The sequence below is a fragment of the Chiroxiphia lanceolata genome, chromosome 18 (assembly GCF_009829145.1).
Source record: "Chiroxiphia lanceolata isolate bChiLan1 chromosome 18, bChiLan1.pri, whole genome shotgun sequence".
Lineage (NCBI taxonomy): Eukaryota > Metazoa > Chordata > Aves > Passeriformes > Pipridae > Chiroxiphia > Chiroxiphia lanceolata.
The window spans coordinates 1,172,678-1,243,828 of NC_045654.1; the positions used below are offsets into that span (position 1 = coordinate 1,172,678).

General features: G+C 50.0%; 2 long non-coding RNA genes across 2 annotated transcripts; both read right to left on the reverse strand.

The window, feature by feature from the left end:
* Positions 1 to 31,064: 31,064 nt before the first annotated feature.
* LOC116795830 lies at positions 31,065 to 34,787 on the reverse strand. Its single transcript, XR_004360170.1, has 3 exons — positions 34,694 to 34,787; positions 33,782 to 33,941; positions 31,065 to 31,249 (listed from the first exon to the last, which is right to left on the reverse strand). It is a non-coding gene; the product is annotated as an uncharacterized LOC116795830 (long non-coding RNA).
* A 1,194-nt stretch (positions 34,788 to 35,981) lies between these two features.
* Positions 35,982 to 44,736, reverse strand: LOC116795803. Its single transcript, XR_004360163.1, has 3 exons — positions 44,466 to 44,736; positions 40,041 to 40,108; positions 35,982 to 36,780 (listed from the first exon to the last, which is right to left on the reverse strand). It is a non-coding gene; the product is annotated as an uncharacterized LOC116795803 (long non-coding RNA).
* Positions 44,737 to 71,151: the final 26,415 nt, after the last annotated feature.

A 71,151-nucleotide genomic window follows, 5' to 3' on the forward strand; every position in this document is an offset into this window, starting at 1 on the left:
ATCACGTGTGCTGGAAACAAGGTTGTGGAGTTGTGATTGCAGCCAGAGCCTCTGGGTGCAGCCTGGACCAGCCAATATTGGTTTTCCATCTTCATTTAGTACTGGTCCTCTCCAGCTCAGTGCTGTGGGGAGGACAACACCATCCTCTCCCAAATGTGATTATGGGCCCTGCTGGGAGTGAGGGTTGATGTGGCTGCAGCAGTGACTGGTGTGAACCCAGTGAGCACGGGGCTGCTGAGCAGCCCTGCAAAGCCCCTGTCCCATGTCCCTCAGTGCCTGCCAGCAGCTGATGCTTCACTGTGCCCACTTTGCCCCCTCTCCCCACTTCAGGCTGAAGGGGACCCCCGAAGTCCTCCCCTGTGCATGGAGCAGGGAATGGAGATGCAGAGCCAGGCCAGGAGCAGGAGACTCTCAGCAGATCTGCCTGGTGTGATTTTCAAACCCATCTGCTGTTTCAATATTTCAGAGATGTTCCAGGAACTCAGGAGGGGTGAGGGATCCTGTCCTGTTTCAGACAGAGCCAAAATGATGTGGAAAAAGTGGAGGGCTGATTCCACTTCTGTGAGTCCTTTGATTTAAACAAAGAGGAGCAGAGATGAGGCTGATGGGAGAAAGGGAGCAGTGCCCTGAGGTGGGTGCAAACTCACATTTCAGGGTCAACCCTCAGCTCTGTGCCCTGGTGAGAGCATCATATCTGAGGGAGGCAGTGGGTGCTCAAAGCCCAGTGAGACTCCCCAGGAACACCAGGAGCCAGGGTCAGCAGCTCTGTGGGGAAGTGGGATTTCCCAGGAGAGAGACTGAGGGGAGACCTCAGTGCAGTTCCAAGTGCCTGGGCAGGGGCAGAGGAGGGGCAGGGACTGAGCTCTGCTCTGGGGGGACCAGGGACAGCAGCCAGGGAATGGCTGGAGCTGTGTCAGGGCAGGCTCAGGTTGGATCTCAGGCAAAGCTTCTTCCCCCACAGGCTGGTTGGGCACTGCCCAGGCTCCCCAGGGCAGTGGGCACAGCCCCAAGGCTGCCAGAGCTCCAGGAGGGTTTGGATGATGTTCTGGGGCACAGGGGGTGACTCTTGGGGCTGGGCCTGTGCAGGGCCAGGGGTTGGATTGATGATCCTTGTGGGTCCCTTCCAACCCAGTATATTCTGGGATTGCAAATGCAATTCCTTCATAGCCACTGCCCTTTCTCTAAATCCACCATAGCCAAGTCAGACTCGAAGATTTGCTCCTCTTCCTGCACTTCACTTGCCAGTCCTCTCCCAGTTTTCCAGCCTGAGCTGTTCCCCACCCAGCAGAGCTGGCAGAGGAGGGGGGGGTCACAGGTGGCTCCAAGTCCTGCTGCACCCTCAGCTCCTCAGGGCAGACTGCAAATCTGTCTCCCCTTGCTCTGCACACAATGGCAGCGATTTTATGATTTTAGACTCTCTGTAAAGCCACCTGCAGCCCCTTCCTTACACAGGCATGGTAAAGAGCAGCAACAGTAAAATTCCTGCAGTATTCCTGACAGGCTCCTGGCACCACTGGGAAAGGCTTGAAACCCTTTCTCAGGCTGAGTCTGGGGAGAAGGAACAGGGCCAGGCAGCTGAGTGACCCCCGGACAGCAAGATCCTTGCCAAGGGTAAGGTTGAGCTCATTTACTCTCTGGTTTCCTCAGAGCCCGCGTCTGGGAGCACCCACGCTCCCCTCTTTGCATCTGAAAAGACTCTGGCATCTTCTTAAGCTCCGCTTAGCACCTAGAGGAACCACAGGGATACACAAAAGACACTTGATAAAAGCCTTCCTCTTTAACACAGAGCAGAACTGCGTAGGAAAAATGTGCTCTGAATTGGTTAGAGACGCAGAGAGGAGTCCTTTAACAGCCAGCACTTTCTGCGGAAAGCCCGGGAGAAAAATCCCCACTTCGTGCCTTCCCGAGAAAGGTATTTTTTATTTAAGATACAAAGCATGATTGTGTTTGTGTGCTGCCCTTCATCTGCATTACTCCACTTAAAATGCCATTTCAGAAATATGAAATAACTCTGTTTTCTTTAAAGATATATAAGCTCCATTCCCAGGGGGATAAAAGAGCACCATAAAAAAAGGGACAGTTTTAGTAAAACAGCACTGCCAGGGGACATAATAAATACATAAATTACTCACAACCAGCAAGGCATGCTCTCAAACTGCACAACAAGATCCTGGAGTGCAAAGGAATACATTCCCATGCTAAAGGAACCCTGCAGAGCAGGGCAGTGCCTGGTGCCTGGAGCTGCAGCCCCTCCACCTGTCCCTGGCAATGTTCTCCAGAAGGAGGAGTCCCAGCAGTGCCTGTGCTGCCAGGCTGGTGCTGATCGGGGGGTCTCTAATCCCCAAACATTCAAAACTGTGGCCTGAAAGAAGCTGTTGCTGTTCTGGGACACAACCTTTGGAGCCCAGCGAGCTCCCATCCCAACAGGATGGCTCCCAGTGCTCCCCACCCCTGGCATGTGAGCAGAGACAGAGAGACCTCAGCAGCCCAGGTCCATGCAGAGATGGTTCTGTGGAGTGCTGGGTGCTCAGGGAAGGCTCAGGAACCCAAACGCCTCATATAATTCCCCCAGCTATGTGAGTCCCCACCCATGGCCCCTTCTGTTGTGTCTCCTCCTGTTCCTGCCATTCTTTCATACTTTGATCCTTCTCCCCCCACTGTTCATTACTGTGTTATGGTCCTCCTCCGAGTTAGACACCCCAGTCCTGACCCTTGAGCTGCCTGTTGGGGACAACGATAACCACCAGCGAGAGGAATGGGAAAGATTCCAAGCATGGAGGAGAGTTTATAGCTCATAAAAGGACCTTATTATACTGGAATGGACATCTACAGCCTGAAGAGGCTGTGACCGGACTGGACTGTTACCCTCTGTTATCCCCAGTTACTTCCAGTTTGCCCCAGTTTATTGTTATGAAGTTATCAATATGTTTGTACCCCTGGTTGTTGTTTTAAAATCATATCCACCATATTGTCTTCTTCCTCCCCTCACAGTTTTCCCGCCAGAACCTGTTGTTCTCCCCTGCTTTCCCGCTCCTCTGCCTGTGATTGGTTGCAGGTTACCGCAGTGCAGAGGTAGCTCCCATTGGTCCTTTCCCCCGGATACCCAAAATCTCCACCTCTCCTTATTATAATACCCAATCCCAATCCCTTCAGACCTGTCAATCCTTCCCTCCTCCCCTTGCTTGAGCCCATCCCCTAAACTACCCTATATAAGTCTGTGTTCTCCCTAATAAAATTGGCATAGCTTCCCTCATCCTCAACTGTGTCCTAGTCCTTATTGCAGTGCCCTATCCCTTTCCTTCAACCCACGAGCTGTGGCAAGTGGCGCCCAACGTGGGGCACAGTTGAGGGCTCTCATATTGAGAGAACTCCTGTGCCATCACTTGGGCTCAAGCGAATCTTCAGGAGGGAAGATCGCTCCGCCAGCTCTCCCCTGCGAAGCAGACGGCTGTGGACTCCGAGAAGTCGCACGGGTCGCGCACCGGTCGAAGGTGAGCCACAGGGGACATTCCTAATCCCGCACCCACCACCCACCCCCTGCAACAAAAACAGAAGGGAGGAATTACCATCAGGAGGCGTTGAGGAACCAATTTAACAACATGGGACTCACGCTCTCCACCTCCCAAAAATTTGTATATAGGCGCCTCAAGGACTTCATAATCGAGCACGGTCACCCATTGGACAGGAAATCAGCCAAAGCCCTTGCCAAATGGCTAGATTGCCACCATCATCAAGTAAATGACAACACCACATTCGATGAGTGGCAAGCCATAGGTTTTCAGCTGTGGCGAGAGGGTGAAAAGGGTGACCGGCTCGCGAAAAAGGCGCAAATAGCCTGGAGGCTTGTTCTGATGGTGCTACAGCACCAAATGATGAACAAGAACAGCGGCAGTAACACCCAAGACGCCGACTCCTCCAAGATAACACAGAAAGACAGAGAAAATACCGATACGGACACTATGAGCACGGACAGAGACATTGAGAAACCCAGAAAAAAGGGAGAGAGGAGAAAGGAACACCGCAGCTCACAAAATGGCGGGCAGGAGTCGAGCGAGGAACACCAAGATGGCGGGAGGGCGCGAAGAAGGGGATCGCGGCGACTTCGGAACAGCGACGAGGAGGCGGGGTCCCCAGTAGCGCGGGAAAGATCGAGGCGGGAAAAACGGAGGCGGGATTCTGTAGTCACTCCCACCGCTCCACCTCCGCCCCCATACACCCACGCGCGGAGCCCCTCCTCGGACCGGTCCTCTTCTGCGTCCACTTCCGCCAATTCCGACTCCTCCCCCGAGCCATCTCCCTCCCGGAAACCACGGGGTGCAGTGGGCGGGGCCAGGGCAAAGGCCATAGACAACATCCGCCAAGATGGCCGCGCCCGTAAGGCCCAGGCCACCGAGGCCTACCCCGCCTGCCGGCACCCTCGCTCGGACTGCCACTGGGCACCGTTCTCCCCGGAGGAGCCGTCCACCGCTCCAGACATCTGGAAGGCCTTCCGGGAGGACGCGGCGAGTGCCCAAGATGTAGAGTTTTTACGAGCCTTTCCCGTGTATTACGAGGAAGGGAAGCCCCCTGAGTGGCGTCCAATCTCGTACCCCATGTTAAAAGACATTAAGAAGGCTATTGTGGAGTACGGGTTGGGCGCCCCATTCACCATCGGGCTTCTCGAATCGTTTTTCCTGGCATACACACTTATTCCGTTTGACATTCGGGCGGTGATGGGAGGCCTGCTGACCACCGTGCAGGCCTCGGTGTTCGAGGCGGAGTGGAGGAAAAAGATCGTAGCTTACGTGAACGATAAAATGGAAAGGAGAGGTATTCCCCCACGGCAGGCAGTGGACATGCTGTATGGGGAGGGAGATTACACGCGCAGAGGGGATCAAGCTAAATTAGACCCTAAATTTCTAGACATAACAAAAGAATTGGCATTAGAGGCCTTAAAGAAGGTGGCCGACGCTTATGTGCCGACCCCCTCCTTTACAATGATCAACCAAGGCCTAAAAGAGTCATTTACAGATTTTATAACTCGGCTTAAAGAGGCTATTGCCAGGCAGGTACCTCAAAAAGAGTGCCAAGAAATTTTGTTTAACAAATTGGTGATCGAAAAGGCCAATGAGGACTGCCAAAAAGCTCTAAAGCTTTTAAAGAATCCCACTCTGTTGGAAATGATTGAGGCGTGTAAAAATGTTGGCTCCCATTCCCATAAAGCACGCCTACTGGCTGCTGCCTTCACAGGCCCAAATCATTGTTTCGAATGTGGGGAGAAAGGGCACTTTAAGAAGCATTGCCCTCACCTCTCCGTGTCCACACCTAACCTCCCTAAGACACTCTGTAAGAGGTGTGGAAAGGGACGGCACTGGACAGCCAGCTGCCGCTCCCTCACAGATGTTAACGGCGAACCTCTCCCTCCTTCTCGTTCACGTAACCTACGAAAGAGAGTCACCTTTTCCTCCCTCCCAGATATTAGACACTGTGGTGAGGAGCAGTCGGGAAACGGGGAGCGGAGCGCCTGGGGGGGCGCGACGACACAAGTGACCCCCCAACTGCGCTCTGCTCTGCGCACGGCCTCTCAGCCGAGCCTTCAACAGTAAGAACATCGTTTCCCGAACTGATTCCTACTTCCAGCCAAAGTGTTCCATTTCGATGGATAGTCTTGTATACTGGTAGTTCCACCGTAAAATTGACTTCCCCCGAACACCTCCTAAAAGTAATCCCTTCCGCCCCTGTAAACCCGGATATGACTTATTTAATTGTATCTCACCTTTCGGCAATGGACAGAGGGATTAGTATAGTGCCTACCCTCCTGACTGGGCTGAATGATATTAACATCGCCATCAGTTTAACTGTTCACCTTCCTCCCATCCAGCTAGAAGCACGCTCCCCGGTGGCCAAGATGGTCTCCACGGAAGATCTGCTGTGTGTCCAGACCCCGGACGAAGAGCAGAGGGAAAGAGAACAAAAAGAGGTCCTCTGGACCACAACGGTCCGATCCTCTCGCCCTCTGCTCACCTGTCTCATTTATTACCCACAGCCCAAGCAGCCACAGCAGATTAGAGTGGAGGGCCTCTTGGACACTGGAGCAGACATCACCATCTTAGCCTCTAGAGACTGGTCGCACGAGTGGCCTGCTCAAGCGGCGTTCGTGCGGGTCAGTGGCGTGGGGGGAAGCCAGCGACCAGTCAGGAGCAAAGAGGCGCTTACTGTCTACGGGCCAGAAGGTAGGCCAGCTTCTCTTCAACCATACATACTAAACATACCAATTACCTTGTGGGGACGGGACGCCATGGAACAGTGGGAGCTCACCTTAAGCTCCCCATTCCATGAACAAAATTTTTAGGTGGGGTCACTGAAGTGTTGCAGCTCCCCAGACTGAGCTGGAAAACTGAAACGCCAGTCTGGGTTGATCAGTGGCCCCTACCTAACAAAAAGCTGCAAATTCTAAACAATTTGGTGAATCAAGAATTGGCTAGAGGACACCTGGAGTCTTCCACCAGTCCCTGGAACACTCCAGTGTTCGTCATTCAAAAATCCTCAGGTTCCTGGAGATTTCTCCAGGACCTGCGCAAAGTTAACGAAGTCCTTGAACCAATGGGAGCCCTCCAGCAGGGAATGCCATCACCATCTATGCTCCCTGCTGAATGGCCCCTAGTGGTCATTGATATAAAGGACTGCTTTTTTCACATATTCCTAGATCCGGCTGATTCGGTTAAATTTGCTTTCTCTGTCCCAGCCATCAATGCTTGCGAACCCCACCGCAGGTATCAGTGGCGAGTGCTTCCACAGGGGATGAAAAATTCCCCAACACTCTGCCAAATGTTTGTGACAGAAGTGTTGAGGCCAATTCGGCGGAAATTTCCACAGTCAATCATCTTCCATTATATGGATGATGTATTGATCTGTGCGAGAACACAATTGGCCGTAGAAAGAACTCTCAATTCTACGATCCTGGCGCTAAAAAACAAAGGATTGGAGATATCCCCTGAAAAGATCCAAAAGGAAGCACCCTGGAGGTATCTCAGACTCAAAATTACAGAGAAGACTATAAGACCCCAGTCAATTGAAATTGACAGCCGAGTCCGAACTTTAAATGACCTCCAGAAGCTACTGGGAGCCATTAATTGGGTGAGACCTGTGCTGGGGATCACAACTAGTGATCTGCACCCCTTGTTCGAGCTGCTCAGAGGAGACGCTGACCTATCTTCTCCCCGCTTCTTAACACCTGAAGCCCAAAGAGCTCTGTCCATTGTCGAAGGGAAAATCGCAGAAAGACAATCATGTAGGAGGATGGAGGGGCTGCCATCCTCCTTGGTAATCATTCGAGAGCACAACCAACCCCTGGCCTTACTAGGCCAGTTCACAGCAAGTAATAAGGACTTCTGTTTGTGGGAGTGGATATTCCTCCCACACCAATTCGGCAAAACTATCACCACTCTACCAGAAATGATTGGCAAAGTCATCTTTAAAGGCCGCACTAGATGTCTAGAACTCAGTGGAGAAGAACCAGATTTCATCTACCTTCCACTGACTTCTGAACATCTAGATCAACTGCTGCAAACCTCCACAGACTTTCAGATAGCCATTGGGGGCTACCCGGGAGAAATTCGGCTACATCTCCCGGCGTGCCCATTCATCCAGAGACTGATCCAAATTCCACTAAAGTTAAAAATTGTGCAATCAATTTTACCAATAAAAGATGCAAAGACGATTTTTACCGATGGCTCAGGGAGAACCGGCAATGCTGTGATCGTTTGGCAAGAAAATGGTAATTGGCAACAAGATATTCACAGAGTGCAAGGTTCCCCTCAGATTGTGGAACTTTTGGCAGTTGTGCGAGCCTTCCAAATTTTCAGTGGTGAACCAATTAATATCGTTTCTGATTCGGCATACGTCGTTGGTGTGGTCAAGAGAATCGAAAACTCATATCTAAAAGTATCAAATGAGAACTTGTTCAGATTATTAACTCAATTGGCATATTTGATTCAGGTCCGAAAATTCGGCTTTTTCATTGTCCACACCAGGTCACACACTGCTCTGCCAGGTCCTGTGGCAGAGGGAAACCAACGTGCCGACCATCTGGCAGGTATGGTAGTCACCCCAAATTTATACCAGCAAGCCAAGTTGTCCCACGAGTTCTTTCATCAGAATGCGCGATCGTTACACAAACAATTCGGCCTAAAAATTTCACAAGCCAAAGAAATTCTAAAAACGTGTCCTGATTGCCAAAATTTCACGCCACTTACCCCTGAGGGAACTAACCCAAGAGGTCTGACAGCATTAGAAATTTGGCAATCAGATGTTACACACATTGCAGAATTCGGAAAATTAAAATTCGTCCATGTCTCAATTGATACTTTCTCAAAAATGATTGTGGCCACCGCGCATCCTGGTGAAAAGAGCCGTGATGTTAAAAGACATTTCCTGTCTGCATTCGCAAGGATGGGTGTGCCGAAGCAGATAAAAACTGACAACGGACCATCCTATGTGTCTGCAGACACGAAAAAGTTCTTTGAACAATGGGGAGTGCACCATACCACCGGGATCCCTCACAATCCCACAGGGCAGGGCGTAGTAGAACGTGCCCACCAAAACATCAAAAATTTGCTCAGAAAACAAAAAAGGGGGAGTATGGGCCTGACTCCCCAAGAACGATTAGATAAAGTAATGTACGTTTTAAATTTTTTGAATTTGCTGGAGGAATATAATACTCACGCAAACAGAAGTCCAGCACAAAAACACTTCATGTCGGAATCAAGTTTAACTGAAATAACATCCCCAAAAGCTAAAATCATGTATCGGGACCCACTGACCGAAAAATGGACGGGCCCTTTCCCCTTGATCACCTGGGGGAAGGGCTACGCGTGTGTTGCAGGTCCTGACGGACCAAAGTGGGTCCCGGCCAGACGCGTAAAGATCGCGCACGGACAAGAAGGAACATCAGAATCATGAAGTCAGAGACTGTCCTCCTCCATGCCATCATTAACATCATCTTCATCAGGACCATTCCTCTCGACGCGCCGATCCCACTGAGGCCCTGGATGGACCAACCCAAAGAAAACCTGTGGGTAACGTTGGCCAAGGCAACGGGCACAGATACCCTGTGTCTGTCCTTGGCTAGCGCAGCTAGTCCATTCAGGACATGCCTGGTGGGAGTCCCCATAACATCAGGGGACTGGAGCGCGTTCGTCGCCCAAACAAGGTTCCGCGGGGCGATGCCCCTTAACTCCCCCAATTTAGCCCAGGCGATCGCGGCACTTTCCTTTATCGATATCCCGTTCCAAGAGATCGATCTTTTAGGTTCCCTTCCTACCCTCGCGTGAGTCATGTTCCACCGTTACACCCAACCCGTTCTGTTCACCCCCTTTAACGTTACCCCTACGAAACCCCTATACCAAGGGACCGCTTCGCCGTGGTGTAACGGGTCCGTTGTCACCACCATACCCACAGAGCATGTTCCTCGGAACATGCGTCTGCCAAAGGGGTACTTCCTGCTGTGCGGGGACAGGGCATGGCCTGGTATTCGGGCTTACCCGGAAGGGGGTCCTTGCACAGTGGGAAAATTGGCCCTTTACAACCCGGCGAAGTTTCAAATGACGGATCAGGCCATCCTCCCAAGACTCCAAATTAAAAGGTCCCTCCGTGAGAATAACGAATTGGCAGTTCCAAAACTGAAGAATCGAATTCGGCGCCAGGGGTGGTTCCCTAACATCCAAAAACAGGTGGATGGGTGGAGGCTCCCTCCAGAGCCCAAACCTCAACCGCCTAAACCTCAAACCACCCCTCCCAAAATTAAGCAAATTCCAAATCAGTCTCCCGTCGTTTACGCCATACCACATGCGGGCGCTGGAATCGTAACCATGCCGCCTCCTCTTCCCTTCCCGGCGGATTGCGATTCGAGCATCCACATCTGGTCGCGAATGAAAAATTTCTGGGCGTCCTTCCCTGTCCCTGGGATTGGTACGGCACACGCTTTGTCACTTTTGACTCACCTTGGTTGCTGGCTGACCAAGGAGGCCAATGCCACCACCCAGGCGATAGAAGGTTTGTTAGAAGACACCCAGAAATTAAAAGAAGTTAGTCTGCAGAACAGAGCTGCCATTGACTTCTTGCTCTTGGCACACGGACACGGGTGCCAAGAGTTTGAAGGGATGTGTTGCATGAATTTCTCTGATCATTCTCAGTCTATTCATGAGAGTATCAGCCAGCTCAAGAGTTTAATCAGAGACATTCATAAAGATAAAGAGGAAGATATGGGAGACTTGTTTGATTGGCTAAAATTACCTTCGTTACCCAATTGGTCTAGAAAAGTTATTATCATGTGTATCCTCGCCCTTTCTGTCCTCGTCCTTTTGTGCATTTGTTTACCCTGTCTTCTTGCCTACGTTAGAAAAGTCATAAGTGCCAACGTCGCCGCAGCTTCAGAAAACAAAAAAGGGGGAGATGTTGGGGACGACGATAACCACCAGCGAGAGGAATGGGAAAGATTCCAAGCATGGAGGAGAGTTTATAGCTCATAAAAGGACCTTATTATACTGGAATGGACATCTACAGCCTGAAGAGGCTGTGACCGGACTGGACTGTTACCCTCTGTTATCCCCAGTTACTTCCAGTTTGCCCCAGTTTATTGTTATGAAGTTATCAATATGTTTGTACCCCTGGTTGTTGTTTTAAAATCATATCCACCATATTGTCTTCTTCCTCCCCTCACAGTTTTCCCGCCAGAACCTGTTGTTCTCCCCTGCTTTCCCGCTCCTCTGCCTGTGATTGGTTGCAGGTTGCCGCAGTGCAGAGGTAGCTCCCATTGGTCCTTTCCCCCGGATACCCAAAATCTCCACCTCTCCTTATTATAATACCCAATCCCAATCCCTTCAGACCTGTCAATCCTTCCCTCCTCCCCTTGCTTGAGCCCATCCCCTAAACTACCCTATATAAGTCTGTGTTCTCCCTAATAAAATTGGCATAGCTTCCCTCATCCTCAACTGTGTCCTAGTCCTTATTGCAGTGCCCTATCCCTTTCCTTCAACCCACGAGCTGTGGCAGCTGCCCACACAGAGCCACAGGAGATGCTGCTCTTGCTGGTCAGATGTGCCAGCATTGGGCAAGGTGAGAGCTTTGCTGCTCACAGGATTCCATAAAAACATGGAATGGTTAGGGTTGGAAGAGACCTTAAAACCCAACTCATTCCACCCCCTGCCATGGGCAGGGACACCTTCCACTAGCCCAGGTTGCTCCAAGCCCCATGCAGGAACACTTGGACACTTCCAGGGATGGGGCAGCCACAGTTTTTCTGGACATTAATTTAATTTCCTACAACCAGCAGCAGGCCGTGACAGGAGCTGGGAGGCTGAGGAATGGAAGTGTCTCCTGCAGAGGCACAGAGCAGAGCCAGAGGGTCCCAACCAGCAGCTCCTCAAACACCTCCACACAGTGAGGGCCTGCCCTGGGTCACCACAGCCCATGGGCCACCTGGACTTGGGGTTAGACTTTGTGGGATGACAGTGATCCTGGCAAAAGCTCCCAGCCTTGGGGCCAGACCACCATTCACCCTTCCCCAGCCACAGCTCTGGGGCAGCTGGCTTGGTTCTGAACCCCTGCCTCTGCTGAGGGTCTGCTCTGTTCATTGTAATTCCAAATCAGGAGGAGGTGGGAAGGAGAAGGAGCTGTGGAGGAGTCTCTGGAGTCCCTAATCCCCCAGATTCCTTGTGTTCCATTGCACATATCGATAATAACAGAATTGCCTTGTCTGTGTAAGGCTTGGTCTCCCCAGGGCAGCGTCACAGCCCTAAGGCTGGCAGAATTCAAGGAGCATTTGGACAACACTCTCAGGCACATGGTGGGACTGTTGGTCCTGTGCAGGGCCAGGAGTTGGATTCAATGACCCTTGTGGGTCCCTTCCCACTCAGGAGATTCCACGAGCTGTGATGTATTTCTGAGTGATCATTCTTACATATTCTAACCTTCTAACTTTGCACAAATGGCTGTAACAAAAATTATCCTGCATGTGGGACACTGGGGCCCACCAGCTGAGAGAGTTCTAGAAACCTGTATTGTGGTGAGAAGAGGTTGGTTCCATCATCTGTCTAACTCTCCTACAAGTAGTTGTACACAGCTATTAATGATAGACCTGCACCTCCTGGACATCAGAAGGAACTTCTTTTTCACAGAAAGGGTGACCAGGCCTTGGAAGGGGCTGCCCAGGGAGGGGGTGGAGTCCCCACCCCTGGAGATGTCCAAGGAAGGCCTGGATGTGGCACTCAGTGCTCTGGGCTGGGAGACAGGGTAGGGATGAGGCACAGGGTGGACTCCATGGTCTTGGAGATCTTTTCCAACCTCAGTGATTCTGCATCTCCTCCTCATTAGATGAACCCCCCCATTTCCTCAGTGTCCATGGTGGGATATCTGCTCCAAGCCCTGGGCCACCTTGTCAGGTCTCCAGTGGATCCCACAGAATTCCTCAGAATCTCTCCTGAGCTGCTGGAGCTCCAGACTGGACAGAGCACTGCAGCCTCCCCCCACCCTGAGCACAGGGCCTCAGTTCTTACCCTCAGCACCCCGGTCACCCTCATACCCAGGAGGCAATAACCCCCCCACTGTTGGCTCTTCCTCACCCGGGGCTTCACTAAAGCCCAGGCCCTTCCAGCAGGAGCAGTGTGTCAGACAGCGAGCCATGTGTGGTGTGATGCAGCTTCCCAGCAGACCAAATCCAACGGCACTGAGCTGAAGTGTCACTGAATGGGTCCCTCACACCCTGAATTACGAATTCCCAAGGGTCGTTATGGTCCATCATGGGTCGTTATTGTCCAGAAAGGGTCCTTACGCCCTTTTTAATTGGTTCACTTTCCCCATACCCCCACACCCCCACACCTGAATACACCAACATTGCAGTTAATTTTACGAGATATATTTGAGTGTTTTCTGTCCTGCTTATCTCTCCCCAGGCAATACCTCAGGTGCCTTTTGTACCTCTCGGTTGCTCTTTGAGAGATTACCATCATCGCTCCTGCTGATTGTTGCCTGTGTGCTAATCACCTGAACTCCTGAGTTCCCCTTAATTCCACTGCAGTTAAAATCATCAGGATTCTTTTTCAGGCACATACAACCCTTCCTCAGCCTGTTAGATTTGTGTATTTGCAAAAAAAAAAGACAGGAGATAGGCTCTACCCCTGTATTGCACTAATGATAAGAAATAAAACACAGACAGGGGCGATCAGGAATCCTCCGGGTCAGCAGTGTCAGGGGGACAACGAGCTGTCCCTGACCAGCAGTGGGCCCTGGGGGCCAGGAGGGCAATGGGATCCTGGGGGCATCAGGAAGAGCATTGGAGCAGGGCAGGGAGGGGATCGTGCCCCTCTGCCCAGCCCTGGGCAGGCACATCTGCAGGGCTGGCCCAGCTCGGGCTCCTCAGCACAGCAGGGCCAGGGAGCTCCTGCAGCGGGGCCAGCGCAGGCTGCGGAGATGCCCAAGGGCTGGAGCAGCTCTGGGAGCAGCAAAGGCTGAGGGAGCTGGGGCTGTTCAGCCTCCAGAGCAGAACCTGAGTGGGGCCCTCCCCAGGCTGTGTCAGGGGCTGCAGGGAGGGGGCAGAGGATGGAGCAGGCTCTGCTGGGGGGGCCCAGCAATGGCACAGCAGGAACGGGCAGGAACTGATGCCCAGGAAGCTCCACCTGGACAGGGGGAAGAACTTCTTTGCTGGGCAGTGACCCAGCCCTGAACAGGCTGCCCAGGGAGGGGCTGGAGTCTCCTCCCTGGGGATATTCCAGACCCCTCTGGACACAATCCTGTGCCATGTGCTCTGGGCTGGCCCTGTTGGGCAGGGAGGTGGGACCAGATGGGACACTGTGGTGCCTTCCAACCTGAGCCATCCTGGGATTCTGTGATATGGAGGTGGCAGAGCAGCCACAGGACACTGATGTCTCCCAAATGCCTGCTGAGAATCAAGAGGAAGGGTAAAGATGCACTTGGGAAGAAGATCCCCCCTGTTTGCCTTGGCTCCAGCAGTCACCCAATGCAGCCCTGCCCACGTCAGGCAGGTGTGTCTGGCTCAGGCTCAGGTAGAATCCCAGAATATGCTGAGCTGGAAGGGACCCACAAGGATCTGGCAGCCTTGGGGCTGTGCCCACTGCCCTGGGGAGCCTGGGCAGTGCCCAACCACCCTCTGGGGGAAGAACCTTTTTCTAAGCAGGTCCCACAGCTCACTCCACCCCCTGTCTGGCAGGGAATGCTGTTCTGGCAACAGCAAAGAGGGTGGCCAAGCTGGAAAGCTGACTCCCCACCCTGTGAGGCCTTAGGACTCTCTCTCTCTTTGGTTCCTTGTCACCTTATACCTGTCCTTTCTCTTGTGTCCCTATTTAAGGTTAAGCACCAAGTCTCCTAGTGTGTGGGGGTGGAGCAGCCTTTGCAATGGGACCTCTGCACCTCTTGCAGCACTTCCAGCATCACAGCACCCCCGGGGGTGGGGAGGGAGCTGAGCTTTCCCCTGCCTTCATGAAACTCCACACCAGGACAAAGGGAACAGCAGGGAGAGACCTCCTGTCACTCCAACAGCCAGGACTTGGCAGGACAGCATGAGGCTGAGGGAGTCACAAGGATGGAAAAGTCTTGGGAAACAGAAGAGTTTGGGGGGTTTTCTCCCTTTTCTTCTTTCCTTTTCCTCTTTCTTTCTTTCCTTCTTTCCTTTCTCTCTTTCTTTCTTTCTCTTTCTTTCTTTCTTTCTCTTTCTTTCTTTCTTCTCTTTCTTCTCTTTCTTCTCTTTCTTCTCTTTCTTCTCTTTCTTCTCTTTCTTCTCTTTCTTCTCTTTCTCTCCTTCCTTCCTTCTTTCCTTCATTCTTTCCTTTCTTCCTTATTTTCTTCCTTCTTCTCTTCCTTCCTTCTTTTGTGCAAGAGCACAAACCTCCCACTACTCCTTAGCTGCTTCTTGCTCTCCCTCTGCTCCCCTGAGTGGTTCAGGATTCCTCTCATCATGTTTGTTGGTGCTTGTTCTGACATTTCCAAAGCAGTATTTTGGTTGGATGAGGATGTTATATCCTTGATGGCAAATTGCAGAGTCAGCAATTTAAAATGTTACTTTTCAGAGACTGCTCTTTATTGTTATAAATTCCTAATGGTCTCCATTTGTTTTTCTTTGCTGGCATCTCAGTTGTTCCCTTCTCTTTCCATACCTGTATTTAGTTGGGGTTTTTCTCAACAGATCCACCTTTCAGGACTTTTGCACTGCAGGGTAGCTGTGGCTCTGCACCATCACACAACTGCTCTGTGGGTACCCAGGACAGACAAGATCCTGCAGACAACAACAGCAGCAGAGAGAAAGTTCTTCATAAAAGCCCCACAAAAAGGAAACAATTGGAGATTCTGAGGCCTGATGGATCAGTCTCAGGCCTTTTGTTGAACTTGGTCAACTCTCTCAGAACTCAGAAGCACAGAATCATTAAGGTTGGAAAAGACCTCGGAGATCATCAAGTCCAACTTGTCCTTGGTGATAGTCTCCAAGAACTGCTTTATACACTGTGCAAAGTCTTCCTTTGAAGGTATTTGGGGGTTATTTATTCAAATAGAAGACTCCAGACAAAGTCTTTAAAACCTGGAGTGCAAGTGACTGTCAGATACCTGAGCTGAGTAAAATCCATGTTCATATGTACAGTCCCTGCATGGTCCACTTTGATCATCCTCTGCAGGATCATCTTGTCCAGAAAGCTCCAGGGTGTGTTTTATGGCATGTCACACACATGAATGTCTTGGCTGTTGTCTGAGGGAGCGACTCTGACCTTGAGCCTGAGAGGGTAACCCCAAACCTGGCAGGACTGAAACCCAAAGGATCGGTATACAGAAAGGGGCAAAATTCTCCTGGATTAATGGAATTATTCTGAGGTCTCCTCAGGTGTTTAGATCCAGAAGACAAAGTGAGAGATGTGGGAGCAAAACCAGTTTCTCAAGGGACCAGTTGTCACATGCACAAAGTCTTCTGGCTCCAATAGCACCTTGACCAAGCCACCCCAGAAACATCCCCAGGGAGGAGCCCCTTCAGCTCACAGAGGCAAAGGCTGAGGAAATCTTTCCCTCTCAGCAGAAGGATCTCCATCTAGGAGGGAGATATTTGGAATATTTGGGTAGGCTGGGTCATATCTGCTGGCACAAGGTGTCTGTACTGACCCCAGGGGCTGCTGAGTGTGGGACAGGACACCAGGGCACCACCTTCCTGTGAGACCAGGGGGCAACCGAATCCACACATGGAATGGGAATAAAAGGGATGAGACAAATGAGTCAGAGCATTGTTTAGTGCTTCCAAGGGCAGTTCAATGTCTCCTTTAGCAAGGCACAGCTCTGCTTGGCTCCACCATGTCACCAAAAGGCTTCCACACTTGCTGTGGCTGCAGCCCACGGAGAGCCAGGCCTGGGAACTGGCAGAGGGGCTGCTGGAACTCAGCTGTGTCTGCCAAGGAAACTTCTGCTCTGATCCAGAGGTTTAGAAGATTTGGGGGAGTTTTACCATTAATAAGCAGTTCCTGGAAAGCAAATGAAACAGTCCAATTACACTTGGCTTCTCCCAGGATGTCTCTGAGTTGGCAAAGGTAATTAATAAAAGCAGAGAGCGAACTCCTAACACAGGGGGAGCGTTACCTTCCTTAACTGTGACATCAGAGCTGGGTTTGCACCTCCTGACTCGCCTGACATTGAGCCTGAGCAGCAGAGACTGAAACAGGGAAATGCAACACAGAGGATAAGGAAACTTGAGGTGAGGAGGGGGCTGAGAGTGAGACAAGAGGGGTTTAGTCATCCAAAATACTGCACTCTGCTGTCCTGGGCTGGCACATTGTGCTGGTTTAAAGGTAAACCAGCAGGGGAAATTAACTCAACTCAAAAGAGAGATTATAAATCAGAATAACAATTTAATAAAATAATACAATAAATACGATTATACAGACAAACAGTTGGTTTTAACCCACAAAACCCAAATGTATAACCCAGTACCCTGGGGCATGAACAGAGTGGTGTTCTTTGGGCCCCCTGAGTCCAAAGTAAAGGGAGAGGGGAAAACCCTGTTGGTGAGAGTGCTGGTGCAGTCTGGTCAAGAGTGGTGGTCTCAGTTTGGTTGAGAGCGGTGATCTGCAGTCTTCCTCTGGAACCCACGAGTGGTTAAAAAAGTCCCAAGACTCCAAGATTATATATCCTCCAGTTCAGGCAGGAATGCCCAGTACCTCCCTCAGGGTGGGGAGTTCCACAATGGGTGTGAGAACAGGAGCACCCTCCTATCTCACAGGCCTCTTAACACCCAGTTTACAGCCTGAGGAGTCAGGGCTGCTCTGGGCAGAGGGTGTAAATGGTCTATTGATAACAGTTTCCGGGAAATGGCATGGAAGGCTCTAGAATACACAGTTTTGGGTTACACCCATCCAATGATGAACTGGTCCCAGCTGTTCTAACTAGGACACATGTGCAGCTCATGGCATGGTGCAGATGGTGCATGAGGAAGGCAGACATGGGAATGCTCTTCCCTGTTCTCAGCCCTTTTCCACAACTCCACAGGCTGAAACTCATCCTACTGCCTCCTGGGGGCTGTACCTGGGGAGTTCACCTTGTCCTCACACCTCCACCTCCCACTGCTGCTGCACTTCTGTAGTGGTTTGAACCAGGTTTTCCCCCTGAAGCTAAGAAAGTGGTAACCCCCAGGGGGTGGTGACACTTGAGATTTGAACCAATCCGCACTCCTGTGAAGTATAAACATACCACAAGCAGACCGGAAAAGAGAGTTGTAGTTTGGTTGTAGAAGAAGGTAGCCATGTTCTGAGGCCACGAAGAAGAAAGGGCAAGAGCCCCTGGGGGGCTCTGGCCCCCCCAACCCCAGTTGGGGGCTACAGAGACTTGGAACACTGTTAAGCTGGACTAAGTGTCTGTAGCTGAACCTGGAGATGTTTCTTCACTGTGAGCAACAGCAGCAGCAGCAGAACTGCACTGACCGAAGAACCGTGGCAGAGAGCCAGCAGAAGAGATAAGAAACAGCAGAAACAGCATGCAACTGAGCAAGACAAGAGTTGTCTGGGAGAGCAGAGAAAGAAAGCCAGCAGCTGAGAGACAGAGTTTTGGGGGTAAGAACTGAACCAGACTCTCCCCCAAACTCCTTGGAAACCCCTCACGTCCTAGAAGGGAGGGGTGAGGTGCGACATGCACTGCAGGGAAGAGCTAAGAAGCTCAGTCGTCCTGAGAGCTCAGCCAGGACGGAATGTGTGGGAGGTGGACCTTGGTCCCTCCCTCGCTGCAGCTATAGAGAACCTAGCAGCTTGGACTGCAAGGAGCTTGAATCTCCTGAAGATACCAGACCGTCACAGAGACTCCTGTGCTTCGTTGTTATGACCGTGGTGGAGCGACCTTTGTCTGGGGTGACCGCAGCCCACAGAAGACCCCTCGCTCGGAGACAACGGGGCCGCGGGGCTTGGATTTCCCCTCGTGTGTGCTGGCAGAGATCCAGCAACAGCTGCATGCATGAGAGATAGAGAGACTGCTACTCTGAAGAAGCTGCTGCCCTGAGAGCTGGAAGGGATCTTTCCTTCTTCCCTCCTGGACTTTTATTTGGAGGGGAGAAGAGATTTGATCCATTGTAAATACTTATATGTCATGGTAGAGATAGCTAAGATTGTATATAATGTATTGCAGTATTTATTTGTACAGTCACTGTAATATATTCCCTTCCCCCCATTTTGAGTCCGTGTGATTGTCTGGAAAACACATCTTACACTAGGTTGAGATGTGGGAGGGGGCTTGGACTAGGGAATTAGATTTTGGAGATCTCAAACCATGACAACTTCCCTGTTTCCTCTGGTGGGTCCAGCCTTTCCTCTTGCTCAGTCTCTGCCCAGCAGACACCTCACCCATCATCTCATAACCCACTGAGAGATCTGCCCAGGGAATTCTGTCACCAGGTGGCCATTGGAAGTCCCCAATTCCACAAGCTCAGCCCCACCAGCTCTGTGAGCTCCTTGTCTTTAGTCACAACAGCACCAGGGCATCTTTGAACATCTCCATCACTCCTTTTCTCATCCCATTCTTTAATTCCCTGCAGCTTGGCCTGTTCAGAGCTGTTCTTTACAATCACATAGTCATTTAGGATGGAAAAGCCCTCTGAGACCATCGAGTCCAACTCTTCCCCAGCACTGCCAAGGCCACCACTGACCATGTCCCCAGGTGCCACATCCAAATGGCTTTGAAATCCCTCCAGGATTTAACTACTCCATGAATTAACCCTTCTGTCACTGAATATTATTAAACCACATCACACCCTCTCAGAAGATATTATGAACCCTCTTCCAAAGCCACCAGTGCTGTGACAGTCACAAACCCACTGATCATGGCCATCCTGCTGCATCAGTGCTCATTTACATTCTCAATGCATCTGATTTAACAGCAAGTTTTTTGGAGCAGAAACTCTCCATTCATCAGAGAGATACATGGACTCCATAGTGGGAGTCAGGTGTTTATGAATCTCCACATAATATTAAATTAAGACAATGGTCATTTATCAGCCTGGCAACTCTTAATCTACCAGGACTTGGAGGCAAAGGGGAGAAAATTGAAGCTGAGCTTTTTCCCGGGTTCAAGTATCTGTGTCTGGTGCTGGTGAATTATGAGATAAAGCACTATCAATGTTTCATGGGCTCTCTCAGAGCCTGGCTGTGCCATTCTGTCAGATCCCTTGTGCAGGGGCTTGTAAGCCCCGAACCCCAAGTCAGTGTAATTTTCAGGCCCTGAACCTCTGGTTTTACTGCACCAAAATTTAGAGAACAGAGGGTGTTTGTGCTGGAGGTCTGGCCCTGCATTTTGATACCTGCAGGAGGATGTGCTCTGCTAATCAACTGCAAAGGGCAAGGAGGATTTGAAGAGACCCTGGTGTTGTCTTAGAATAAATCAGCCCCTCAACTGGATCTATTTATCAGAGGATGTGGCTTAAACTGAAACTCCAGCAGGAAGGTTGGAGGACAAAGTGATAAAATGGCAGGAACCCTCCCCAGAATGAGAGCATTCACACCCCAGCCCTGGGGGAACTCAAGGACAAAATAGCTGCTACAGGAAACCCCTGGTTTAAAACCATCACAGGACCAGAGAATGTTTTACAGATTTCTGGTTTCCCCAACAACAAGCCTAAAATACTTCAGACATTTGTAGGGAAGTGGCAAAAGGGAATGTACTGGGAAAGGGTCAGTGCAGCTTTCCCAGGGAAGCCAATCCTGCTGAGCACCACAAGAGCTACAGCCACATCCCAGAGGAGAACTGGGGGTTCCATCTGCTCCACACAGGAAGGTCCCTCACCAGGGGCTTTTAGAGAAATTGTGCTGCCTTAGGAAGAAGGGTGAAGGTTCTCACCTGGGTGAAAGGAAGGGAAGGGGTTAGGGGTGAACAGAGGGAGGGCCAGGGCTGTGCTGCTCAGCTCTCCCAAAAAAGCTCAGAGCAGCTGTGGCTGCCCCATCTCTGGAAGTGTCCAAGACCAAGTTGGACCAGACTTGGAACAACATGGGCTAGTGGAAGGTGTCCCTGCCCGTGAGAGGGTGTGGTACTGGATGGATTTTAAGGTCCCTTCCAACCCAAACCATCCTGTGATCCTGTGATAAACAGCCTGGAGAAGAGCACGAGTGCTCAGGGATCACTTTACTGCTCGGGGGATCAAGGAGAAAGAATGATAGAAGCACAATGTGATGAAATGGAAGGTGAAGTTTAATGTAAATAAATGTAAAGTCAAGTGCAAGGGGGAAAATACTAATTAGGCATCTCCAGTAAGGGACTCTGAGTTGATCACTGTCAATCAGGAGGGAGGGAGGGAGATTATAACAGTTCCATGAATACATCAGCTCAGCACACACACAAAAAGCAAATCAAATATAGAATATTTAGGACAAAAGAGGACAAACACGTAAAAATATGTACGTGATAGGGGTAAATCCATGGTAAACCTCCACCTGGATACTGTGGGTGGTTCTGATCCCTCCCTTCTGCAACAGGAATAAGGTGAGATGGGAAAGGCAGAGAGAAGCACAACAGGGTGAAGAAGGTCATGGAAGGATTCCTGTATAAGAAGCAATTCAGGAGATTTCAGAGAGTAGAGGTGACTTTAAGAAATAGGAAAACCAGAAGGGTGTGAAGGTGCCAGGCTCAGAAACACAAAAGGGGAGCACCAGAGACAGACAGTAGGGTCTGGAATGTCTCTTGGAAAGCATCAAGGGAGCTCAGAGCCCCTGCTCAGAGACAGGCACTGAGAAGAGAGGAAGCAGATCCCACAGTGGCTGCAACAACTCTCATCCAACCTGGTCCTGTAGGGCTAAAACCAGGGTCACCATTTAGTGAGACCTCACGTGGGGAAAGGACAAAGCCAGAAGGGGTAGGTGAAGGAGGGTGGGGTAGGACAGGAAAAAGGCATTGGAGATTGGAGGAACTAGAGGAGAGAGCTGCCTTAAAAAAGAGGTTAATGGAGTCAGGTGTTTCTGCCAACATTCTTTGTAAGAGAGGCAAGAACAGGACAAAACCCAAAAAGACACAATAATAATTTGCTGGGTTTTTTCCAACCAGCCCATGGGAGAGTGCAGAGGACAGGACAAGGATCTCCTCTCAGCCTGGGTGGTTGCTGTTGGGAGGTAGAATGTCAAGGCAGATGGAGAGTGTCCAAAGGAGGGACACAGAGATGGGGAAGGGCCTTGATTTGAAGGCATGTGAGGACACTGAGGGCACTTGGTGTGTTGAACTGGAGCAGAGGAGACTGAGGGGAGACCTCAGTGCAGTTCCAAGTGCCTGGGCAGGGGCAGAGGAGGGGCAGGGACTGAGCTCTGCTCTGGGGGGACCAGGGACAGCAGCCAGGGAATGGCTGGAGCTGTGTCAGGGCAGGCTCAGGTTGGATCTCAGGCAAAGCTTCTTCCCCCACAGGCTGGTTGGGCACTGCCCAGGCTCCCCAGGGCAGTGGGCACAGCCCCAAGGCTGCCAGAGCTCCAGGAGGGTTTGGATGATGCTCTGGGACACAGGGGGTGACTCTTGGGGCTGGGCCTGTGCAGGGCCAGGGGTTGGACTGGATGATCCTTGTGGGTCCCTTCCAACTCAGCATGTTCTGGGATTCTATGTGACTTCATAAAGGCCTCCTCTCTCTTGCTCTTCTCCCTTGTCCTGCAAATGCAGCAAAGAGGCTCTTGATGATCCCTGGGGAAGTGAGAGAAGTGAGAGTGTGAGTGTCCAGCAAACACAGCTCTGCCAACACCCACAGCACCTCATCAGAGAGCTCAGTCAGCAATAAGTGTGTGCCCTCATTCAGTGGGGAAATGAAGCTTTTGCCTGTGTTGAACAGGGCTGGAGCTCTGCCCCCAGGCTCTCCTGGGCACAGCCTGGCAGTGAGGCCTCTCTCTGACAGCAGATGGTTGTGTGCTGAGGGGCAGCTGTAGCTCCACACACATGGAGGGGGTGGCATTCCTGGACAAACCACCTTTAGAGCAAAGAAATGCACTGAGCCCTGGGGTTGTTTTTTGGTGCTCTCTACAACTCCCTGACAGGGGAGTGGAGCTAGGTGGGAATCGGCCTCTTCTCCCAGGTAATAATGATGGGACAAGAGCAAACAGCCTCAAGTTGCACCAGAGGAGGCTTAGATTGGATATCAGGGAAGATTTCTTCACTGAAACACTAATTAAGCCCTGGCACAGGCTGCCCTGGGCAGTGGTGGAGTCACATCCCTGGAGGGGTTCAAAACTGACCAGATGATATGATTTAGTGGGAATGGTGGGATTCAGTCAAAAGTTGGACTGGGTGACCTTGGAGGTCTTTTCCAACCTTAACAATTCTGGGATTCCATGCAAAGTATTGTGGAACTGTGCAGGAAGGTCTCTCAGCTGCAATTCAGTCCACAGAGCTGGGTCAGCTGGGCAATAGGACAGCAGAAAACTGGGTCTCCGTGGAATCTTGGAGCCTGTGAGGCACAGGGTGACCCTGAGCTGGTGTTGGGCCGTTGGGAGCTCCTGCCACAACTGCAGTGTGGACTCGATCAAAACAAGATGTGTTGTCTTTTCTGACACTGATGGTTTTCAGCAATGACAGACATAATTCCCTGGATTCTGACCCTTGGCAAAAGAGGCCTGAGAGACATTAATAAAGATGGGCATTGTCTGTTATTTAGTCTTTAGTTCCAAGCCTGCTGGAAGATGACAGGCTCTAAACAGGGGATCACAGGCTTAGATCACACACAGTCCAGGCAGGCTGGCAGCCTTCCAAGGACAAACAAGGATTAAATAGCAAACCAAAGGAGTTTTGCACATTTGTTCCTCTTGCAGGGTGGTCAGGGGGCTGTACTGGCAGAGGATCTCTCAGGAAAAGGCAAAGAGCAGCTGAGCTGCCCAGCCCAACAGAGAGTGAAATCATTGAAGCCAGACAAGACCTAGAAAGCAGGTAGAGAGAGAGTTAAAATCAGAATATAAGTCAGAATATAGGAATATAAGTACAATATAGGAATATAAGTATAAACAAGAGCACGAAGAACTTTGCCAATACTTAGCTAGGATATACTGCCAGAACCTAGAGATAGAGATTAGGTGGTACTGTACACTGGAAGAATGCATACACACCTAACTTAATAAGATAAGGGGGCAAAGTGGGGCTTGAGTCCAAGAATCTTGCAAAATTCACCATGAAGTCTGCCAAAATCAAGAAAGTTGAAAAGTTCATGAAGATGATGGAGGCTGGGCCAAGGGCCAGAAGATGAAGAAACAGGAACGACCCTCCTAAATTCTCCCCAAATTGAAGACCACGCCCCTGACTCCACCTAGACTCCGCCTATTATGAATATTATAATTAGATGTTGCAATTATATGAATATGTATGTGAAAATGTCGAAATCACCTGTAAAAATGGTATATAATCGTGTCTTTTCACTGGAGAGACAGAGCAGTTTGTCCAGCGCTGCTCTCCAATGTTGCTTAATAAATAAACCTCGCTGCTTAAAGACTAAAACTTGTCTCTGAGCAGTTCTCTGTGCCTTCTTGGGGGCACTTATTGGCAACATCATGATCTTTGAGCAGTCTAATATTCCTGGCTGCTCACAGCCAGTGACCTTTTCATCATGTTCCTCTCTGCCCTGCTGGTGATGGAGTGGGTGCCTGTCACCACACACTTGGCTCTCAGGGTTGACAACCTCTGCATCCCTGGGGGATGCATCCCCTGCCCTCGTGGCTGCAGGGTTCTCTTTGCCCCACTGCTCTGATCCTCCAGCTGGGGAGAGCTCATGGCCCTTCCCAGATCCCACCTCAGAGCAGGAGGCAGGGGCTGAGGTCAGGAGAGACTTCTGAGAGTCTCAAACCGAGTTGCTCAGGGCTTTGTGCTGTTGTTGTGTGGATCCCTCCAGGGATGGGTGAGCTGCTTCAGGGGTTACTGTGGGGGTGGCTGAATGGTTGGACTGGATGAGCTTGAAAGTATCTCCCAACCCTGATGATTCTATGGAGATCTACAGAATCACTGAACCATTAAGGCTGGAAAAGCCCTTTAAGATCATTAAGTCCAACCATCAACCAGCTCTCTCAGGTCCACCACTAACTCATGTCCCCAGCACCACACCTACACATTTTTTAACACTTCCAGGGGCAGTGGTTCCATCCTTCCCTGGGCAGCCTGTGCCAGTGCTTGACAATCATTTCAGTGAGGACATTTGTTCTAAGGTCCAATCCTACAGGCTCTCTGGGTGCCTGTCCCACTGTTTGAGGACCCTCAGCACCATTTATATCCAGTATAGCCCTGCCCCACCTGCTCCTGCTGTGCCCCCTGGGGAGTCCCACAGCCCCTCCCTGTGCACCAGCCCACACAGAGGGTGTGTTACAACCCACCCCTGAAGGAAAGAGGAACTCTTGTTATCAAATCCCTCAAGGGGAATTGGAGTGAGAAGCACTGAATGACTGATGCTTGTAAATATGTCTGTGTAGGGCTTGGTTTAGAACCATTTGGTTGCAATGGAAAGCAAGGATGGAGCCATTTTGGGGTGTTATTATCTATAGATATATGGCCATAGGAAAGTATAACAATATCACTGAAGAAAATTGTAAGGGAAAAAGAAAGGAAGAAAAAGAAAGACAAGGTAAGAGTAGGAAGATCCATGATCACCACCCAGGATCTACGGCCAGACTTGATCGTTGCAGCTTTGGTCAGAGTGATGATCAAAGTTCTTGGTCCATCAGGGTTGGGGGAAAAGCCCCCCAAACACAAAGTCTGATGGGTTAAAACCCAGCAGGAACACCCTGGTACCTCCCCTGTGTGAGGGGGGTAGTTTTACACTGTCTCCTGCAACAGACTTGGGGTCTCATGCAACACTTTTGGATCATGTGCAGTCCTCTAGGGAGAGGCCTCAAGAATGGGGAGGGGGTCACTTTGGGGGTCTTTGATGGTTTATGACCCCTCCTAAGACATGACACTGCCTCTCATACCAGTAGGCCTACGTGGGAATGTGACCTTCTCCAGGGGAGGAGGGATGTGTGTTTTTAAGGCAGGACAATTTGTCAGGATAAAAAGCACCACCCCATCTCCACAGGTTCTGACTCTTACCTGGCTCAAAGCCCAGCTTTTAGGCTCGCCCTCTGTCTTATGCAGATCAGTCTCACTATTCCACACCCTGCCCCCTGGGGGGATGCAAACTTCGCCCCAGCAAAGCATCTTGTTGCACCTCAATTATTATAAGTCATTAACCATCAATGTCCAGTCTCACCCAGTACCTTGGGCTCTCAGCCCCCCAGATGTGATCTGAGCTGGGTATTTGTGTCCCCAGCTCTGTAGACCTGCCTTCTTGGTGCTCAGAGTCTGGTCATTCTGGGAGCAAACCCCCTGGCAGCAGCAGAGATGGGATCTCAGCTCTTTCATTTGTAATGAAACACAAACCTCATGTCTTGCTTTCTGTACAAATGAGCTTTCCTGCCCTAAAAGGAAGGGCTGGTCAGATTCCACTGAAGGTAATTACACTGAGCTTACCTAAGAGCCTCCAGAGCCTCAACTGAAGACATTATTAAGCAATAATTGTTTCTTAATTTGCTTTCTACAACACAGCTTTGTACAGTGTCAAACAGTCAGGCTCCAGGGGTGGCTGAATTTCAGCCGTGGCCACAGTGCAGCTGATGGCTCTGTAATATTTCCTGGCTGCTGCCATGATGTAGCTCTTACACAACAGATTTGGAGCTAAAATTTAATCCATTATGGCTGTAAACAAGCCACTCCAATGTGAAGCAGGTGTAACCTGCGCTGTCTGCTGAAAATATGAAGTAATAACTCTGAGAAAATGGGGGAAATCTAACGGGCTGCCCAGCTATTTGTCAGGGTGTAACGTCCCCTGTATCCCAGGATTACTGGGGGTGGGATTCATCTGGCTCCACGTGTCCCTCTGCAGTCTCTGCAGCTCTCATCAGGATAAGCAACAGAGCCCAAGCCACCATTAATCTTGTTCTAAAGCCTAAAATAGGTCAGTGAACAGCACCTGAAAGTGCCACTTTCCCTCCAGATACCGGAAAGGGAGCCCACAGAGATGTGATCAAACAGAGGCATTAAAAATTAGGAGGAATAAATCCCCCAGTGAATTCCTTACCATGTATCTGGGCATCAGCATTGATCCCTGGGTAAGTTCACTCCAAAAAAAGTCATGGAAGAAGACACAGACACTGCCAAGTCTGTCCCTACAGCTGTTCCTCCCTTGTCTGTCATGTTCTGGCATGTTCATGCATGACTTGCATGTTCATCCAAGTGAACTGTGAACTGGCACCGTGACACCAGCACTGGCAGGGCCAGAGGAAGTTACTCATCCACCTTTTTGCAGTGTGAACACTGGTCTGTGCCAATCCTGTGCCCTGGGACACAGCTCAGACTGTGTTTCTGTCTCAGGGCAAGATAGAAATTTCTATCTGGGGACCCTCTTGGGGGTGGTGTCACCAATCTGGCTAATAGCATGAGACCAAATTTTAGTGACAGCTTTTGGGGGTTTTCAGTCCATTTCTAAGGCATTATTGTATTCCTTGAGATGCATTCATTAATCTATTCATTAATGCATTAATTGAGTCCTGGTGGGTGGTAAAATGTGGGCCAGGGAACCCTGAGTGGGCAAAGTTTACAGTGTCTGAATTCAGAGCATAGGAGCAAGTTCTTTTTACCTGAGGGAAACCTGGTGAGCAAAGAAGTGCCATCCCACAGATATTCCCGGATCTGAAGCCCCCTGTTCCATAGGTAGGTGCCTAAAAATCTGAGGCAGTCATGTGCCATCCTGAGTGACTCCAGTGCCCGTTTGGGATCCATCTGGCACCACATGGTATCAGGAAAGGCTGCAGAGCTCATTTTTCTGCCTTTACCTCCTTCTGCAGGAACATGTGGAAGGAGTCACGCTCTGCAGGACCCTTTCTGTCCTGGAACATATTGCATTCAGCTTCAAAGCAATTTTACACGGGGCAAAAATGGTAGGGCATATTTCTTCTCACAGCCTGCTCTACAGGAGAACAGAGCTGAGCAGCAGCTCAGGTGGCCAGAGAGGACAGGGAGGAGCTCGATTTATTGCCTGGAACATAACCCAGCACAAACAGAGTGATGGAAATGTGGAATCTCTTCCAGCAAGGCAGGAGAAAGGCTGTTAGGAAAATGAGTTAGATCTTTCTGAGAAGCTGCTCCAGTTATTTCATGTAGAGCATAATTCACTGCCCCTCTGTGAACCTGAACACATTTGCTTTCCCTTCCAGTTCTTTCTGTGCTGCCCAGGGTTTCTGGGCCATCTGTGAACCATCATCACTGTCCCCAAACTGGCCAGCACAGGCATCCAGAGGCTACTTGATTCCAGACAAGACATCAGGAGGAAAGTCCAGAGAGAGCAGCCAAATTCATCAGGAAGCTGGTGAGCAGGGGAGGAGTGGGGCTGCTCAGACATGGACCAGGGAGCAGAGCAACAAGTGCCCTGGAGCTGAGATGGGAAATCAGAGTCATCCCCTCTCACAGCCCAGAGGGGTCAGAGCAAGGAGTGACTGAAACAACTGTTTGGTTCAGTCACAGCACAGCATGAGCAGGAGCTGGGGCAAAACAGCTCTTGTAATCTTATTTTTCAGTGGGAATCAGGCAAAATCCACCTGGAAACATCTCAAATGAGATCACTGTAATTCATGTTTCAGCTTCTGTCCTGTCAGTAGAAAGAGGTCTCTCCTCGGCTGCTGTTCCCTCGCTGTGTGTGACAGAGGGGTCTCTCAGTTTGGGGTCCTGAGCTGGATGCTGGACTGGGTGGGAGATTCCCAATGGATCCTGATGTTTAAGGATATGGCTCCAATATGGGTGGGCCCCCTGCACCAGCTTTGGCTCAGGATCATCTTGCTGGGGCATCCATAGAATCACAGGATCATTAAGGTTGGAAAAAGCCTCCGAGGTCATCAGGTCCCACCTTTGGCCAAACACCACCATGCCCAACAAACCCAGACACTCTTCATGACCAGGTGGCTGCCCAGACAAGGGCCCTCCATACCCAGAAACCCACCTGCAGGGTATTTATCCGTGTTCCTCCACTCCAGTGAGGTGAGTGCCCGCTCTGACCAAGCTGACCTGCTGCAGCTCTCTTCACTGCTTTGCTTTGCTTGAATAAACCTGTCAAAGCTGCTTCTTTCAACTTTTCTGGGGCTGAAGGTGAGTCCAGGTGACACCAGATGTTTTGGTGCTCCTGAGGGCAGGAACCAGAGGGATTTGGGGTGCCAGGAAGGCTGCAGAGATGTGGCTCTGCTGGCCTGTCCCTGGGGAAAGCCCTGTTGCCTCCACACTGCGGGTGGTCAGGTCACCCAAGGACCACCCCAGCCATACCCACATGATGGCTGGGAAGAAGTGAGACCTGAAACTGTGCCTCTGCCAGACACTGCAGTGTGGGAAAGGGGAGCCAGTGGGGAGAGAAGGGAGCAGAAACCACGTCCACACAGGCCAGTCCTCCCAGGAAGCACCAATGCACATGCTCCAGTGACAGCCAGAGTTATGCTGGCTTCTGTCCCTTATTTTAAAGGCAGATCCTGATAGGTTTGATTTGTTCCTCGAGGTGATTTTTATTGCTTCTTACGGAGATGACCTTATTTCATTGCTACATGAGTTATAGAAGGCCATATCATCCGTCCAAAGCCTGGAGAGAAGGCAGTCCCACCACTGATTAAACCTGGCTCTTGGTGTGGAATTCAGCCTGGAGGAACCTTCTCTTTTAACAGAAACTAATCATAAAGTTAGGGGGGAAAGGAGTTTCTGCTTTTGTGTGGCCAAAGATGGTGTTCCTCGTGCACTAAGAAATTGGCCAGTGAGCACTGAACAACTGCCTCGTGCCTCACTTGTTCTGTGTATTCTAATTCTTCCATTATCAGCATCATTATGTTCTTCCTTTTCTGTCCCATTAAACTGTCTTTGTCTCAGCCCATGAGTTTTCTCACTGCCCCATCCCAGTGCAGGGCAGGGAGTGAGTGGGTGTGTTGTGCTCAGTTGCCAAGTGAGGTTAAACCACAATACCACCTGCACACTGACGGTTTATTGCAAGGATTTAGTGAGTCTAAAGGTTAGGACAGGGCTTTGAGACATCACAGGAGGTAATCTCTCACTGGTAGGACCTGAATGTTGGAGCCTGGTACTCCAAAAATCTCCATCTCTGTCTGGGAGGGTGTCATGGTTTGATTCCCCCTGGGGCTGAAGGTGGCCTCACGTTGGGCACCATTTTTAGGGGGCCCAGGGTGGTAAAAGTGTGTTTGATACTGTGTATTCTATTACTCTTTAGTTTCTATTCTGTTAGCAATAAATTTTAATATTATTCCCCCACATCTAGTCTGTTTTGCCTGTGCAAAACCTCTCTCAACTTGTAGCAATTGTGGGGGGCGGTTGAAAAAAATTGGACCCGAGAAAAACCACGACAGGAGGAGACTGTGGTTGTCATCCTTGAAAGCAGTCTTGTATCCCAAAACTTTAGGATCAAGCTTCATACAGTCATACAAAGATGGTGAAGGGTTTGGAGAAGCCATATGAGGAGGGGCCGAGGGTATTTGGTCTGTTCAGCTGGAGAAGAGACTGAGGGCAGAGCCCATTGGGGGCTGCAGCTCCTCCCGAGGGGCAGCTCCATCTCTGCCCTCTGTGAGCAGGGACAGCAGCCAGGGAATGGCTGGAGCTGTGTCAGAGCAGGCTCAGGCTGGATCTCAGGCAAAGCTTCTTCCCCCACAGGCTGGTTGGGCACTGCCCAGGCTCCCCAGGGCAGTGGGCACAGCCCCAAGACTGCCAGAGCTCCAGGAGTGTTTGGACAACACCCTGAGGGACAGGGTGGGATTGCTGGGGTATCTGTGCAGGTCCAGGAGTTGGATTGATGGTCCTTGTGGGTCCCTTCCCACTCAGGAGAATCCATGATTCTGTGATTCCATGACCTCAGATGCAGCATCTAGAGAGCCCAGGGGCTGCTACGTTACTTAGAGGGTAGTTACCAGAAATAATTCCCATTTCCTCTGACCTGCTGGCAACGCGTGTTTAGATATTCTACAGCTGAGATAACACTACATGGTCAAATTTTTTTCTCATTAGAAGTGTTTTTTAACTCCATAACTATATGACTGTTGAGCACTGGCAGGCCAAGGCAGGTCTCTGAGGCCCCCTGGCCCTGGGCTGGAAGGTGAGCAGGTGCCAAGAGCAATCTCTGTGTCCCTCGTGGATTGTGACCATGCCTGGGACTGCAGCAAAGCAAAATATGCCCCTAAAAAGCCAGAAACTTTCTGTTTTCCCAACTGAGAATCACTCCCATAGATCACTAAATATAACAGTAATTTCCATACATTTTGCTGGAGTTTATATGGAAGTAGGTCCTCAGTTGCTCGGGGTGGTTAATCATATATAAGTCAGTATGCAAATGGGACAAGTGCAAATGCTAAAATTGTGGCATTAGAATTTTAGAGAATATAATTACAAAATATTTTTGTATATCATTATTTTGATATAATTATTTTGATATAATTATTAGGCAACTTGTAAGAGAAGAACTCTTGAAAGGTTTGCGTGAGGGAAATGAAAATATAGAAAATGAGAAAGTATCTGCTGCAGAAAAATCAAGTGTGTCACAGCATATCAGTAATCATTAATATAGATTTTGGTGAGTGCAATAGCAAATGAAACACTTTTTCAGGCTTCACTCAGTGGTAAAATGGCAAATCTTTGTAGGACAAAAGCAGTGTGGATATTACCAGCAGTATATTAGTTCTCCTTCGTCTAAGGAAAATTATTAATAAAGGCTGGACATGGTTTTCTTTGCTGTTGATGCTTCGTGCTGTGAAAATAACAAAACCTGCTGATTTGAAATACAACATTGTTATCATCTGCTTGATTATTTCCAAGATAAGAAGGGTGACAGAGTGATTAGTTCAGAATAAAAAGAAATCAAACATTTTGAGCTTTTTGCCTGTTTATCATCATTTGGAGTTTCTATGCTGTTATTAATTTTGGTAGATACCATTCACTTCAAATGAACAGGAAGAGAGAGGGAATGAATCTGTGTCCCACATTAACTACCAGCTGATCCCCAGCACAAAACAGGGGTGAGGGGAACTGTACCTGTGGCACTCAGTGCTCTGGGCGGGGGGACAAGCTGGGGATGGGGCACAGGGTGGATCCAGGGGCTGGGAGAGCTTTTCCAACCTAATGATCCTGGGATTCTATAAATAATCAATTTTAATCATTCTTCTTAACCAATGGAAGTTGTCCCAGCAGGACAGAGATATTTATTTTGGCAGCCTTAACCACGGAGAGATCTTGAGGTGTATCCCCAGAAGCCTCTTCTTTCTCTGCACTGTGTAGTTAAAAGGATCATTAAATGATTTCCAGTTATTATAGGTCACTTCTGCACACTGAGGGAGGACTTTCCACACGGAATTTTTTATGTTAATGAACAGAAATAAAGCTGGTGGTACAGAGATCCTCTTTTTTATACAGCAATGTGTACATATTTATTTCTTTATTTCCCAGGACATAAAAAATGAGGGAGTTTTATGCCACAGCTAATTAAAACAGACTCAGCTCATGTTCTGTTTATGAGGTATTGGAGACATTAAAGTGTGAGCTACAAAAAGAAAGAAACAGGTGACATTATTTGGCCACAAAAATGGCTCCTATTTAAAAGACAGACATGGGCAAAGTAGGAAAGAAGCCAGGAAGTTTCATTCCATGGCATCTTGGGATCACAAAGAGGTGTTTGGGAGGTTTTAAGTTGATTTTGCTGCTTGTCTGAGGGCTGTTGTTTGGAGAAAGAGTCATACCAGTTTGTGTGTCAGTGGTCCAGGAGCCCTGAAACTCCATCTTCAAATATTTCCTTCCAATTCTTACACCAGGAATACGTGTTGTCCACATATCACTGAGAAAAAAAAGTTTCCTTGAATAACTAAATATGAATAAGCTGCAGAAATCTATGAAATATTGATTCTGTTCAGGCTGAAAAGTTAATCCTGTTCATACATGTAAAGAGTGTTTTACAAATTCATTAAAAATAATGTGGGAGCTCTGGAATGCACTAAAGGTGATTAATTTGTACCATTTTAAATAATATACTCTGGTTTACAAAATGTGAATTATTTATGAGAGCAGCAGTAACATCTAGTGGAAAGAAAAATAAACCTATGACAAAGGTAAACAGTGGTTTTCCAAATGTCACAGCTTAGGACATGATTTCCACGTTTCCAGCTGGCTGTTCCTCATTTTCCGAGAACCACAGAACTGCTGAGGTTGGAGGCACCTCTGGAGATCGAGTCCAAGTCCTCTGCTCAAGGAGGGTCACCTGGGGCAGGTTGTCCAGGACCATGTCCAGCAGAGTTTTGAATATCTCCAAGTATGGAGACTTCACAGAAATTCTGGAAAACCTCTTTCAGTGCTTGACCATCCTTAGAACAAAAATCTTTCTTCTTAGGTGTGAGTGGAATCTCCTGTATTTCAGTTTTTGGCCGTTGCTTCTGTTCCTGCCACCGGGCACCACTAAGAAGGGCCTGGATCCAACTTGTCCACATCATATCAGGTATTAATAGACATGGACAAGGCCTCCTCTGAGCCATCTCTTCTCCAGGCTCAACAGTCCCAGCTCTCACAGCCTCTCTTTGTACAGAAGGTGCTGCCATCCCGTACCCGTCCTCGTGCCCCTCCTGCTCCCACGGCCATGGGCACACGGGCAGGAGGAGCTGCAGCCGCAGGAGAGGAGGCAAAGACTGTGGCACTGAACACCTCCAGAGCCAGGGCAGATTTACTACCCCTGGTAAGTGTTTTTGATCTGTCTGGGGGCTTGAGACATCAACTAAAAGCTCCACAAGATGCAATAGGAAGAGAGAGCTCCCCTCTGCTGTCCCCAGCCTGTCCCCATCCCAGATAAAGTCATCTGACCACACTCAGCCCCCTGGGCCACAGGGGAATTCCTTGCCCTACCAGTGCTGGATTTATCATTTGTGCAGCCCCCTTAGGTAGCTGTGAGGAGAAAATGGAAAAAGGAGCCCTCAGTCATTCCCTGGAGAACCACAGAGACAGGAACTCCAGGCGTCCGTCGCGAAGATGGACAGGTTTAATACCACACGAGAGCCACAGACACTCGCCCTGCCCGTGGGGTGTTCCACAGCCCCTGCTTTGCTGGCACAGCCCTGCTCTCACCTCTTGATGTGTTTATTATTTTGCTGTCAGCTTTTTTTCCAGCTGCTTTATGAGCCAGACTTTTCATTTTGGTTAAAGCCCAGGAAGCATCAAGCAGGGACAGGGTTAGAAGAGGTCAAAGGAGGAGGCAGGAATTGCAGGCTGCAGTTAGGATGCTTTATGTTCTCCTTAGACCTACCTGTCAGCTCCTGCTGCCACTGCCAGGTGATGGATTGGCTCTCAGCTCCTCACCAGACACCTCCCACAGCGGAAGCAGAGGGACAGAGATGACATCCCAACGTGGAGCAGCTGCAGCACAAACTGGCCCCTCTCGTAGCTCAACAGCAGCGATGGAGGAGCTGGAGGTAGAGGAGGAGAGAAGGTGGGAGCACTCCTGAAGCTGTGCAACTGGCTGGGGTTGGGCAGCTCTGGCAGGTTCTTTGCTTTGGAGGGTGAAGGTGGTGAGATGGCAGAAGGATAGAGCCCTTCAGCAGCCAGCCCAGCCAGGACTAACTCCCCTTCTTACTGGGAGTGGAGTATCAGGAGGAAAGTCATGTCCAGATCAGCAGGACCTGCTGACCCCTGTTGGTGCAGGTTGGCCTCATGGTCAGAGAGGAACGACACCAACCCTTCCCTCGGGTGCGGGGACTCTGCAGGATCCATCCCAGAGTCACAGAACCACAGGATATGCTGAGCTGGAAGGGACCCACAAGGATCACCCAGTCCAACCATCAGCCCTGCACAGGCCCAGCCCCAAGAGTCACCCCCTGTGCCCCAGAGCATCAGCCAAACCCTCCTGCAGCTCTGGCAGCCTTGGGGCTGTGCCCAGTGCCCTGGGGAGCCTGGGCAGTGCCCAACCAGCCTGTGGGGGAAGAAGCTTTGCCTGAGATCCAACCTGAGCCTGCCCTGACACAGCTCCAGCCATTCCCTGGCTGCTGTCCCTGGTCCCCCCAGAGCAGAGCTCAGTCCCTGCCCCTCCTCTGCCCCTGCCCAGGCACTTGGAACTGCACTGAGGTCTCCCCTCAGTCTCCTCTGCTCCCAGCATTAAGCACCAGAGATAGATTTTAGCCAAGATTCAGAGATCTGGTCTGGCCTGGTCTTTATCTCTCACCTCTTCCAGTTCTTCCCCCTCCAGATCAGCATCTGATGAGAAGGATGAGACACAGTTTCTGTCTTTCACCTGCCATGACCAACAGGGAAGAACAGGTTTAGCACCTAGACAGCTGTGAAACAAATGCCTGGATACTTCCACCATTGATGGTACATGAGAAAGAGCAGAATTAGGAATGCCTGAAACAGGCAGAGAGGAGAGTTCTTTCCAGCAGAGCTGTTTATTAGGAAATGCGCCCTTGATGTTGTTTTTCTGTTTGGTTTCTTATTATGACACAGCATTACAGTCATTAGAACTTCCCATTTAGTGGCAACCTCCTTCCTTTGGAGACTGCTGTGATATGAGATGATGAGGCAGGAATGAGCTGAGTGCTTCTCATGGGGACCTCGTTATCTCACAGAATCTCAGAACATGCTAAACTGGGAGGGACCCACAAGGATCATCCAGTCCAACCCTCAGCCCTGCACAGGCCCAGCCCCAAGAGTCACCCCCTGTGCCCCAGAGCATCATCCAAACCCTCCTGGAGCTCTGGCAGCCTTGGGGCTGTGCCCACTGCCCTGGGGAGCCTGGGCAGTGCCCAACCGGCCTGTGGGGGAAGAAGCTTTGCCTGAGATCCAACCTGAGCCTGCCCTGACACAGCTCCAGCCATTCCCTGGCTGCTGTCCCTGGTCCCCCCAGAGCAGAGCTCAGTCCCTGCCCCTCCTCTGCCCCTGCCCAGGCACTTGGAACTGCACTGAGGTCTCCCCTCAGTCTCCTCTGCTCCAGCTCAACACACCAAGTGCCCTCAGTTGCTCCTCATCTTGTCCAAAGAAACTTCTGTTAATGTTAAAACAGGCTGGAAAACCAACAACTGCAGCCATTGGGATCAAATCAAGGCCCTGTGTTGTATTTCTGGCCAAACTGGCTCAGTTGGCACAGCCTTGACACGACATCAAGGAAATTAAACTCTTCTGGGTCTCTCCCTGCAACCCTGGTTGGGTTTGGTAGGCAAGACAGGAAGAGTCAGGGAAGGAAACAGGGCAGCCTGTTACCCCAGAATTCATTTGCTCAAATTGCTGAGCACCTGCTATTGAATAAAATCAAGAGTTTCTGCTCCTAGACATGTGCTGGGAGTAAGGCTGGGTGAATAATTGATTTTTCAGTTCAACCACCAAGTTAAAAAGTGAAAAAAAAAAATCCATTTGATCCAAACTAAAGCAGATGTTTTCAAGTTTTCTTGCCAAAAAGAAAAATGAAACAATTCCACTTCAGTGATTAAAAACAAAGAAGTTTTATTCTGGCATGGGCCTTTCTGAGGAAAGTGCACCTGCAGCTTGGAAACCAAAGTTACAGCATCTTTTTCCACTCAACATTCAGCACTAGCATAGCCTGGAGCTGTGTCTCCACCTCCACACAGGGGACAATGTCCCCACATTTCATGGAGAATCTGTTCCACCTGTGCTTTACTCACTGCAACAAAAAAGGAAAGCAGGTGTGTCCTCCACTCCCACACCTCTCTGAGAGGCAGGATCATCTTAGTCCCCAAATCAACTATTTTATCTTAGGTGGAATAATGAGGATATCACACCAAAATCCAGCTGCAGGTAGAGGAATTCAGTAGAGAGTTGGATCACGCAGCAACTCAGAGGTTTACTTTGAATTAAGCAAGAAATGGATTTCAATTGGAGTGAACAATTTAAGCGGCTAATTGAAGGAAATAAAGTGGTTTATCTTCTTGAAACTATTTGTTCACTCTTAACATGCTGGACATTTTACAGAATAGTTACTTTGAAATGCAGATCAGAGCAAAATGTTTTAAATCAGTTCATTCCAACACTGAAGTTCCCTTACCTGAGTTGCCAATGAACCTCAAGAAGACAGTCTGTCAGGTCTCTTTGCCTTTTCCATTTGGAAACTGGCCCAGAGCCCAGAATTGTTATTGTTAAGTTTTAATTCACCTCCAGCAGTAGCAGATACCACTAATGGTGCTGTCAAGAAAGGCAGAGCAGCTTCACTGATCCACCTTGTTCCAGAAGACAGGACTCAAGTGTCTCCCTTGTTTCAGGCAGGGGAATTGTATTATCCGAAAGAAAGTCCTTCTTGACCACCTTTGAAAGAAAGGGATGTAGGGAGAAAGCAGAGAAAGCGTAAACATAAACATTACACCACCCAACTTTTTATCTTAAACCAAAAATACTCACCCAGGCTGCAAGAACTGAAGCATTTATTTTCTCTTCTGCTCAGGATGTCCCAAGGCACAGCTCCTCCTTCCCAGAGAAGGCTCTCCCTGCTTCTCAAGCGGATGCTTGGAACAATATAGCTGCAAGGGAAGGAATAGGGACTTTCCTCCTATTTTGTGGCAGCTGGACCCCTAAAATAGCTCAGAATTTAGGCTGTGGGATGAGACTGAGTTTGCCTCAGGAGAGCTGAATGTTTGGGGAGGCACTTTTGCACTAGCAATGGGTACTTCATATCACAGGACATGGGGCCAGGACACTCCCATCCCACTGGGACTGACCTAACTGGAGTTATATTCCAGCTCTGGAGTCACCAAATCTTGATAGTTCTACAAAAGGACCAGTCTGACAGTTGGGGAGATGCCCCACACTGAGGAACTGCCCCCAGTTAGTGGTTGGGTCTCCCTTAAAGAGAAATGAAAGAAAACAGTGTTCAAGGAGAACCTCAAGGTAGAAAACCAAGAGGATGGATGGGATTAGGAGCAACCTGGGCTAGTGGAAGGTGTCCCTGCCCACGGCAGGGTGTGGAAGGAGAGGAGATTTAATGTCCCTTCCAAACCAAAGCATTCAGTGATTCTCTGATTTCAAGGCAGCTGAAAAGGATCAGAACATTGTGAAGAGTTTTGCCACAATAGGGTGGCAGATCTGGGGTTTGCACCTGTGCTTCATGTTTCTACCAAAGTCTTCAGGTAAAAGATTCTCAAAATGTCAGAGGCAGCAAATACAGAAGTTTCAAGGTGGGTCCTCTGGAGAGCTTTCCTATCAGGGAGGATAAATCAAGCCCCATGGTAGAGGGGAAAAACATCTGGTTGGATAAAACATCAGGACCATGTTCCTGAAATGAGGATTGAGGTTTCCCCAGCCCAGCCCAGGGAAGGGCAGGATAAGGCAGAAGAATCAGAGAGAGCTGATCCTTGGGGGAACAGCTGAGGTGCAGCACTGAGGCCACCTCTCAGCAGCCTGACGTTCCCTGTCCCTGGATGCTGGGGAACAACACGGAGCTGCATCTCCTGCTCCCTCCTCTGCAGCTGCTGCTCAGGGAGAAGATGCTGCTCTCTGTGTCACCTTCCATCAGCACAGAGAATGTCTCGATAAAGAGATGAAATAGGCAGGCTGGGGATAATTGCAGGTTGTAGATGTGGATAATAGCTGTAATTTGGGTTGTGGAAGCAATAAACCCAGGCTCAATCACTGCCTGCTTTGTTTGGGAATGAGCCGAAGCTGCAAACAGAGAAAATGAAATTTATGAAAAATATATATGTCAAGAAAAGTAATTAGCATGTGTCTGTTGTGATGATTGCAGGGGGCTGAGTGCTCTCAGCTTGCTGCAGGCTGAGCCAAGATGTTTGATTTGAGATAGACAGGATGGGTGGGACACCCTGCACACCCTCAGCACAGGGAGCCACTGCAGGGGAAGCTGTGTCAGGGCAGGCTCAGGTTGGATCTCAGGCAAAGCTTCTTCCCCCACAGGCTGGTTGGGCACTGCCCAGGCTCCCCAGGGCAGTGGGCACAGCCCCAAGGCTGCCAGAGCTCCAGGAGGGTTTGGCTGATGCTCTGGGGCACAGGGGGTGACTCTTGGGGCTGGGCCTGTGCAGGGCCAGGAGTGGGACTGGATGATCCTTGTGGGTCCCTTCCAGCTCAGTATGTTCTGTGTGACCTGTCAGAGGTGTGTGGATCTTTCATTAACAGTGATTAGTTGTGTATATTGGACATGGAATTTTTAGACAGCTAAAAGTAGGTGGGATAAGTTTTGCTGTCATTTGATTGACATTTGCTCATCAAAGAGGCTCCTCATTCCCAGCAATGTTACCATGGCCGGGACAGTGGCCTGGAAAACATTCCGTGTTCCTGCTGCTGGCACCTGACTCCTCTCATGCTGCTCCAGGTTACACCGTGTGCTCAGAGGTGAGAGGAAGAAAATCCCATCTCGGTTTTTTGATTCTGTTTTCCTTTTTCCCTTTTTTATTTTGGCAGTCTGGAGCTTTCTCTTTGCTTCATAGAATGATGGAATGGTTTGGGTGCAAAAGGACCTTAAAGCTCACCTTGTTCCACCCCTCTGCCTTGGGCAGGGACACCTTCCACCAGCCCAGGTTGCTCCAAGGCCTCCCCAACCTGGCCTTGGACACTTCCAGGGATCCAGGGGCAGCCACAGCTTCTCTGGGCAACCTGGGCCAGGGCCACCCCACCCTCACAGGGAACAATTCCTTCCCAATATCTCATCTCTCCCTGCCCTCTGGCAGTGGGAAGCCATTCCCCCTTGTCCTGTCCCTCCATCCCTTGTCCCAAATCCCTCTCCAGCTCTCTTGGAGCCCATTTAGGCTCTGAGGTCACCATTGTCCCACTCTGCTGCATCTCAGCTTGATTTAAGCACCTCAAGTAGAACAAGACTTTAAAAAGGGATGCAATTAATAAACAAACTATTCCAAAACTTAGATTTAGAGGGAATGGGACTACATTTTCTGTTGACTAAATTCAATGTGGTGGGCATAAAGAAACAGAGAAACTTCAGAATGTACAATTGTCCCATTTAGACACTTTAAAAACAAAAGTTCTGTGCTGTGGAAATGCAAGAAGAGGTTTCTTGTTTGGGGTTTTTCTAACCAAATTGCATCTTTTCAGTGTCAAAATAACAGCATCAAAAGAGCAAGACTTACATAAATCAGGCAAGAAGCCCCAAAATAAAGCCCAGTGTTTATCTGCCTCTCAATGGAAAAATCCCAGATAGACCCAAAATGAATTGAGGATGTTTCTTTTTTCTTCAAATTCTGTGCTTTCCACAAAAATGCTGAAAATTCCTTCCAAAACAAACTTCACTGGATCTTTAGGCTTGGACACTGACATGAGAACTCTATTATTCTCCCAGATCATATCTGAACAACTGAAGTTTCAATCATCTCCCTCACAGGACTTCTTCCCCTGTAAAATTGATCTCCAGGGAGAGTTTCCCTGACAGTCAACTTAACCATCTTCCCTCTCATTTTCATCCTATTACTCCTGGCAAATTATTTTGTTAGGGTTATTGTGATGAGTGATGAGTATTCATGAGACCCTTCTCGCTCTGATCTGTGTATTATGGGATGGGAATGTGCTTGGGAAACTTCTTGCTGCTGCTGGAGCAGTAATTGTCTTACCTTTAAATGTCTCTTCAGCAAAATATCTCAGATCTGGCTGGTTTTCGTGGATATGGGACTTCACCCTCCTGAAATGGGAACTGCACAATTAATGGCTCACATAACTCACTGTGGAGATGAAAGGCTGTCATGGAACAAAAAAAAGCTGTGGAGGAGTTGTAACTGCCACGAGTTCCTACAGAATCCCAGCAAAACACCCCCAAAAGAATTGGGTTTCATCTTATTTGCTGATGGCAGCAGGGGATTGTTTCATGGGTGTTAAGCAGAACTTTCCAGCACCAAGGCTGCCAGAGCTCCAGGAGTGTTTGGATGATCCTCTGTGACTCTGTGATTCCCTGTGGCTTCCAGTCCAGACAGGGTTTACTTGAACATAAACTTGTTCTGATCCGAATATGTCCTTTCCTGAAGGAAGAGCTCACACACAGAGTCATCTTCAGACTCACCTTAAACATGTCAGAGCTGATCCTGCTGCAGTTCCACCCTCTGGACAAAAACCATGTTGGAAAACTCGCTGCCAGCACCCAACACGATGTACTGTGAGCACACAGGTCACAGAACCAGAGAATCCCCTGAGCTGGAAGGGACCCACAAGGATCATCGAGTCCAACTGCTGGCCCTGCACAGACACCCCAGGAATCACAACCCCAAGCTGATGAGCCCTTGCAGACACCTTCTGCTCTCCCAGAGGATGGCTGGTCCTGTGTGCAGAGCAGCAGGCGAGTGCTGAGAGGAGGAGATGTGCAGACCATGGGCTGGAAGGGAGTCTCCTGAGACCTGACACAGGTTTTCTCCCTGCTGTGGCATTTGGGGAGCTCCTCCCTCACGAGTGCTCTGGGCAGGGTCACCAGCTGAGGTTTCTGCTTTCAGGTATTTGTCCATTTGTTCGTGGCAGCAGGGAATGGTCCATTCCTGTCCCTTTCTGACACAGCCACACAGAGGGGGCCATCCCTGTCCTGGGGCATCAGGGAGGGGATTGTCCCACTCTGCTCTGCCCTGGGGCGGCCTCACCTCAACATTGGGGCAGTTTGGGGGGACACAATGGAAGGAAGGGATTGAGCCATTGGAGAGTGTCCAAAGGAGACAACAAAGATGGGGAAGGGCCTTGATTTGAAGGTGTGTGAGGACACTGAGGGCACTTGGTGTGTTGAGCTGGAGCAGAGGAGACTGAGGGGAGACCTCAGTGCAGTTCCAAGTGCCTGGGCAGGGGCAGAGGAGGGGCAGGGACTGAGCTCTGCTCTGGGGGGACCGGGGACAGCAGCCAGGGAATGGCTGGAGCTGTGTCAGGGCAGGCTCAGGTTGGATCTCAGGCAAAGCTTCTTCCCCCACAGGCTGGTTGGGCACTGCCCAGGCTCCCCAGGGCAGTGGGCACAGCCCCAAGGCTGCCAGAGCTCCAGGAGAGTTTGGATGATGCTCTGGGGCACAGGGGGTGACTCTTGGGGCTGGGCCTGTGCAGGGCCAGGGGTTGGACTGGATGATCCTTGTGGGTCCCTTCCAACTCAGCATATTCTGGGATTCTGTGATCTTCTCCACCACATGTGCCCATTTGCTTAGCTGTCTGATCTCAAGCACAGGCACCAACATGACTTCATTATCTTTTTCTAAATTACCTTTTCTTATTTCTTAACTAAACAAATCAGTGCTCCCTTTTCAAACAGCTGTTTAAGTGTTCCCATCACCAGTTTCTCTCTTCTGTCTCAACCAGCACTGGAATCACATCATTCCGGGCTGATCCCCCAGCAGGGGCAGCAGGGCAGGGGGGATTCTGCCCCTCTGCCCCCTCAGCTGAGACCCCCCTGCAGAGCTGCTCCAGCCCTGGGGAACAGCACAGGGAGGACGTGGAGCTACTGGAGAGAGTCCAGAGGAGGCACCAGGATGATCAGAGGGATGGAGCAGCTCTGCTGGGAGGAAAGGCTGAGAGAATTGGGATTGTTCAGCCTGGAGAAGAGAAGGCTTTGAGGTGACCTAATTGCACCTGAAGGGATGCTGCAAGATGGAAAGAGACTTTTTACAAGGGCCTGGAGTGACAGGACAAGGGGTAATGGCTTTAAACTGACAAAGGGCAAGGTTAGGTTGGATACTGGGGAGAAACCCACCCCTGTGAGGGTGGGGAGGCCCTGGCACCGGTTGCCCAGAGAAGCTGTGGCTGCCCCTGGATCCCTGGAAGTGTCCAAGGCCAGGTTGGACGGGGCTTGGAGCAACCTGGGCTGGTGGAAGGTGTCCCTGCCCATGGCAGGGGGTGGCACTGGATGAGCTTTAAGGTCCCTTCCAACACAAACTATTCCGTGCTTCTCTAATATTTCCACGTTCCCTGGAATACAGGGAATGGGAAGAGCCTCAAGGGGCCTGGCTGAGGATCTGGCCCTGGCCCTGCAGGAATGCTGGGCACTGGGTGATATAATGATGCCAAAGCCTGCCAGGTGAAGACACTCAGCACCAGGACACAATTGATCCAAGGAAGGTAACCAGGTGACATCCTGAACAGGAAATCCCAGGGATCAGCAAGAAAGGAGTAAAGAGAAGGCTGAGGGCTCTGAGGCAGTTGTGATGCACCTAATAAATACCAGCATGGTTTATAATCCTTGACTTTACTATAAAGTCTGCTCAAAGTCACACCTGCCTGCAAATCTTTGTCACTTGGAAGTGATATAATGAGCCAATAAATCCTTGTCTTTGCATGTCCCTTGGACACGATGTCCAGTGGCCTCTGGGCGCTGCAGTTCCCAGGCTGGAAGTGCTGGGACATGTTGCTCTCCTCTCAAACACTTGGACCATTTCTCAGCATTTTGGTCAAGAGACTTCTGACAGCCCCTGGCAGCAGGTCCTGTGTGCTCCTGCCTGGGGTGGGACAGGGACATGGATGACCTGGTGTGGTCCCCTGACCTTTACCACTGCTCCTTCCTCAGGTCTCAGAGCAGGTTTAGTCAGAGGGCCCTGCAGGGAGCAGCACAAACACAATTTGGGGCTGACTCAACACCAGCCATGAGTGGTTTGACCGCTCTCGCGAAGTTGCCGCTGTCAAAATATCATAGGCTGGTTTTGTCCCTCTCACCTTCAAAATTCCACAAAACCATCCACGCCTGGAGCTCCTCATTTGACCCTGAGCCACCCCGTTCTCAGGACAGGCTGAGCACCCTTCACACAGAATCACACACAGCCAGGAGTGGTTGGGGTTGGAAGGCACCTCTGAAGCTCATTAGTCCAATGTCCCTGAGTCAAGCTGGGTCCCAAGTCCAGATGACTTTTGAAATACTCCAAGAAGGAGGGATCTGTGATCCAACAGGACATGTGGACCTGTGACTCTGTGAAAACCAAACCCCAACTTTTGTGAGAAAATGAGGGAGGAGAGTTTGCATCTGAAACAATGTTTTTCAATTTTCATAGTTTTTTACAAAATAGACAACATTTTCCCACCAGAAAAACATAATAAAGGAATTTGTGGGTTATCAGCCTTATTTTTGACAAGTGTCAGAATCTGCATTGGGAAGGTCTTCTGTTATTATACACAGTTTAAGAGCAGATCCATCACTGACAGGGGACAGAGGAAGCTTTGCTGGTAACTCTGGAGGAAAGCTGGGCTGAGTTCACCTACAGCCTGGAATTTAAAATCCTGCAGCCACAAGAGCCACCCTCAGCCCCTCCCAGCAGCAAAACCATGCTTTTCCTGCCCACTCTCAGGGTTGAGCTCTCAGGCAAAGATTCTTCTCACAGTTGTTGACAAAGCAATTCTCCCCTGCAGAGGGACCCGGGTGGGATCTGCTGTGTCAGCAGATCATCCCCTTCAGCTGCATCTGAGCTCCCAGGAGGTGACAGGGAGCCACTGCTCCCTCCAGCCTGCAAAGCCCTGCAAGGAATAAATATCCTGTGGCCAACAGGTCGAGGGAGGTGATTCTAACCCTCTGCCCCCTCAGCTGAGACCCCCCTGCAGAGCTGCCTCCAGCCAGGGAGAGAGTCCAGAGGAGGCCCCGGAGATGCTGCCAGGGCTGGAGCCCCTCTGCTCTGGAGCCAGGCTGGGAGAGCTGGGGGGTTCACCTGGAGAAGAAAAGGCTCCAGGGAGAGCTGAGAGCCCCTTGCAGGGCCTAAAGGGGCTCCAGGAGAGCTGGAGAGAGACTGGGGACAAGGGACGGAGGGACAGGACACAGGGAATGGCTCCCGCTGCCAGAGGGCAGGAATAGATGGGATACTGGGAAGAAATCCTTCCCTGTGAGGGTGGTGAGGCCCTGGCACAGGTTGCCCGAGAAGCTGTGGCTGCCCCTGGATCCCTGGAAGTGTCCAAGGCCAGGCTGGACAGGGCTTGGAGCAACCTGGGCTAGTGGGAGGTTCCCTGCCCATGGCAGGGGGTTGGAGTAGATGTCCCTAAAGACCCCTCCCATCCCAACCATCCTGGTGTTGTATGATGTTCCCTCTCAAGACTGGGCTTTATCTCACCTGATGTATTTCCAAGGCCACAGTCCCACAGCAGAGCAGGAGGGAGCACGTGAGGCACAAATCCCAGGCAGGTTCCATCCCATGTTTTAACAGCCGACCCGGTGCTGGTGCGGGGGTTGTGTCACTCCTGCCTGGGCTGGCTGTGCCCAGGCACACCCAAAAAAACACACGAACACAAAGCAAGCATGAGGAATTAGCACAGTGAAAGAAGCAAAATAAGTATCTGCCTTCTTAAAAACTCCAATTTATTCTTTGCCTTGCCCTGGAAGAATCAAAGAAGCCGATGATGAAAGAGAGAGAGAACAGGAGTTAATGAACAAAGAGGGTCTGGCAAGAAACCAAGTCACCTTTGGAGCTTCTTGTGTTGAATGAGAAACCATCAATGACAAGGGAGAGCAGTAAATGATTTTCACAATGGACTGGCCCAAACCCCGAAATTATTCTGCAGGGAACAGCTCTTCACAGGCTAATTGGGCTTGTTCAGTCTCAAACACCGAGGATACACCAGGGGCTACTTTAATTTATGGGGTTTAGAAGACGTATTTACAAATCTAAAACCATAAAGCTGAGGCTTTGTAGCCTTAGCTAAAGAGCACAAATGGAGCTAAGACTTATGTCAGCCAGGACTTTGCCTTCATCCTTGAGCTTAACTGCTTGATTGAGTTACATGGAGATCATTAAAAAACATATATTAAAAGAAACCACCCCCGACCTCCAAGGAGACCAGCTCTGAATGTATTAATGCTCCAAAACTAATCAGAATTCAGCAATAAAATCAAAAAGACACCTGCAGCACCAAGCAGGAGAAAATAGTTCCAGCCAGAAGCCAAAAATCCCAGCTGTCTCTCTTCTTTCCATGCTAGGCCCTTTTTCAGGTGCCCTTTGCTTGTGTGACCTCAGTGTCACCACACCTGGAGGACCAAGGTGGTGACAGGTTCAACCATGAGTGAGGTGGGCGTTGGAGAAGGTTGATGTCCAGCTCAACAGGTGTTATAGATCACAGCAAAGCCCCTGTTTGCAGGGCTGGCCTCACAGCAGGGACCAGCTAGACCAGGGCAAAGACACATTAATTACCAAACTCTCTGGGATGTGAGACCTCAGAGGGAGAGAGGGAAGTCACCAAAGTCACTGGGATTTGACACGTGGTTTCACCTGAAAAACCAATTAGGAAACTTTCTGGAATATTAAAAAAAAATCATCAAATAAGGCAGCTTGGAGGAGCCTCAGGAGGTTTAGAGTCCAACCTCTTCCTCACAGTACGGTCAACTCTGAGAAGAGATGAGATGAGATATGAGATTACTTAGAGCTTTCTCAAGGTCTGCCTTAAGAACCTGCAGGAGTGGAGACTCCACATCCTCCATGGGTAACCTTTTCCCATCCTTGACTACCTAATGGTGAAAAAAAGTGGATTTGGGCTTTTCATTTTACACTGGTCATGTTCAAAAGAGTAGGAGAAAGGGAAAAGAAATATCAAGTGGATGGGCAAAGAAAAAATGACCCTTATGCTGAGTAGTGGGTCAAGCAGAAGGAACAGAGCTCATTTCACCTGTTATTTTACACCTCCATTCTGAGCTGGCCTGTCCAAGTTCCTCATTGACACCTGAGAAATGGCACACTTGGGATATCATTCAGTCCCTCCTAAAGGAAATGTCTGATCTGGCTCAGACCAAGGTCTCTTGGGACTTTCTCTCTCTGGTGACTGTGAGGAGACAGTCCCCACTCCTGCAACAAAAACACATCCACTGGGATATAAAGCTGGGGCTGGTGACTCCTGCCCTGGCTGCCTCCTCCACACCATCTCCCAAACACACAATTCTCTTCTTTCCACTCCCCTATCACCAAAAGCTGCAAACTTGCTGTCTGAGAGAGGGTGGACCTTCAATGCCAGCTCAGCCTCCAAACAAAACATGTTCCTTACAGATGCCAAAGCCAAGGCACTAAAGGTGAGGAAGATGTGCTTGTAGAACATCTTGTTGGAATGGATTTTCCCCCCACTGAGGAGCAAATAAGGGACTCTGTCCCCTCAGAAAGGGACTCTGTCCCCTCAATCTATGCTCTGTGTGCTTGTTTTCCTCACCCTCCAGTTTCCCCTTCACAGAGAGACCCCAGCCCAGCCAGTTGTCTCCTGTGGGTCCCTGGGGGTCCCTGAGAGATCCAAGTGAGCTTGGAAAGCCACATATTTGCTTGCACACACAGGGTACCCTTGGAATCCAAACCACAGCTGCTGAAAGGGGTCTGGCTTGCTCAGGGTGTCACATCCAGTGTCCTTGTCCATCAGCCCAAGCGTGCACATGGAGCTGATCCAGGCTATGGACAATAAACTACGATTTGTCATCTAATTAAAGGGGGTTGTAATGGCTTGTATTCTTTAAAGGGCTCATTAATTTAAACCAGGCTCTTATTTAGCTGTTACTTTTGTGCAGCCTCACTCATCACTCAGTCAGGCCTCAGCCCCTCCAGCAGCACTGTGTTGTCAGCTGGAGCTGCACATCCAGGTGCCAAGCAGGGCCCTTTTCCAGCTCCCACAGCCAAGGCACCAACTGGAGATTAGGACTGAACATTAGGAAGGAGCCAGTTGCAAATGTCACTCTGCTGTTCTGGCTCCTGCAAGGAGATCAATCCACAGAATCACAGAATAGCCCAAGTTGGAAGGGACCCACAAGGATCATCCAGTCCAAGCCTCAGCCCTGCACAGGCCCAGCCCCAAGAGTCACCCCCTGTGCCCCAGAGCATCATCCAAACCCTCCTGGAGCTCTGGCAGCCTTGGGGCTGTGCCCACTGCCCTGGGGAGCCTGGGCAGTGCCCAACCAGCCTGTGGGGGAAGAAGCTTTGCCTGAGATCCAACCTGAACCTGCCCTGACACAGCTCCAGCCATTCCCTGGCTGCTGTCCCTGGTCCTGAGGAGAAGAGATCCGTGTGCCAGGGAGAGATCAGCGTCCAAGCAGCTGTGGGAGTGGCAAACCTGGTTTGCAAATGCAGCTCCTGTGATGAGACCCTTCCTGCACTGTGCACAGAAATGATCAAAATGGGGAGAAACCTGAAACACAGGGATGGTTTGATATAATGCTCTTTATTTTCCAACTCATCTGTAGGAGGGATTGTTTGGGCACCGAGCAGTGGAGAAATTAGCATTGTTAATTTGCTGCAAGCCAGGGCACCTATATGAGCTCAAGAAATGCAACACAATTAATTAGCCTCCAAAAAAAGCATTTGAAGTGTTTATTGCAGGATCAAGCTCCTGGTTTTATAAGCAGATGGGGAAATGAAGTGCTAGGAATGACATGGAGAAAACAGCTGCACTGGGACAAGAAGCCTAATTCATAATTCAACAGACTAATCAGGGAACATCTTCTGCAGTTCCTCAGCTGTAATGGAGGAACGTGAGGAGGCAAACGATTAGGCTGCTTTAGTTCTTAAAGAGGCTGCTACCAATTAGCTCCCTTGCTTTGTTGCCCATGTACTCATCTAATGAGGTGGCCCATGTTATTAAAGAGATAGACAAAAGTAGGTCAGCCTAAAATAATTGTCTTAATGATAAACACTCTGAGGTACAATTTCAATACGGTTGGTGAGAATTAATTAAAAGAGTGAAGACCTGTTCACACTCACTTTTCTGATCCTTCCCGTTCTCCTGCACAAAGAGAGAGGGTGGGGGTTCTACTGCTGCTGTTTGCTCTGGAGCTGCCTGGCAGTGGTGGATGCAGGTGGGGGGGTCCATCCCCACACAGATCCCACGGGCACAGCGCAGGTTCTGCCCAGGGTGGAGCTTTCTCCAGCCTCAGCTTGGCATTTTGGATACCCAGGGCTCATGGTGGGCACCAGGAAAGTTCACCTCTTTGCTGAACAGGACATCTCTGAGTGTTCCACCTCTGCAGGGACAGGGGGGGACCCAGCTGTGACCGGTCCAGGCTGTGACAGCAGTTGGCAAGATGAAGAGAAGCTTTCAAGAAAAAATGAGTCCTGGCAATCCCAGAATCACAGGATATGCTGAGTTGGAAGGGACCCACAAGGATCATTGAGTTCAACCCTCAGCCCTGCACAGGCCCAGCCCCAAGAGTCACCCCCTGTGCCCCAGAGCATCATCCAAACCCTCCTGGAGTTCTGGCAGCCTTGGGGCTGTGCCCAGTGCCCTGGGGAGCCTGGGCAGTGCCCAACCAGCCTGTGGGGGAAGAAGCTTTGCCTGAGATCCAACCTGAGCCTGCCCTGACACAGCTCCAGCCATTCCCTGGCTGCTGTCCCTGGTCCCCCCAGAGCAGAGCTCAGTCCCTGCCCCTCCTCTGCCCCTGCCCAGGCACTTGGAACTGCACTGAGGTCTCCCCTCAGTCTCCTCTGCTCCAGCTCAACACACCAAGTGCCCTCAGTGTCCTCACACGCCTTCAAATCAAGGCCCTTCCCCATCCTCATGGCCTCCTTTGGACACTCTCCAATGGCTTCAGATCTTTCTTATATTGCAGTGCCCAGAACTGCCACAATATTTAAGGTGATCCAGCTTGGATGTGCCCCAGAATCCAACTGGAAGACTCATTCTGGGGAAGACCCTGCAAGAGGATCACTGTCCTCCACTGTTTGACCTCCTGAGAATAAGAACTTTGCCCTGGCATAGTCTTTACTCTCAGTCAAGCACTTGGCTTAGAGGACACCTGCCATGGTCAGAAACATTATCCTTTTTATGTCAATGAAAACCCATTTGTGTGAGCTAGAATCCAGTGAGATGATCCTGACATCAGTATTTCCAGTTCTTTCCTGGAATCTCTCTGGTCTAACCTGGAGATCATTTCCCTGGAAGCCTTGTCACCTGCTGGTTCAGTTTCCCTGCATTGGCATCAGGGCCCTGAGCAGTGACCAGTGTTGTGTGTCACAGGACAGTGGTGGCCTGGCCCTGGTTCCCTCCAAGCACCCCTGTCAGGTCTGTGCAGCTGGGGGGGTCCAAGGTCCAACATAAATTTCACTGGATTGGGGCCCCTGTGTTGGCAGGAAACTCAGGTTTTTTCCTTTTCATGGATTCTCCAACTGAACTCCTCAAGTGCCATTGGTAGAGTCAACACAGTGCACAGCTCTGCTGCTCCTCCCGAGGCTGGGAGAGTCCAGGCCCAATAAAATACAGTCAGAAGGTGTCAGCCCAGCACTCCTGGAAGAAATGTGCTTTCCTTAGGGCAGCATCAAACCCTCTAAGCAGAGAGGAACCTGCATTTCTCTATTTGTTGAAACCTTTTGCAGAACCAGACCCAAGTGAATGATTTCTTTAGCTGAGGCTCTAATCCGCTCTGAAAAGTGGAACATTTCCCCATGATATGTTTTACTTATTCCTTTCAAAACAATGACTTGTCAGCCTCTGCATTTCCAAGTACCAAATGCACAAAATTCAGCGAGGCATCACGTCAGTTCTTGCTTTTCACACAAAACCTCAAAGCATTTTCAAGTTCTTTCAGACTGATTTTTTAAAATTTAATTTGATGTAAAAGTCCAGCTTTTTTTCCCAAATCTGGCTATGATAAAAATTGATTTCAGAGCCCACTGATGTTATCAGGCTGCACCTGGCTGTGCTGACATTTGTCTAGAGACGAGCCAAAGCCAGAGCCACAGATCAGTCTCTGCCTGAAGAACAAATGGATGAGTCCTCCCTGATGGGCACTTTGAAAGCACCAACCCTCCTGCTCAGATCTCTCTGCTCTGCTTCTGCCTCAGAGCATCCCCTGCCAGCCTGTCCCTCAAGTCCTGCTCCTGTGCCCTATCTGAGCTCCCTTGTCTCTCATCTCCTGCACCTGCAGAGCAGTTTGGGGCTCCAAATGTGCTGCCTAAATGGGGCTGCCGAGCTGCCTCAGTCCAGACTTGCACACAAAACAAGCCCATCTCAAGGCATCGCTCTCTAAAAAGCCCTCACAAGGCTCTGATTAAAAGGAAGAAAAGTAATTTTCCATGTTTCATTCAAGAAGTGTATGACTGAGCCTTTCCATAATTACTGAGCTTATCTGACATTCATGATCCTTGATTTCAGTCGTTCATTCAGTGCCATAGAGAAGCTGATTAATAAGATGTTAGTGGAACACAGTTTCTCTTCTTCCCCCAGGACATTATAATTTTAGAAAAAAAAATTAAATATTACAAAGGAGAGCAGGTAATTGGCAGGAAAACTCCTCATCCTGCTCTGTAATACCCGGGCTTCCTCAGCACCAGGAGAGGTCTTTCCCAAAAGATCACTTGATGGGGTAGTTGGGAGGGAACAGCCGGGAAGGAGGTGGAATTCCTCCCTGGATTTCCAGATGCAATCAGCCTATGGAGGGTCCTACTTTTATCCACCTGTTCCTCCTGGAATGTGCTGACCCCACGGATGCTGCAGTGGGATGGGGCATCTCCCCTCCCTTCTGCCCACGCCAGTCCAAACCTCTTCCCTTTGTAGGATGGTCTGGACAACCTGAAATAGTGAACAAATCACAGAATCATGGAATGGTTTGGGTTGGGAGAGACTTTAAAGGTCCCTTAAAGATTCCACCACCCTGCCCTGGGCAGGGACACCTCCCACTAGCCCAGGTTGCTCCAAGCCCCGTCCAACCTGGCCTTGGACACTTCCAGGGATCCAGGGGCAGCCACAGCTTCCCTGGGCAACCTGTGGCAGGGCCTCACCACCCTCACAGGGAAGATTGTCTTCCTAAAACCCAGTCTAAACCTGCTCTCTGTCAGTTTGAAGCCATCCCCTCTTGTCCTGGCATTCCAAGCCCCCATAAACAGTCTCTCTCCATCTTTCTTGTCCCTTCTGTCAAATAATACAACAGCAACATTAATTACTTTTTTTTTTTAATTGCACCCAGCACTAGTGAAGAGCAGATGAATCAAGATGGGTGAAAACACAAGACTTACAAACTTCCCTGCTTGCTGTGACTGTGCTGGGGGCTCCTGTCCCTGGGAGGTCCAGCCCCCTGTCCCAGTACTGACAGCCTGGCAGTACCTTCCTCCAAAGCCTCCTCCAGCCCCTGCTACCTTCTATAAAGAGAATATTAATGTTCCTCCTGCCCTGGCAGATCCAGGGCATGCAGTTCATTATGATTCTCCCAACAGATCCAAAATTAATTTGATACCTGCATATCTCTCGTTTTGCTCGTGGATGTTACTGGATTAATTAATGTCTGGTTGCCTTTCCCAGAGCCCTGTGTGCAACATGTTTGAATATGAACATTACAGGGAAAGAGCCATCATATAAAAAATGCATGTTAAGTGTACCAGGTATTACTCTACTTCCAAAAGCAGTGTAGGTGACTTGTGTGGAGCTCTTTGCCCTGTCTGACTTCTGTCTCCACACATAGCCCTAATTTTGCCTCTCATTTCTAAAGTGAGTCTGTCAGAAATGGGCTGTTCCCTCACTGTTCCCGTGCACAGATAGTCTGGACTGGGTTGGCTGATGCTCTTTGGGACCCCAGTTTGAATGTTTTGACCAGAGGGAAAGGTTGGAGCTGTGTCAGGGAGGTTTAGGTGGGATATTAGGAAAAGGTCCTTCCCCCAGAGGCTGGTTGGGCACTGCCCAGGCTCCCCAGGGCAGTGGGCACAGCCCCAAGGCTGCCAGAGCTCCAGGAGGGTTTGGATAACGCTCTGATGGACAGGGTGGGATTGTTGGGGTGTCTGTGCAGGGCCAGGAGTTGGACTGATGATCCTCTTGGGTCTCTTCCAGCTCAGGATATTCTGTGGCTCTGTGATACCTGCAAAGCAAGGGGGGTTGTTTGGGCTGGGGTAGAGAGAATTTTCTCCCCAAGGGCTGGTGTGGGGCTGGGTTTGGGTTGGTGCTGAACTCAGGGATGAGAACAGAGAGATGGTTTTGTTAGTGCTGAGCTCAGCAGAGCCAAGGCCTCTCCTGCCCCTCGCTCGGCCACACTGGGGAGGGGCTGGGGGGTGTGGGAGGCTGGGAGGGGACACAGCCAGGACAGGTGACCCCAACTGCCCCCAAGGATATTCCAGACCATAGGGAATCATGCTCAGTGTGTAGAGTGGGGGGAAGAAGGAGGAAGGGGGTGATGTTTGGAGTGATGGGGTTTGTCTTCCCAAGTCCCTGTTTCAGAGGATGGGGCCCTGCTCTCCTGGAAGGGCTGAACACCTGCCCATGGGAAGCAGGGAATGAATCCATGGTTTTGCTTTCCTTGCCTGTGTGGCTTTTGCTTTCCCTATTAAACTGTCTTTATCTCAACCCAGGAGTTTTCTGGCTTTTACCCTTCCAGTTGCCTCCCAGTCCCACTGATGGAGCAGTGAGGGAGCAGCTCTGTGGGACCTGGGGGATGCTTGGGGTCAACCCCCCACATAAGGGTGTGAGGGACAGCCCTGCAGGAGCCTCTCTGAACTTCCCATCACTCTTCTGCCACACTGATAAGCTTTTCTACTCTCCCATAACCTGTCCTGGACAGGCTTTGGGAGCTTCTCTGATGTCCCCAAGATCAGAGTCACAGCAGTGTCAGGCTCAGCAGGGTCGGAGTCTGTGCAGGGGTTGCTCCCACTCCAAGGAAATGGTGATTCACTCCTAAGATCCCATAAAAAGGTGGATGTGGCAGCAAAGCCAGCCCAGGGCTGACCAGGATCAGAGAATATTCTGAGCTTGAAGGGACCCATAAGGACCATGAGGTCCAACTGTTCAGTGAATGGCCCGTGCAGGGATCAAACCCACACCCTTGGCATTGTTAGTGCCATGCTCTGAGCAACTGAGCTCCTCTCAGGATGCTCCTTCCCAATCCCTTCACACTTCAGTTCTCCTGGGGGAGCCTGGCAAATATACAGAGATCAGGTACACCCTGGGTTAGGAACAAAAGCCTATTTTAAAGGTAATTCACCCAAAACAGCAACAGAAAGATCTGCTGAGGATCCCATGGAATGACAGCATCACTCTGGATTCATGGAATCACAGGCTCATAGAATGGCTGGGGTTGGAGGGACCTCTGGAGATCATCTGGTCCAACCCCCTGCTCAAGCAGGGTCACCTAGAGGAGGTTACACAGGATGACACCCAGGCAGGTTTTGAATATGCCGGAGAAGGGAACTCCTCAGACACTCTGGGCAGCCCATTCCAGTGCTCAGTCACCCTCAAAGGAAAGGTTTTCCTCAGATTACAATGGAATTCCTTGAGTTTCAGTTTGTGTCCGTTGCCCCTTGTCATGTCACAGCACTAAAAAGTCTGGCCTTGTCTTCTTGCCCTGAAGAGATTTGCATATGCAAAGTTTTATGTGTGTAGGCCTGTTTTGCTTCTCACATAACTCTGAGAAATTACTTCCCCATCAGGAAAAGGGACTTCATTAAATAATTAACCAATCTAACTATTAACAATTAATGTTATTTTAATTATTTTTATTTCATTATTTATTATTTTATTATTGCTGTATTTTATCAATTTTGTTATTCTTTATTATTTATAATTATTGTTTTTATTATTTTATTATTATTATCATTATATTTTAAAAACAGTTAAACAATCAGCAATGGGGCAATGGAGATGGCCTTGTCAGGTCTAAAAATGTTCTCACAAACACACTCCCTGTTTTCCACACTTCAGAAACAGTTTTCATTGACAACTTTGCCGGAATTTGTTAAAAGAAAATACAACACAATAGTGTAATCCAATGTAAGAGCCTGATTTCTTTCACCTCCTGTGCTTTCAACCCCTTGGTCTGAAAGGTTTTTGAAGACTGCCAACGATCTCTTCCCAAGAAACAAAACAGAAATCCAGGTTGGTGATGGTTTCCTGCTCCATCCCACACGTGCTTGGTGGGAACTAAAGCACACGATCCAGGTGTTTGCTCCATCCCAAAGCCCAGGGCAGCTCCCAGGAGTGGGTTGGTGTTATCTCCACCATCTTGACCTGCTTGCCTTCTCTGACACATCTCACCCCGTGGAACTGAGATGATTCCCTCTCCTATCCAAAGGAGGGGAGGCTGGAGTTAAAGAAATTAAATCAAACCTGCAGAGATCTGGGGGGGTTAGAACCTGAGCACTTTCTCAAACAAAATCCCTTGCTTACTTGAAAAACAACTAAACAAAAAGAATTAAAGCAAAAGCAAGTGAAATGAAGTTCATGAAAATCTAAACCCTTTAACTGAGAAGAGGATTGGCAGTGACTGCTGGGCTTTATTGCTTTGCCTGTCTAATGTCAGCCCTTGTTTTTCCTAAACTCTCCCCCACAGCTCTTGTTCCCTTCACCACCCACTCCTGAAGTTCTTTGCAGCCTTGCTGTGCTGTTTGGAGCTATTCCTGTACCTTCACTGGTTTAATCCTCAGCTCAGAAAGCCTCTTAAATATTTTTGGATGTCACCAATGTCCTCTCAATCATCCTTCTTAAAAATGATTTCCAGGACAGGGAAGGCTGACTCAGACTTCTTGGTCACCCACTGACCTGCTCTGGTTCTTTGGACTCTATAATTCCTCAGTTTTGCCCCCACAGTGCAAAAGTGAGTCTGTGCTTCCCACAGGAGCATCCTCAGGGACACGTGGTAGGACTGAGGGGGGAGATATGGAATTGGGGAGGTGGAAAAAGGATCTTTGTCACATCTTTCCTTTCCCAGTGGAATGGAATTAGATATCTGGGGGAAAACAATCCTCCCAGACCCCATCACAGCTCCAGAGGAGGCTGAACTGCCTGGGTTCCCTCTGGATGAGCAGATGGACTCAGCACTCCCATAAATTCCTTGGAGCTTCCAAAGTTTGGAGGTTACAAGTTCTCACAATTTCAGCACAACAAGAAATTCTTTCTTTAAAAAAAAAAAACAAACAACAAACACCAAGAGAGCCATTTCAACATTTGAAGTGGATTTTTTTCAGCGAACTCTTATCCTTCTGATCACCAGGAGGATTAGGAAACATGATCTTCCAAGCCATAAATACACAGAGGTCATGGTTAAGTCCCCACATCATCACTGGTAAAGCCACTGGCCCAAAAAAGAACAAATCAGAGCAAGTTTTGGCAGGTTTTGAGGTCTCTTTGATTATTAAAATTCATGAGAGTGCTCCCACAATGTCCATCTGGGTTTCTGGAAGGTGATGAACACTTTGGGGTTTGTGTTGGGTTTAACTGGTGCCCATTCCTGCAGCATCTCACGGTGCCAATCCCGTCCACACGTGTCAACTGTTCATGTAAACTGCTCTGTTAGCACCTAAAACGGGTCTTTGGATGCTCAAAGTGAGGATTTGGACATTAAAAAATCAGGCTTTGAACACTAAGTGAAGGGTTTGTACCCTAAAATGAGGGTTTGGGCCATAAAAAGGAGGATTTCAAGCCGAGAAGTAAAATTTTGGACTCTAAAATTGAGAATTTGGGCCCATAAACAGGGATTTTAAATGTTTAAATGAAGGTTTGGACACTCAAAGTGTTGCTTGGATCCCAAAAATTCCCTGCAGTATCCTAAAAATGCCCCTCTGGAGGCTGAACATGAGGCTTTGGACTGTAAAAATGTTGATTTGGATTCTAAAAAGGGGGCTTTGCAAACTGAAAATGGAACCTTGGACCCTCAAAATGGGGTTTTGGGCCCTAAAAATGTGGGGTTTGGCCCTAAAAATTAGGATTTGGATTCTACAATGAGGGTTTGAACTTTTTAGCTGAAGCTTTGGGTCTTAAAACAAGCATTTGGACCATAAAATGGGGCTGGATCTTAAAAATGTGGCTTTGGGCCCTTGAAAAGAGAAATTTGGCTCTGTAATCAGTTTTGGACCTTAAAACTGAGATTTTTAAAGATAGAAATGAGGGATGAGAACCTAAAATTACCATTTTGAACCCTTCTGTGAGGCTTTGGGCCTTAAATTTGGATCCTAACAATTATTGTCCAACGTGAAAAATGAAAATTTGTGCTCTAAAAATCTGGATCATGAAAACAGGGGATTAGATAATGCTTATTCAGACCCTCAAAATGGAATTGGAAACAAAAAAATGAGGGTTTCTGCCCACTGCAGTGTGGCATTTAGGGCAAATATAGGATTTTTCTGTGTATTCTGATCTTTTTCTGGTCTGTACCGATGAACAGCAGAGACCAGGAGTGGTGGTGCTTGGGAAATCCAGCAGTTATTGGGAAATGGAGCATTTCCCATGGGCTGATCTCCTGCCTTTCAGCTCTTTTAGATAAGAATCATGGAATCATGGAATGGTTTGAGTTGGGAGAGACCTTAAAGTTCCATCCAGTGCCACCCCCTGCCATGGGCAGGGACACCTTCCACTAGCCCAGGTTGCTCCAACCTGGCCTTGGACACTTCCAGGGATTCAGGCGCAGCCACAGCTTCTCTGGGCAACCTGAGGTGTGAGAATCCTGATCTGTGATTCCTTCTACCACAAATGGAAAGCCTTTCCTCCAGAGAGCACACCCTGCCTTGAAAAACCCGGCTGTGATTCCCAGTTTGACTTTCTGGAATGACTGGAGCAGCAGAAGGACATGGATTCTGATCACAGAACCATCATAGTTGGAAGAGACCTTCAAGATCATCAGGTCCATCAGGTCAACCCAGCACCACCAAAACCACGTCCCCAAGTGCCACATCCAGGTTCCTCCTGACCACTTCTAGAGACAGGGAATCCACCCCTTCCCTGGGCCTGACCACTCTTTCTGTGAAAGATTTTGATTCTCAGATCTGATCTGAACCTCTCCTGGTTCAGCTTGTGGGGACCAGGGACAGCAGCCAGGGAAGGGCTGGAGCTGTGTCAGGGCAGGCTCAGGTTGGATCTCAGGCAAAGCTTCTTCCCCCACAGGCTGGTTGGGCACTGCCCAGGCTCCCCAGGGCAGTGGGCACAGCCCCAAGGCTACCAGAGCTCCAGGAGGGTTTGGATGATGCTCTGGGGCACAGGGGGTGACTCCTGGGGACTGCCAAGGATATAATCAGGGAGTGCTGGGCCATGAATGAGCTCAGGTGATGTTTTTCTGCTCATGCTCCAAAGAGTTTCCATTTCCATTATTTCTGCTGGGGCCCAGCTGATGTTGTGGCATTTGGGCTTGTTTGGTGGCCAGGACCTCTCTGCCATGTGCAGGGACATTTCCCTGCCCCACTGAACAGATTTGCCTTGGTGCCAGTGCCCTGCCCAGCTCAGCAGGAGGTTTTTCCCTGGAATAGCAGGTGTTTTGCAGAATTTGCAGATGCTCAGAGTCTGGCAGGGGCTGTGAGAGGGGGGGTGGCTCCTCCACTGGGAAACAGTGCTACAAATACACAAAAACCTGGATGAAAATGGGAGAAAAGAGATTAAAATGCCAAGGCAGCAGGTACAGCTGATGATACATTACAGTGATGAGCAGGGATCGCTGGCGTGGGATGGAATTAAAAATGCACCATGTTAATGTTACATAATGTAAACATGTTAATTAATGTAACAGGTACTGACAGCCTTGCCTTGCTGGAGGTGGTGCCTGTTTCACTCCTCACTAAGAAACATCCAATATAAGATGCTGTTCCTTAATAATTAATTAATTAGCAGCAGCAGCAGAGTGCCAGGATACGGGAAGAGCCCCATCCCCTGTCTGGCTCTGTGTCCTTTGGAACTAAACACAGTTCCAAGAAAATAAAAAGAAGGCTCAATTCACAGAATCACGGAATATTTGAAGATATTCCCAGAGATCCCCAACTCTCATTGTCCAGCTGGGCTGTGAATACCTCCAGTATTTCCCCCTTTACATCCCATCCCATTTTTCCCAGGTGCTCAAAGTCAGCTGCTTGAGCTGGAAGCAGCAGAGCAGATCCAAAAATGATCAAAAGTGATTAGGGATTCCCAGGAATGTTCTCCCAGGGAGCCACATCAAACTTTAAGTAATTATGTTGTTACAGTTTATTGTATTATTAAACCCCACAGAAGATACTTGAAATAATTATTCTCATTTGGAGAGACATGCTTGAAATAACGACTCTGACTTGCAGAATCCCATTAACTTCCGCACAAACGCTGAGCTCGGGAGCAAAAGCATAAATATTCCTGTTATTTGAGCAGGATTGTGGAATCTGAACCCCAAAATCAACATAATTTGCCCCAGCAAAGGGCAAAGTCAGCGGAGTGAGAGACCAGCCTGAGTCCAGCCCTTGGACCTGCACACCCGGAGTGATTCCTGGGATGAGGGACTTTTCCCTGCACTCCCAGCAATGCCTCCCTCGGGATTTTTCCTGCATATGTAGAACAATTATTCAACACACACATGGAAAAGCAAACACCCTTCTGGCCTGAATTTTAATTCAGGGAAGAATCTTTTTTCCTAGAAACGCTGAGAACAGAATCTGGTGACACCTTTCCTTCTGCTGCTTATTTATCTTTATTTCCCACATGGAAACAAACCCCCAGACTCAGGGCTGGGTGCAGGAAGGATGGCAGAGAGGTCACACTGCCTGCACCAAATTGCTTTCTGGATGTTACTAAATCAGATTATGGGCACCAGACAGGAGATTTGAAATAAATTGAATATCAAAAATTTAAATGTGTTTTATGACTCTTCCAGCTCTTCTCCAAGAGCACAGCAATCCAAATAATGAAGGGATGCAAAAGAGGCATCCTGGGCTGTCTCTGCTGGCTGTGACCTCTGACAACACCCCTCCTGCTATTCCAGCTGCTCCTGGGGGTGCTGCAGATCCATGTTCAGCCAAGTGCCCCATTCCTTCAGGAAACTGCCTGATGAGACCCATCAAATGTTGTGTTCCTTAAAGCTTTCCTAGAGAGAGGAAACCTCCAAAACAGTGATTAAGCCCAAGTGAAGCCCCAGAGTTACCTGCCAGGTTTTCCTTTTCCAAGCTCTGAGGTTGCTTTGGAGGCTTCACAGTTCATCTCTTTATGTTTCATAAAACTGGGGAGGGGTATTTTCATAAATGTATTAAAAAATACACCTGGGAATCAACATAGGGGAGGACTTTGATATGCTTATTGTAATTTAAATAATCAAAAGCTTGGAGCATGGTGCTAATAATGCCAAGGTTGTGGGTTTGATCCCTGTTCACTTAAGAGTTGGATTTGGTCCTTGTGGGTCCCTTCCAGCTCTGAATATTCTGTGATTCTGTGGAATAATTAATTATTTGTGTTACCTGAAGAAATCTCTCAACACCTGCATGGCAAGATCACAGAGCCAGAGAATCATGGAATGGTTTGGGTGGGAAGGGAAGTTAAAGCCCATCTCGTTCCACCCCCTGCCATGGGCAGGGACACCTTCCACCAGCCCAGGTTGCTCCAAGCCCCGTCCAGCCTGGCCTTGGACACTGCCAGGGATCCAGGGGCAGCCACAGCTTCTCTGGGCAACCTGTGCCAGGGCCTCCCCACCCTCACAGGGAAGGATTCCTTCCCAGTATCCCATCTAACCCTGCCCTCTGGCAGTGGGAAGCCATTCCCACCACTCTGATCCAGGGGAAGACGCTCCCTGGCTGGAAGAGGACTTGGGCTGGGTTTAGGAAGAGATGCTCTAAGCCAGCCCTGCCAGAGCAGGATCTGTCCCACAGCCCAAATCCCTCTGAGGCTTTGGGAGCCCTCTCTGTGCCCCACTGCGTTTGGGGGGATGGTGCTGATCCTGTTCCCTCAGCAGGGAGGTGAAGGGAGGAGCAGCTGGATCTGCTCAGGTCCAGGAATGATGTGCAGGAATGTGTCTGGCTCTGTAATTAGCCATTAAGGCCAACAATTAATGTTCACACAAGCCTATGAAAGGCTGGTTTTAATGCTGTTGACATTATTCCATGCACAGTTCAGCCTGTGTGTGTTCTATTAAGTTTATTTATATGTCCCTTAAAGGAAGGGCTCGTGGTCTCTATTTGCCATTCCCAGACAGTTGCATTAACTCCGTGTAATGGGACATTTCAGCCATTAAACATGGAACAATTCCAGTTTAAGGATGGTTCACAAAGTTAGACATTAATTACAGCAACAAGCTTAAGAGAATTACAGACGACTAATTAATGGGCTGCTTCATTGTTTGTCAGAAGTGATTTCTTCTGATAGGAAATGCAGCTTAACAGCAGCTTTACAAATGTGAAGTAATCAGGGAGCTGGAAATACATCTCCTTCCAGAAAATTTGGCAATAATTTCTGCTGGGAATGAAAGTTAATCAGAAAGGCACCTCCAAGCCATGCTGAGCTCTGATCCCAAGATCTAATTTTAATTCTGAATTTTCATTAAACTCGTCCACTTTAGAAAGCAGGTTTTCTTACTTGATTATAACCACATTCACAACATTCCTAACGCAGACGGAATTTTTATTTTCAATGAGATTTCTCTCCTTGTCTTTCATCTTTTCACTTCCAGCCATTTCTTCTTGGTTCCTGTTCTTGAGAGTTTAATCTCATGTATCTTTTCAGTCAGCCAGTTATGCCCTTACCTAAGACTTCACAAAAGTGATGTCACATTTTTCATCCCAGAACATTTGTCATTTTGAAATTCTGGTTATTTTTAATTTGGGAATCTGGGGGCTTCCGGTAGAAAATATGTTCAGAAGAGAGGAAGGAAAAAAGGGAAAGGCATAGAAGTTTTTTCTTTTTCAGGTTGAAATTATCTGTGTGAGGTTTTTACCTTGGTAGTTCTGGCCTCAAAGCAAGAAAGGTGGTCCAACATTCAAGAAGAAGGAGCAACAGTGAGCAGACTCTTCTCCTTTGATCCAACAGAGCCTTTTTTTCCTTGCCATAAATATCCCTTCCACCCCTCCATCACCCTCCAATTTATCCACATCAGTCCCATGTGACAGTGACTGTGATATAAAGCCCTGTTCCAAAGTCCTATTTCAGAAGCATCCAAGAACTGAGGAAAGACCTGCACAAGTTATTAGAGGATCAGAAAATACACCTTTCAGCAAAAGATCAGAATGTGATCTGTGGTTTTCAGGCAGAGGAAAGGCACTGGGATCAGATTGGAATGTTCTCTCTGAGCAGCCAAGTGAGACAGACCCACTAGAGGAGCTTCAGCTGCTGGAGGAGCTTTGGCACCTTCACAGAAAACAAGGAGGGCTCTGCAAACCCAAACTGGCCTGTTCTGTGAGAACAGGGAATGATGTGGCTGCAGCTCCTGGGGATCCACCAGCAAAGCCATTTCTGCCCAGAGCCAGATGTGTCACTGCAGCCACCCACGAGCTGGAAGCTGCAGGAGATACACCTGGGTGGGATGGACACTGCAGGAGTAACGGGGTGAACCCCTGGAGTCCATCCCTGGAATGAACTCAATCCCAGCACTAGTTGTGCAAGGAGCACTCCAGCCTGGGAGCGATGGGCTCTGTGCAGGAGGCACCAGGTGGGACTGTCTGGCCTGACCATCAGGAAAAGGTCCCTCTAGCCAGTCATGGGCATCTCATGGAACCATGGAATGATTTGTGTTGGAAGGGACCTTAAAGCCCATGTCATTTCCTGCCATGGGCAGGGACACCTTCCACTAGCCCAGGTTGCTCCAAGCCCCATCCAACCTGGCCTTGGACACTTCCAGGGATCCAGGGGCAGCCACAGCTTCTCTGGGCAACCTGTGCCAGGGCCTCCCCACCCTCACAGGGAACAATTTCACCCCAATATCCCATCTAAATCTCACCTCTGTTGGTTTAAAACCATCCTTACTTGTTCCATCTGCCTTCAAATCCAGGACCTTCCCATTGTCCCTCTGGATTTGTGGGTGGGAGTGGGAAGTGTTGAGCAAACCCTCAGGATCCTCCATTGGCAGGAGGGAATGACCTGAGCTCTCTGCCACGTGGACATCCAAATCCATGGGCGCTCCATGGATGGAGAGCTGAGCAGGATCAGGACTGAAGGGCCCTGGAGACATCCCTGCCAAGCACAGGGGGTTTGTTGATTCAGCTCCTCTCCTGGACAGGGACGTGGCACCTGGAGAAGGGGCTGGATTGAGGCTGGGGAGGTTCCCAGAGGGTCTGTGGCTGTGCCTGGCTCTGCATTCGAGATCTGAGCAGCCACAGAGCCCTGGGTTACACAGAGATTATTCTAATCCTTTCATTAGCCTAAATCCTGCTTTTCTCCAGCACAGTCAATGCTGTTACAAGGAGAAAGGAGTCACTGGTGCAGGAGCACATTCATCCTTTCTGCTGAGAAGAAGGAGCTGGGAATAATCCCCCTTTGTTGAATTGGGATGAATGGTGTGTGATTGACACCACTGGTGCCACTGTTCATCATTCCAGAGTGGAGGGAAATGCTCTCCCTCTCCTTAACAACTCAGGAAAGGAGAAGCAAAAGCCCCAGAAGATGATTCTTAATTAGGAAAATTTCATTGCTGCAGATTAACATATTTATTATAGTCATTAATCATCCCTTCCTGTGTCCTCTCAAAGCACGGCTCAGCAGGAGCAGGGTGGGATGGGAGCATCCCAACAAGGAGCCAAAGTCTTCCAGGAGAGCCTCCCAGACCAGAGATCCTTCTGCTCCAGAGTCAGTGACTCAGGAATATCCCTGACAAAGTCCTACCTGTTGTCACCACTGCCCCAGGGGTGAGCTGGAGAGGGACCTGGGACAAGAGCCTGGAGGGACAGGACACAGGGAATGGCTTCCCACTGCCAGAGGGCAGGGATAGATGGGAGATTGGGAAGAAATTCTTCCCTGTGAGGGTGTGGGGCCCTGCCACAGGTTGCCCAGAGAAGCTGTGGCTGCCCCTGGATCCCTGGAAGTGTCCAAGGCCAGGTTGGATGGGGCTTGGAGCAGCCTGGGCTAGTGGAAGGTGTCCCTGCCCATGGCAGAGGGTGGGACTGGATGATCTTTCAGGTCCCTTCCCACCTTCTACCATTCCCTGACTCTGTGATACGCTGTGGACTCAGCAAAGTCCAACACACCTGACCCTAGTATCCCATTCCATGCGGTGCAGGGGATGAGGATTGCTCCAGGCCTGATGGCTGGGTCACTTCCACTCCTAGAAGCACCACATCCCTACCCAACAGGACAAGACAGGTTTTTCCAGCATCTCCTTCAGGATCTGTCCCAGCTGGGCTGCAGGTGGTGCTGCCAACATGGACCCTTCAGCCTGGACAGGGCCAGGAGGTTGCTCTCAGCTGCCTCCTGCTCTCAGTGCACTTGTTTATAACTTAAAATGTATTTTACCCCAAATCCAAAATCCAAGTGAACTTCAAAGGATCACTGCACACCCCTGGGTTTCTCCTGTACCAGATGGGGGAACTTCTGCTCTGCAGTGACCCTTTCTCAGGGGCTCAGGGAAGGAGGAACCTGCCTGGTGCTGTTGGTGTCCTGGGTGGAAGGGGCTGTGCTGGGAGTGACCTGGAGCCTCGAGGGCCACATTTGCCATCACAGAAACACAGGATATGCTGAGTTGGAAGGGACCCACAAGGATCATCCAGTCCAACCCCTGGCCCTGCACAGGCCCAGCCCCAAGAGTCACCCCCTGTGCCCCAGAGCATCATCCAAACCCTCCTGCAGCTCTGGCAGCCTTGGGGCTGTGCCCACTGCCCTGGGGAGCCTGGGCAGTGCCCAACCAGCCTGTGGGGGAAGAAGCTTTGCCTGAGATCCAACCTGAGCCTGCCCTGACACAGCTCCAGCCATTCCCTGGCTGCTGTCCCTGGTCCCCCCAGAGCAGAGCTCAGTCCCTGCCCCTCCTCTGCCCCTGCCCAGGCACTTGGAACTGCACTGAGGTCTCCCCTCAGTCTCCTCTGCTCCAGCTCAACACACCAAGTGCCCTCAGTGTCCTCACATGCCTTCAAATCAAGGCCCTTCCCTATCCTCGTGGCCTCCTTTGGACACTCTCTAACAGCTTCATGTCTTTCTTATGTTGTGGTGCCCAAAACTGCCTCACTGTGCAGTGAAGTCTCTGCTCTCTATCCTTCACTCCATGACTTTCATCTTTTCCCTTTGCCAGCACTGAGCTGCCTCCCTGAGGAGAGCACCAAACTTTGAAGTCCATGGTGACCACAAAGCAGTGAAATACAAGCCACCTAATTATTGTCCTACTGTATTTTTCCTTCTAAACTCCACCTGCCCTGCTCCTGGAAGAGAAACAGAAGGATGGTGTTTGCTTTTCCTCTATCCCCCAGTGCTGTGCACGGCCATTAAGATGAAAGGAAACACGATGATCTCCCACTTTCTGAGTCTGACCTACTTTCTGAGTCTGGGAAAGGGAGAGGAGCTGCTCTGTGTTCCAGTTCACAGCCTCCAAGGACAATGTGTCCCATGGAAAGGGGAGCCCCAGGGCAGGAGGTGGAGGGTGCACCCCAATAGCAGCAAGGGAGGCAGTTTTGTGGAGGACTTGGAGCAGAGAGACTTGGCAGAAGTTATAGACACTCAGGAATAAGGATTTTTTAGAGTGATGTTTCCTCTGGGCACCGAAGGAGCAGATTATGGCTGGATTTGCAGTGATGTGCAGCACAGAGCCTGCCATCCATCACTCTGACATCTCCAAGAGGGTTCCCCTAATTAGACATCCCATTTCAGAGCTTCCTGCCCAACCACTTGCTGACAGGATCCGAGCATGGCCCTCCCTCTCCTTAACTCCAACCCAACACATGATTTTTCTTCATCTGCTCTCCCATCTCCCATCTCCATGTGCTCGTTGGGAGCTGTTGGCCGGCGGCCAAACCCCGAGCACAAGTGGTTGCATGTCAGTGGTCCGGGAGAGAAGAGGTCTGCAAGGGATCCAAGGCCCCTCCAGGATGGCACTGGCTCCCCCCAGTGTATCCCAGAGCCTCCCAGTTCAGCAGAACTAAGTCTAAGGAATTCCTGGGGATGAGTCCAACGCGCAGCCCGAACACAGGAGAGCTGCAGGGGGATACCACACATCCACCCTTCACCTCTGCCATGGCTGTGGGCCAAAGCCAGCAATGCTCCAGCAGCTCTCCCTTGTCCCGGCCCAGCTCCTCTGAGCAGAAGTTCTTGGTTCCTTTGCCTTTGCCCCCAGAGCTGTGACCTGACATCCATCTGCATCACACAAACATTCCATCTATTAGGAGCTAATTACATGATGGAATAGGTTTGTGTCTTTTCCACCATGACCTGGCAGGAGTCAGAAGAGCAGCCAAGGACCCTGAACAAACCACCTGGGAAGGCAAAGCTTGTCAAAAGGCCAGGCTGGCACCTGACTCACTGTCAGACATTTGCTATGGCTTTGGACACATCAGTGCGTGCACAGTGATGTCCTTGCTCTGTGCTACAGAGGAGGATGCAGAAGGGGCCTCAGCTGAGGGCCTGAAACCAGAGTGGAGCAGTTCCAAAGCCTGTGCCAGTCCTTGCAGATGCATTTCTGATCCCTCTTTCCACTGAGGACCATCTGTAGCTCAGAAAGAAGGCCATGATTTTCCCTGAGTCCCAGGTGCCTCATGATTCCTTTTTTTCCCACAGAAGAGTCATGGCCCCACTTCCAGTCACAGAATTACAGAATCACAGGATATGCCAAGTCAGAAGGGACCCACAAGGATCATCCTGGTCCTGCACAGGCCCAGCCCCAAGAGTCATCCCCTGTGCCCCAGAGCATCATCCAAACCCTCCTGCAGCTCTGGCAGCCTTGGGGCTGTGCCCACTGCCCTGGGGAGCCTGGGCAGTGCCCAACCAGCCTGTGGGGGAAGAAGCTTTGCCTGAGATCCAACCTGAGCCTGCCCTGACACAGCTCCAGCCATTCCCTGGCTGCTGTCCCTGGTCCCCCCAGAGCAGAGCTCAGTCCCTGCCCCTCCTCTGCCCCTGCCCAGGCACTTGAAACTGCACTGAGGTCTCCCCTCAGTCTCCTCTGCTCCAGCTCAACACACCAAGTGCCCTCAGTGTCCTCACACGCCTTCAAATCAAGGCCCTTCCCCATCTCTGTGTCCCTCCTTCGGACACTCTCCAATGGTTCAATCCCTTCCTTCCATTGTGTCCCCCCAAACTGCCCCAATGTTGAGGTGAGGCCTCCCCAGGGCAGAGCAGAGTGGGACAATCCCCTCCCTGATGCCCCAGGACAGGGATGTCCCTCCTGGCTGCCAGGGCACTGCTGACTCAGGGACAACTGGCACCACCAGGACCCCCAGGGCCCTTTCCTGGCTCTGCTTTGTGCCCTGCCTTTGGTGAGAGAGGCAGGGATGACAATCTCTGAGGAAAGAGCAGCTTGTTCACGTGCTCAGAACTGAGTCCTGCTTGGCCTTGGGCAGCCCCTCAGCAGAGAAGTTTCTCCCAGAGCTCCCTGGAGGAAGAGTTGATCTGGTGGGGTCACACTCACTCTGGATGTGCAGGACGGGGCTCTGCCCCTGAGGCCCCAAGAGCACTGACAGCAGCTCTGGGGCAGCAAACTGGGGCTCCTGAAACCTGGTAGAGAGAGAGAAGCTACTTCAAAATCAGAGCAAGAACTGACCACAGCCAAGAGCTCCCCAAGGGCAAGTGCAGTGAAGTTCCCTCAGGATGCAAGGGAATAACTGCAGAGGAACTTATTTTGGGAATTTATTTTCTATATCTGACTTTTCTTATAACTTTCTCTAAAGATTTTTGTGGAGTTACTGCTGGAGACACCAGTTCACATGGACCTTTCAGGGCTGTTTGTTAGTTGGGTGTGTGGAATTGAGAAACAAAATATCTGGGATTTTTTTAGTCCTCAAAGACAAACAATCCATTAAATGTTAACCCCATTTGCCTCCTAAATAGGGAAGGGAGAACACCAGATCCATGGAGGGAATCTCTTCCTGTCCCCACCATAACTCAGGTAATGATGATTGTGGGAGACCAACTGTTCACAGAGCTGAGTCCCAGCACAGAGCACGGGGTTGGCACAAGGACTGGATGGAGATAATCAAATTGTGCTCGAGCAGATGCAACAGCAGAGGAAGATAAATGGGTGGGAGTTAGAAGGGAAGCAGCAACAATGGATAGGGACTGTGAGACCTGATAGATTAAACAAGATAAAAAGCAATAAATGCGTGCATTTCTAGTAAATAAGGATTGATGGGAAATAGGGGATGTTGCAAGGAGTGGTCTGCTGGAGCCAGAAGGAGGAGCAGAGGGTAACAGAACTAATTATGAGGGAACAGAAACAGTGGCTGGAAAACCTCGGCACCATCACAGTCTTGAGGAAAAACAAGGACTGGGCTGGTGGGAAGAGAACAGGAAGCCAAGGGGACAGTGGGGGACAACAAGGATGACCAAATTATCCTCCTCACAGTTTGGTCTCACATCTGCAGGCACAGACACAGGTTGGGATGGAGAGAGTCATTCCTGCAGGATCTCAAGTTCACAGGATCACAGAATCCCAGGATGTGCTGAGTTGGAAGGGACCCACAAGGATCATCCAGTCCAACCCCTGGCCCTGCACAGGCCCAGCCCCAAGAGCATCATCCAAACCCTCCTGGAGCTCTGGCAGCCTTGGGGCTGTGCCCACTGCCCCGGGGAGCCTGGGCAGTGCCCAACCAGCCTGTGGGGGAAGAAGCTTTGCCTGAGATCCAACCTGAGCCTGCCCTGACACAGCTCCAGCCATTCCCTGGCTGCTGTCCCTGGTCCCCCCAGAGCAGAGCTCAGTCCCTGCCCCTCCTCTGCCCCTGCCCAGGCACTTGGAACTGCACTGAGGTCTCCCCTCAGTCTCCTCCTCTCCAGGAGTTCCCCCACACCACTTCCTGCATGAAGGGGAGTTTTGTCTGATGGTTATTTGGGAGCCAAGATTTCCCCTCTCCTGGGAAGTTGGTGCCTTCACTCACCAGGAGAATGAAGGATGAAGCCTCCCATGAGCAGCACCAGCTGTTCAGTTTTATTGCCCACAAAGAAGCAGAGCTTGAACCCACCTCTCCTTTCCTTTACAGCCAGGAAGGGAAGGGAACCTTCCGAGGGTGCTCCTGGAGGAGCTTTCAGCCTTCATCCCACTGCACAGCTGCTCTGCCAAACACCTTTCCCCACAGGCTTGGTCACTACCTGCCTTCTGAAGCCAAGGCAGAGGCCAGAGCAAGGAGGGCAGGGGAAGGAGGATCCCATGACAGCCTGAGCTTGCCCAGCTTGGAGGGGTTTCCAGGGAAGAAGAGCTGGGGAGGGTGGCAGGAAGTTCTGACCGAGGACAGGAGCGTGGGAGCCTCACCCTGCTGAACTGTCCACCAGGTGCTGAGGGAAGGGAGCCATCCATTAAATGCATTTTCACTTTTCCCATCAGGCTGAAGATTCTGCAGTGATAAAATTAATTAACAACTGCAATTAAACCCAAACCTCCCCTGTTTTGTCAGGATGAGCTGTCAGGAGCTGGGTTTTATGATGACTCCTCCATTCAGGGGAAAGCAAAGGGATGAAGGGCTCAGAAGTTGTGACCCCCTGAGCTCTAAAACACTTTGTTCTCCTTGGGGGAAAATGTATTAGGAGGCTTGGATCTAAGAAGGCAGGGAGCCAAACTGCCTCAGTATCCAGGACGATGATGGCCAGGAGAGGTAGAAGGTGGGAGGGACCTTTAAAGGACATGTAATCCCACCCCCTGCCATGGGCAGGGACACCTTCCACCAGCCAAGGTTGCTCCAAGCCCTGTCCAACCTGGCCTTGGACACTTCCAGGGATCCAGGGGCAGCCACAGCTTCTCTGGGCAACCTGGGCCAGGGCCTCACCACCCTCACAGGGAAGGATTTCTTCCCAATCTCCCATCTATCCCTGCCCTCTGGCAGTGGGAAGCCATTCCCTGTGTCCTGTCCCTCCGTCCCTTGTCCCCAGTCCCTCTCCAGCTCTCCTGGAGCCCCTTTAGGCCCTGCAAGGGGCTCTCAGCTCTCCCTGGAGCCTTTTCTTCTCCAGGTGAACCCCCCCATCTCTCCCAGCCTGGCTCCAGAGCAGAGGGGCTCCAGCCCTGGCAGCATCTCCGGGGCCTCCTCTGGACTCTCTCCCTGGCTGGAGGCAGCTCTGCAGGGGGGTCTCAGCTGAGGGGGGCAGAGGGGCAGAATCACCTCCCTCGACCTGTTGGCCACAGGATATTTATTCCTTGCAGGGCTTTGCAGGCTGGAGGGAGCAGTGGCTCCCTGTCACCTCCTGGGAGCTCAGATGCAGCTGAAGGGGATGATCTGCTGACACAGCAGATCCCACCCGGGTCCCTCTGCAGGGGAGAATTGCTTTGTCAACAACTGTGAGAAGAATCCTTTGCCTGAGAGCTCAACCCTGAGAGTGGGCAGGAAAAGCCTGGTTTTGCTGCTGGGAGGGGCTGAGGTGGCTCTTGTGGCTGCAGGATTTTAAATTCCAGGCTGTAGGTGAACTCAGCCCAGCTTTTCCTCCAGAGTTACCAGCAAAGCTTCCTCTGTCCCCTGTCAGCTCTGCAGGTGGGGTCTCACCTGGGCAGGGCAGGGGGAGAGAATCACCCCCTGCCCCGCTGAGGAGAAGCCCAGGTCTTGGGGGGTTTCTGGGTGCCCACAGCTCATTCAGCCCCTGGGTGATGGTCAAGGGATGTTCTGGGATGGTGCCACTCAGTCACCTCTCTCCTGACCCAGAGATGCTGCCCACAAACCTCAGTGAGACCTTCAGCTCCTGCTGTGCCACTGAGGCATCAGGAGGATCTGCAGGGATGGTGATGGGGGATTTCTCTCCCCAGATCTCGGGGCAATAAGGAGTACAAAGGTGTTTTGGGCTGAGCACCACCAACACTTCTGTGCCCTCAACAGGAAAACCACATGTATGGGTTGGTGCACTGCATTGGGCCCTGGGCAGGGACCAGGTTGTTTCCATTCTGGAATTCCAGTTTCTGTCCCCTGACAGTGAAAGGGGATGCAGAGGAAAAAGCTCAAAAAGAAGTGCTGACACTGCTATGAGTCCAAACTCTTCCTTCTGAGAGCAGTAATCCCATCTAGTCTGTGCTCTTAATTAAATCAATTATAAAAAGTAATTGAATTAAGAGCCATTTATACAGAGCCTGATTATTTCAGGTCTTTGTGGAGCCTTTAAGAGAGCAAAGCTTTCAAGTAGGACCTACCTCCTCCCAGGGCTCTGTGTAAACGTGGCCAGTGAAGGCAGAGAGGAAACCCCAGTGCCAGCTCTGCATTAAGACATCAACCCTTGTGTGTGCCCGTGCAGGGCAGGGCTCTGTGAGGCTGGGCAGCCTCCAGCCTTGGAGCTTTCAGGGTCAGATTGAATAAAAGCCCTGAGAAACCTCGGGCTCCTCCTGCTCTGAGCAGGAGGTCGGTCTGGAGAGCTCCTGAGGACCCTCCAACCTGGATTCTGCTGCCACCACCTCAGTCATTAATGGGACCTTGGCTCTGCAGAATTATGAAGTGTCTGTTGGATGGTTCTTGTTGGGCTGACAGCAAATCTCTCCAGGCTTTATCTCCCTCTTTTAGAGGAATCTTGAATTCAGGGACCTGTGCTGAAGGTGCTGCAGGAAGCATGAGGGGGCAGCAAACCCTGCAGCCACGAGGAGCAGCATCTTAATCACAGGCTCTCTGAGACTCCCAGGAAACATTTCTGAATGAATAAAATATTTGGTTCGTTGGTTTGCTTTTTTTACCAGAAGCACTTCGGGGTTTTAGATGCTTGGTTTTTAAATAAACATAGCAGTATTTGCTGTGAACAACAAGCACAGTGCCAGTACAGCAATAAAAAAAGATTAGCACTTGGAGGGGAAAATTGCAATTTGCCTACAGGTGTCATTTAAAACTTCTTTGCTGAGCCTTTCTCTTCCTCATTCTCTGGAATGGGCTGCTTGCCTATCCAGCTGGGATAATGAAGTGGCATCAGTGCGGGAATAATAATAAAAAAATAGAATTAATCATATTTAATTCCATTTTAGAAGAAATAAGCAAAAGGGCTGCATTCCTATAGACACAGAGTCTGGTGTGGAGCCTGCAGTTCTCTCCTTCTCCTTCAGCTGTGGCAATGCCAGGCAAAGAGAGAAACCCCCTCTAGTTAAACACT